The sequence below is a fragment of the Pyrgilauda ruficollis genome, unplaced genomic scaffold (assembly GCF_017590135.1).
Source record: "Pyrgilauda ruficollis isolate IOZ18807 unplaced genomic scaffold, ASM1759013v1 scaffold21, whole genome shotgun sequence".
Classification (NCBI taxonomy): domain Eukaryota; kingdom Metazoa; phylum Chordata; class Aves; order Passeriformes; family Passeridae; genus Pyrgilauda; species Pyrgilauda ruficollis.
Window position 1 is genome coordinate 3793388 of NW_024520318.1, and position 70715 is coordinate 3864102.

General features: G+C 42.6%; 4 protein-coding genes and 1 non-coding gene across 5 annotated transcripts; 3 read left to right on the plus strand and 2 right to left on the minus strand.

Annotated features, from left to right (window-relative positions):
• The first annotated feature begins 9562 nt into the window (after positions 1–9562).
• Positions 9563–9635, plus strand: TRNAV-AAC. Its single transcript has one exon. It is a non-coding gene; the product is annotated as a tRNA-Val (tRNA).
• A 134-nt stretch (positions 9636–9769) lies between these two features.
• MYNN (myoneurin) lies at positions 9770–21493 on the plus strand. The gene is made up of 8 exons (XM_041467867.1): positions 9770–9887; positions 10364–10659; positions 12514–13319; positions 14919–15078; positions 15676–15854; positions 16063–16146; positions 16569–16655; positions 17803–21493. The coding sequence occupies exons 2-8, from the start codon at positions 10394–10396 to the stop codon at positions 18069–18071; spliced, it is 1851 nt and encodes a 616-aa protein (XP_041323801.1). The 5' UTR covers positions 9770–9887; positions 10364–10393; the 3' UTR covers positions 18072–21493.
• A 2454-nt stretch (positions 21494–23947) lies between these two features.
• LRRC34 (leucine rich repeat containing 34) lies at positions 23948–31942 on the minus strand. Its single transcript, XM_041467912.1, has 10 exons — positions 31827–31942; positions 30868–30989; positions 30644–30708; positions 29787–29870; positions 28655–28783; positions 27330–27425; positions 25850–26004; positions 25590–25745; positions 24398–24524; positions 23948–24151 (listed from the first exon to the last, which is right to left on the minus strand). Exons 1-10 carry the CDS (start codon positions 31940–31942, stop codon positions 23948–23950), a joined length of 1254 nt encoding a protein of 417 aa, XP_041323846.1.
• Positions 31943–37136: 5194 nt separating this feature from the next.
• On the minus strand, positions 37137–48093 carry LRRC31 (leucine rich repeat containing 31). The gene is made up of 10 exons (XM_041467920.1): positions 48010–48093; positions 47387–47641; positions 46345–46494; positions 45790–45957; positions 43177–43344; positions 42132–42299; positions 41215–41382; positions 39917–40084; positions 38626–38793; positions 37137–37456 (listed from the first exon to the last, which is right to left on the minus strand). Exons 1-10 carry the CDS (start codon positions 48020–48022, stop codon positions 37137–37139), a joined length of 1746 nt encoding a protein of 581 aa, XP_041323854.1. The 5' UTR covers positions 48023–48093.
• A 14981-nt stretch (positions 48094–63074) lies between these two features.
• On the plus strand, positions 63075–70651 carry SAMD7 (sterile alpha motif domain containing 7). Its single transcript, XM_041468053.1, has 8 exons — positions 63075–63177; positions 63898–64024; positions 64161–64297; positions 65350–65428; positions 67864–68543; positions 69196–69317; positions 69593–69703; positions 70379–70651. The coding sequence occupies exons 1-8, from the start codon at positions 63075–63077 to the stop codon at positions 70649–70651; spliced, it is 1632 nt and encodes a 543-aa protein (XP_041323987.1).
• Positions 70652–70715: the final 64 nt, after the last annotated feature.

Genomic DNA, 70715 nt, shown 5'->3' on the forward strand with positions numbered 1-70715 from the left:
CAACACAGGTGGAAACTAAACATACTGTCCTTCATGTCTAATGAAAGAATAAGGAATTTTAATCATTCTATGAACTGCTAAATCATTCCCATATACACACCAATAAACCTCTGCCTTTGGACAAGTCTTGCAATTGTCCACTGAAAACTAATTTTGTTTTACCCATCAGCTAAGTTGCATTCTTATTATCAGAGAAAAACCCAAACACAACAAACTGTCTAACAAACCACCTAATACTTCTATATCCTGCCTGGCTATGTCTTTACCTTTTTGCTGTAAATAAAAACAATTTAAAATCAACATTAATAGAGAAGAAAGCCATATTCAAGACATCAGTGAGAACCCCCGTTACCTGTAAGGCCACTACTGTAATCCCTGATAATTTCTTGGGAGCAGAATCAAAGGACTACAGCATGCAACTTCAATTAAAAAATCCAGCCAGAATAAATAGAGGAAACATGAAAACAGTGATTTTTCTGGCACTCCGTTTGAAAGGAAGAGTTAAATTAATACATGAAAAGATCCTATCAGCTCTGACTTGTCTGAGTTATTAATTGAACACCTTCTTGGAAACACGTAGATAAAGACATGTACCTTAGAGAATACGAGATAAGAGTGAAAGGAAAGGGGCAGAAATTAGCAGTTTTGCCAGTTCACTCCTTTAATTGTCAAGCTAAGGCCGTTCAAAGCTGCCTGGAGCAGAGCAGTATGGAATGGTAACGAAAGCACAGGCTGGCGATGCAGAAGATAAAAACTTCAGGATTATCCTTAAACGTACTTATCTTCAGACACAGAAGAGGCTGTAAAGCCAGCTGAACGATATAAAGCTGTTCTAAAACAAGACAAATATCTACTCCATGTGTTATAAGCAGTTCAAGCTGCTTCCTGTGATGAAAAACACGGGCTGTACGGTAGACATACTACAGCTAAGTACAATAGATCCCATGATACAGTTGTTTAAAGGAATATTAGAGTGATGAAAGAAGTGATGGAATTCTGCTCTTTAGGAGGCTCAGAACCGGCGAGGAAAAAGTTTCAGCGCGGTGATTTGGTAAATGATGCTGGTGCTGGAATTTTGTGAGCTAGAGGACAGTTTTATGGCCGGGCTCTCCGGAAACAATAGGGCTCGATGGCCCGGGCAGGGGAGAGCAGGAGAGCTCTGCTCAGCATTTCCCATCCTCAGCCTCCAAAGGGCGCCGGGATCCTTCCCAGCGCCCTGCCAGGAAGGGCACATCTGGAGTCAGTAGCAGTGCTGGGACCAAACCCCCCTGACCACTTCATTTCAGTCCGTTTTCATCCTTCCTCCCTTGTTTTGTCCCCCACGGAGCGCAGTGAAGAGCACAACTGTACAATTCAGATAATGCCAAATACAGTAATAGGAAAAAAACTTATTAAAATACTAATTGCCAGGCTAAAATGTTTCCTATGAAATTATCAGAGCTGCCAATATCCCATCATTAATGTACAGAAGTCTGATTATCTTTTCAATAAAACCAGAGAAATTCCAGCCTTTAAACTCGTTATCGTGGCAAAGCAGAACTCTGTGATAATGCACGAGAACTTCGGTTTGCAGCTGTAAAATTCCCAAAAGTCCTGTGACTTGGTTATAACTTTGTTTTAGATGATTACCTTCCTCACTCACACAACTCCCACGTTCGCTTTTGGGAAACAAAGTGTATATTCACAAAAGCAAGCAGTAAATTTAAATAAATGGGAAATATGGAAAGCAATTTATCCTACTACACATTGCTGTGCACTGGAAAGCCTGACGTTTGCACATCTAGTTTCAAATCAGACAATGCATTTTTAGAGGCAAAAGTAAAATTCGATATCTGCCAATGCTGATCTCTGACATTGTTTTCAATGGGGTCAAATTGTCAAAATACTTTGCCCAGGTGAATCCTAAACAGGATAGACAGGAAATAAGTTTTTTTCATTTGTGCAAAGATATGTTTTAATTATTTTCTCAACCAAACATAAACTGCAAATTAGTAGTGTTTTCAGCAAACTTGAAAGGGAATAAAAATCTAGTCTTAAACAACATTTCTTAATCATTTCAGCTTATAGAATATACATTGAAAAATGCATTTTAAAATACTTTTTACATAGAGATGACAATTCATTTTAGTGCCTTCCCCGTGAGGCTTAAATAACATTTTTTAAATTTTCCCTTTGAATTGAATTCCATAACAAGAATTTATTTAAATTGCAAACGTTTCCGTTTAATAACAGTTTGTCTGTACTTTTAAAAAAGTGAAAAAAAGGGGGGGGGGGGGGGGGGAACCCACAAAAAAAACCCCAAAACAACCAACTATTTGCACGTAGTTTCACTTAAATTCCCCTCTTTGCACATTAGGCTGTGTTCCGAGTTCCACTTCAGTGTTTCACAAACGAATGGCTGTTGCCATCTACCGTTGGAAAAATAGGATAAGCAGCAGGTGATAACAGCACAGATAAGGCGTGCGGAGCACAGGCTTCAGCAGCCACCGACGATCAGCTCTTCCGACTGAAATCTTTGAAATACAAAACTCAAGTGACCGAAGAGAGGTAGAAAAAAAGGTTTTTTTGACTCCTAAGCCTCTGTCATTTGCAGGTCTGATCCAGCTGGGAAGTAAACACGAAGCCAAACTTTGACATCTTCACTGTGTACGGATCTGAGGGTTTCGGGGGGCTTCACCCAGCACTGCAGCTAGAGCTGAGTACACACAAACTTTAAAAAAATTAACCAATAAAGTTTAATCTTAAAATGCCATTGGCCCAAGTTACGAGCACGCCTCTGCAGCCTGAGAACTGTAAATGCAGGAGGTGAAAGCCGTGCCCCGGGTGCCTGAGCACAGCCATGAAACGCAGAGCTGTGCCTGGAAAATGGACCTGACCCGAGCCACGGGCAGGGCAGAGTCACCCAGCACAGCACCGGCAGCCAGAGAGGCTCTCCCAGACTCTCCTGCCAGAGGTTCAGCACTTCCTGGGGTTGGTTTTTCCAAATTTCTGTTGGATAAAACAACTTCCTAGCTGGGGTGTGTTGAGCTGAATGCAGAGAACTGGGCAAAGAAGGCACAAAAAGTTGTTATATTCTTACACAATCCTTAGTCCATGGTTTTTAGTATTTACAAAGATTTGATTGCATGTCTTCACTCTACCATTAAATTACTTATGTATAAATAATTAAGACATATGCTTCTTCCATTCCTTTTCCTGATAAATATCCTTAGATACCACATCCAACCACATTTTGAAGGTACCCCTTGTTGAGGCAATCTAAAAACAGAATGAGGGTAGGGTTCTATTAATGTTTGCCAGACCTGTCGGAGGTTAAACAGCCTTTGAATTAAACCATTCTTTACTCTTTGATAATTATTATTATTTTTCCTTAAGACACTTTTTGTTGCCTCATAAGCAAGGTCAACTTGAACTGTTTTGTTGGACTCAGTATCTCAGTGCAACGTTAACTCTGCTCGTGCTGTTCTTACACACTGTGTGTGCCATCACCTCTGCCAACAACTTTGGGAAGTGTTTAGCAGAATTCTCAGTAAGTGAAAAATCTCCACCTTTTCTGTTGGTCATTTCAAACACACGGGAAAGCATGCTTTAAATTTGCACAGTCACAGTAACTTGTGAATCTATACTTGTACATCTTTGCAGTCCTCTTACACTGATTTAAATCTTCCTTGCTTTGTTTGTTGTGCACTGACACATCGCATCCAGCCCAAACAACCATGACTGTTTTTAAACTAATGCAAGAAAGCTAAAACCTGCACTGGGAACAGATTAATGAAAGCAGTGTAAGATAAAATCCTGCTGCTTTCATGCAGGGGAGTGAAAGGGGACAAGGCATTGAGAGGTGGCTGAAGGCAGAGGTCAGGGTAGAGGCAGGAGTGAGCGCAGCTCAGCACCGTGCCTGCCACACAGCCCCACAGCTGGAACCAGCCCGGCCCAGAGCTCATCCTGAGAAAAGAGCCTTGGAAATGCGCTAATGGGGGAGGAGGGCTCGTCCCTCGGGGGCCCCAGGTCTGTCAGCTCCCAAAACGCCCTCAGAGCTGTTTGCACAGCACTATGATGCTGCCCCTCCTGTATCCCACCAGTCCTACGGGATCCCCTAAAGGATTTCATCCATGCTCAGCTGATTTTTTCTTTTTTTTCTCCTAGGCTCTGCACAGAAGAGGATCAGTTTTCCCACAGGGACAGAAAGCTCTGGGGTGTTCAGAATCAGCACACCAGAAGATGGCCATGCAGAAGGAAGGCAGCCCCAGGCACACAGGAGTGCAGCCAGGCCACTTCATCCTGCCGGGAGGATGCACAGGGCTGGTCCCCTTTGGCCAGAGCACTGTCCCTGTACCCAGCCTGACAGCAAATGTCGTGTGGCTGACCTCGAACGGCAACAATCCCACTTAAACACTCCTGAGCCAGCTGTCCTTCTAAGCTCAGCCCAAACATCTGCTACAGGACCTCCTGACCACTCGGTGCTGATTCCTGGGCACTCCATAAGTCACCCAGGATGTGCAATCCCAAACCCCAAACCGACAGAACGTGAACCTCAAAAATGCCCTTTCAGAACTCTACTGAGCACAAGAGAGCCTCTTCTCCCAAACATAAACAGCGTTTAAAAAATATTCTGAAATTTAACAAATCCGGATATATTAAGATGAGCACTGGCATCCTGGGGGAAGAAAATTGACTTAATGCCAGGTGGTAGAAGACAGAGCTGCTGCTGGGGCAGGAAATTACTGCTGGCTGCCAGGTGACTTTTTTTCCTATCTGCGCTGAGGAGAGACATTGAATACAATTCCTTTGATACACTTGCAAATTGTTTAAAACACTTCGGGAGTGAAAGAGCTGAGAGCTTCTGTTCGCATTGCTAAAATGCCACATTAGCACGTTTTTTCGGCCTGTTTCACCGAGGCAGGTAGGGCAGCTGGACGGGCTGTTCAGAAGCAGTAGCAAGCTGTAAGTACAGCTCCGTTTGCTGCCCTCTCTGCAACAATGTCACGATGCAGTTTTCCTTGCTACCATAAATAAATGGAAACAAAAGTATACCACGTTCTGAGTTTCTTAGCATTTTCTCTCGGACACGAGGATCTGCAGAGCACATACTTTTTTTATGACTACAGAAATCTGGCAGTTTCAGCTTACCGCTCCTTTCAGAAGGGGCAGCTAAAAAAATAATTTTAACTGCTACTAAACCAGGTATATTTAGAAGACAAGACTTCTTTTCAGAGAGACAATTGTAAGTAAAGTAGAGTTTCATTTGAAAAACCATGTCCTAAGCACACTAAATATTTTGGCTCTGCATGTTTAGTTGAGAGTCTGAAATGAAGTATTTGATGCTAAGTGAAAGCTGTTGCTTGGAAACAAGATAAAACAGTGAAAACAATTGTTTGAACTAAGAAAGAACATTACCATCAGCAGAGCCAACGCTAGTGTTAGCTGGATCAGATTTATTAAGCAAATTCAGATTCCAGTACCAGAAAGGCCCTACATATCTTCAAGTGTGTGGGGTCGGCCTCTCCTGTTTCTGTTTATTCTGGCCGCGGAAGGTTTCTTTCAAACAGAATTAAAAAAAAAAATAAGTACCCAAGTTCACGTCCATCCTCTGTGCAAAGAAAAAGCCAGGAGGCCACAAGATGGCACTGGTCAAACACTCAGGATATTAACGGAGCATCAGTAAATGAGCGCTGATGATGCCCAAGCCCAGTTTGTAGGGCTGTGTCTGCGTCCCACACATGTGCCCGCAGGTCTGGTGAGCCTTCTGTAAGTGCCTGATGCCAGAAATACCAAAAAGGTATTTTTGGTATGGTCAAAACTAACAGCAGAGGTAACTGAGCGACCAATTCCTGTGATGGTGGTGGCACAGGATGGGCCCTGGGCATTCCTCATCAGCAGACAGTGCTGGGGCTCAGCGCTCTGCAGGCAAGTTTGGTGCAGTGCCCTGGCACACAGTGGGCAAGTTTGGTGCTGTGCTCCTGGCACTAAAAAGGTAAATTTGATGCTGTGCTCCTGGCACTAAAAAGGCAAGTTTGGTGCTGTGCCCCTGGCACACATTGTGGAATGTTTCTTCATGGCAGTGCCAAAGCCTGAGCGCAGGGAGAGGAATTGCTAAGGGAGGACAAGCCACAGCACCTTCCCCTCACAATCCTTGCTCCACACTGCAGCGAAGTATTTGTCCCCAGCTCCCCGTGCTCTGTCTTTCACGTTTTCACAAATTCAGCTCCTTGCCGCCGAAATCGACGAGTAAAACCCAACATTTCTTGAACTCGATGAATAAAATTCAGCACTCCTGGAGCTTCCATCACAGCAGGGCTCTCCTAGATAAAGATCTGGGTGGGCGCATCCCTCCCACCGCCTGCACTCCGAGGGCAAATCTCGGCGGGCAGCGAAGCTTCGGGGGCTCCCTTCGGGCCCAGCAGAGCCGGGAGCCGCCTGGGTACCGCTGGAGGGGCGCGGCCGGACCCTCCCGGGGCATGGGGGGGTTTGGGGGTGTCGGGGCGGCGCCGACCGCGCACCCCACGGCTCGGGGGCGGCGGCTGCTCAGCGCCCAGCGGCGCCGCGCCCGTGTTGTTCTGCTGGGGCCCCCCGGCCGCGCAGGGTGGGCGCGCCGGCCCTCTGCTCCCGGCCGCCGCCGAGGCTGACAGAGACGAACTCTTCGCGGCGGCAGCGGCGCTGAGCCCGCCGACCGCGGCCTCCACGAGGGGCGAGGGCGGGAGCATCCCCTGATGCGGGGAAGGGGCAGGGATCCCAGGGTGGGCCGGGGTGTGGATCCCCCTCGCTGGCTTTTTTTGAGGCCGGAACTCTTTTCCCCCACCCCCTTCCCCTGAGCCGCTTCCTTTGCCCGCTGAAAGTCAGCGAGTAAAACAGCGGGCGAGCGTGAGGGGCGCGGCCGCCATTAGGGTTAGTTGGCCATAGGGCCTGCCCACCCCGGCACGGGCCGTAAAGCGCCGCGCTCGGCCTCTTATACCCCGCGGCCACGCCCTCCATGTTTCGATTGGTTAGAGGGGCGCCTCCTCCGCTGCCATTGGCTGCGATGGGGTTATGGGGCGGGGCGCGGCGCGTGGCGGGAGTTTGGAACGCGCCGCGTGCTCGCTGGAGCGCGCCTGGAAGGGAGCGCGCCTGGAAGGGAGCGCGCATTCCCCGCCGCTGGTCGGGGTCCGGGAGACGCGGGCTGGGTCTGGGCCAGGACCGGCCAGCCGGGCCTGGCGCTTGCAGCAGGATTTGGGGACTGGCTTCAGGATTTGGAGACTGCTGCCTGCTGCTCCTGAGCTGAATTTAGGGGCCTGAGCCTGCGTTTGTGTCCACCCCGTGCCACATGAGCATCCCTGAATGAGGAACCAGGCCAGTCCTCTCCCTCCATTCCCCCCAAGCAGGGCTGTGCCAACCCCAGCACCCCCTCCTCCCCCTCCCATGCTGTGTTGGATGATGGTTTTATTCATCCCTGCCTGACCTCTCTTTGTGCAGGGCGGATGCTCCCTGCGGTGCTCTCTGGAGCATTCACCTCAAACCCCTCTGCTGCCTCCTCTTCTTCAGAGAGGCTTTTGTGTGTTTGCTTTCCCACCCTGAGATTTCCATGGAAAAGCAAGGAGTTCTGCAAATGCAAGGGAATGTGAAACAATAGCGTAGAGCTCTTGGTTTTCCCAACTTCAGTCGTACTTATGATGTGCAGGATTGGGTTGGTAAAGAGCCTCTTTTAAAAACGCATTTTTAAAAAATGTTTAAAAGTGAAAGATGTATTCACTGACTAAGAAGGAATAAATTGTGCTAGATGTTATGATTTTTATTGGTGTGCTACAGACACAGGCTTCTCCCTGCTTGCTCCCAGGTAGCTGTAGTCTTGGATTCTTTTCCAGGAAGTGTTAAGGAAAATCTGTTATAAAAATGCATCTATTTTAGAAACACTTTCTGTGCTCTGTGTCAGGCTCAGCCTCCCTGTACTGTGTCACACTAATCTGCATGGGCTGGACATCACCGAGGGAAGTGAGGAACCTTCTGAAATCCAAACTGAAATCAAATCTTTCTGAAGTCCAAACTGAAATCCAATCCCTCTGAAGTCCAAATGAAATCTTCCTAGGAGAAACTCTGACTTTCACCTCAACACCTGGGCCCATGTATTCAGTTTAATTCCAGGGGAGAGGCTGCCAGAAGATACAAGAAAGGACTGGAGTGGAAGTCCTCATGCCAACATGAGGATGATTCATTCATGATCAATATGGAGCAGAACTTGCCTATCTCTGGCAGCTCTGTGCCAAAATCAGGAGGGTGGAAGAGGTTTTCAGGACAATTGAACCCTTGATTCTGAGCCATAATGTCATGGAAGGTGGAAAGTTTTTTCCACATTGCTGGGATTATTAGTCATCCCTTCCTTAAGCCTGAGGCACACATAAATAATTTTTCTTTAATGCTTTGTACAAGCAGCTCCTGAGCTCCTGTGACTTGTGAAGTGCCACTTTCAGAATCCATGTTACATGATCTGAGAGCTCACAGCTGTACAAAAACTGGAAAATACCAGGGGGAAAGCAGCAGCCTTCAGGGACTGGTGTCACTGATTGTCACCGTGGGTGACCCGTGACTGGAGTCTGTCACACAGCCTGTGCTGAGACCTGGACACAGAGTGGGGGCACAGCTGGGCTGGCACACAGAGCTGGCATGGCAGCCTGCCCAGGGGAGAGCTCTGCCATTTCTTCCCCACAGCCTCCCATTTCCCCAGGACATGACAATCCCACACTTTTCTGGATAAGTACAGGAATCAGAAAAAATGCAGTGGTATTGGGCAAGCACTTTTCCACCCCAGTCTCCATGGCAACACCAGCATCACTGGTCTCTCACCAACATCTTTGGTCAAGGTATATTGGGGACGTCCCAGGTAAAGGACATTGGAAATGTGTACACTTCAATTATGTGTTTTGTTTTGAAAAAATGCTGGGAATGCATTTGACCTGTTCACAATTCAGGCAACTTCATCTCCTTGGAGAAGGCTATAGGATGTATCTTTCCACCAGCTGGAGTTTGGCTCATGTTAACCTCTGCAAAAAGTGGCAAAACCACATTCCCTTCTGTAGCTTCTCCTGTTATTTCAGTTCCTGGTGCACTAGAAAATCCAGGAGGATTAGTCACTTCCCCATTCTCCAGATCCATCTCTGGCGAGAGGCCCGCGGAGCAGACCCTGCCGGGTGTCACAGGCTCCGTGCCCAGCTCCCAGCTCTCCCGTCCGCTGGTTCATCACGGCCCTGCCCTGCCAGCAATGCCAAACTTTTCCTTCTCCTTGAAATGTCTGGTTCCCACCGGTGCTGCCGCTCCTGGTGTGCGTGGAGAGCGCCGGGCGCACCTGCGGAGACCCGCACTGGGGCGCTGCCGGGGACAGGAGGCCGGGGGAGGCTGCGGGTCCCGGGGGCGTTTGGCGGGGTCCGTGGGGTGCAGATCCCGGCTGAGCGCGGGGGTCCGGGCGCGGTGCGGGGCAGGAGGGGTGGCGGAGGTCGCGGAGGGGACAGCGGGGACCGGCAGGGTAGGACAGCGGGGGGGACGGGTGGGGTACAGTACCATTAGAGGTGTAACTGGAAGACGGTCCGCCGGCGAAGTTTCCGTAGTGTAGTGGTTATCACGTTCGCCTAACACGCGAAAGGTCCCCGGTTCGAAACCGGGCGGAAACACCAGCCGAGGTGGCTTTTTTTTTCCCTTCCTGCCAAGATCGCAGTGGCGCTCTCGGCTTCTCAACCTCCGAGCCAGAGTTATTTTATTTAAAGCCGCGGCGCGGCCTGGCAGGAATGTTAAACCCGTTTTATTTCGCAATTTCGCGAGCCGCCCCCGGCGCGGAGGCCGGAACTCGCGTCCCGGAAGCGGCGGCGGCGTCAGCGGGACATGGCGGCCTGAGCGCAGCCCTCAGCCCTCTCTCCGCTCCGCAGGTGCGCGGCGGCCGCGGCGCTCGGGCCGGGGGCACCGCGGGGCTGCGGGTCCCGCGCCCCGTCCGCTGCCCAGGCGGCGCAAAGCCCGGGCCCGGGGACCCTGCCGGCACCGGGCGGGGACCGCTCCGCACCCCCGGTGCCGCTGCCCGGGAGCGGCCGCCCCGCGGACTGAGCGCTGGCCGGTCCGAGCCGCGGGCCGCTGCCCGGGGCCCGGGTGTGACACGGTGTGACAAGAAGCGGGTTTAGCCGGGCTAATCCCCGGGGGGCCGGCAGCACACGGGCTCTGCCCGCGCCCCCGCGCTCCGCCGCTCGAACCGCAGCGCCCCGGCTCGAGCAGCAGCCACCATCCCGCTGTCCCGTGCTGCTGCCGGGCTGCCCTGAGTGAGCACGGGCAGGTCCGGACACTGACTCTCTTAAGGGATAAAAAAAGTGAAATCTTACATATAAATTGATTTTTTTTTCTTTTGCTTTCGCAGATCAGAAAGTGTCTGCAGCGCGTTCTCAAGATGCAGTATTCCCATCACTGTGAGCACCTGCTGGAGAGGCTGAACAAGCAGCGAGAGGCCGGATTCCTCTGCGACTGCACCGTGGTCATCGGGGAATTCCAGTTCAAAGCGCACAGGAATGTGCTTGCCTCCTTCAGCGAGTATTTCGGGGCCTTTTACAGAGATGCATCTGACAACAACGTTGTCTTGGATCAGACTCAAGTGAAAGCTGATGGATTCCAAAAGCTCCTGGAATTTATTTACACAGGAAACTTAAACCTTGACAGGTAACATGCTGTTAAAGGGGAATAGGGAAATAAATTTTGTGGTAAGGAAGAACTGGATTTTTTGTAATAAGAGAACAAATAGCAGTGGATGTGATGAATATTAACAACTTGAAGTTCCTCTGTTTGTGTGCTTTAAAATATCCCATGACAAGTGAGTGTCAAAATAAAGGTGTGTTGTCTGATATTTCACTGACTGATAGTTTCAGTCTCCTGCTGCTTCTGTCTGTTTTGGGGGAGATTAAAGATCCTGCATGATTACCAGGAGAGGGAAGTGTGTCTGAGTGTCTGGGGGTGAATTGCAGTAGTCCTTTTTTCCCAAAAACACACAGGAACTGTGAATGTGGTAGAGTCCTAACTCTGAGAGATGGATGAGGGTAGGCACGGTTTTAAGAGTCACATTTGTTAAAATTTGCGTGATCTGTTACTTAAAATTTTATATTGCATTGCCCAAAAGGAGTCACAGAAAAAGTGTTTCACCTCATTACTGCGTTGATTTTGTGCCTGTTGTGCTGCTTCACATACAGTGAGGATGCTTTTTTCTTTGCAATGCCTTTTTCTCAGCAGAAGAGATTTATCTCTCATGAGGAAGATGTGGCTATGTAGAAGTACCAAGTCCAGGATTTTTACTTCTTTCTCAATGTCTGATGTCAAGTGCAGGCTTAAAATCTTTTCGTTTCTGAAGTGTGGAAACTCACACTCAATAATTTAAGTACACAGGTGCAGGGTGGTGTTTTTAATTAGCTGCAGGTATTAACAGCAGCAGAGCTGAAGTTAGTGATTGGTGCTTTGCCAGTTACATACCAGCAGAACTGTGCAGGGTTCTTGATGTCCATCTGGGACTGCAGCAGGAGAGTTTCTGGATTTTCTGAGCAGGTGGATCTCTGAAGGAGGACGAAGGTGAAAGTACCGAGGAAGGTGAAAATCCCATTCTTGCCAACAGAGAGAACTGTTGGCTCTAGGTGACACCTGTCATGTTGTGCTGTGACCCTTCAGGAGCTGATGGAGCTGCCTGCAAAGTCTGTTGAGCTCAGAGGTGGTGGGTGCATGAGTGACACCAGGAGGGTACATTGAACCCAGCTCTCACATAGTACAAGATACTGAAACACTTGTACTCATATGGGGAATAATTGTGGCAAGTTGTTTATTGTTAGAATGAGGTTGTTTACCACAAATCTCTCTTTAAAGTGCTGTAAATCCATAAATGCATTCATGGTATGTGTTGCCACCTTTTCCAGATAATTTTTTCCTAAACCATCAAGGCATGTGTGGCAGGAACTGAAAAATAGGGTGTAGTGGTTTAAATGAGGACTTCCTTGGTATTACTGGCTTCTGTGTGTAGCTGATACAGAATTAAGGTTGTTTGCAAATCGTTTTATAAAACAAGATTAATACCTGCCGTGGAAGTGCTGAGGTGAAGGCACTGCCAGTGAATTACCTGAGGCCTTGGCCAGAAGGTTTATGAAATGGTGTTTTAGGTATTATAGTTTCCAGTGTTTTATCCCTTTGTGCTGTTATTTCAGAGCTGTTTGGACCAACAAGCTCATGTGTGGCCTTACCATCTTACAAGTTGACTTTTAACTTAAAATTCTACAAGAGGCATGTAACTAAAATAAAATCCCCAGTTTGAGGGTCTGCAGACCCCACCAGACACGGACCTGCAGCTCAGGAATAACTGACATTTAGAGCCTTGTGGCACTACAGCATCGAGAAATTAAATGTTGCTGTGTGTTCTTAAAGTTACATTTTCTGAATGTACAACCCTTCTGCAGCTCTGTGTCTGTTTGTGATACAGTTGGTGCAGAACAAATGTTTACTTTGTCCAGAATGTTTCACTCTAGTCTTGTTTCCTTGCAGCTGGAATGTTAAAGAAATTCACCAGGCTGCCGACTATCTCAAAGTAGAAGAAGTGGTCACTAAATGCAAGATCAAGATGGAGGACTTTGCTTTTATTGCTAATCCCTCTTCCACAGAGACATCCAGTATCACTGGGAATGTTGAAATGAACCAGCAGACCTGCCTCCTGACTCTCCGAGATTACAACAATCGGGAGGAGAAGGAAGATGCTGCTGCTGCAGAGCTGGTTCCACCACAGGCAAAGAAAGCGGCTTTAGAAAAGAAATCTCCTCAACCCAAAAAGCGAAAGAAGAATTTCAGTCCCCCCAAAAGCACGGAGAATAAATCCCTACACTATCAGAACGAGGTGGCTGAGAACACATCCTTTGAGATGTTTTTAGATGCAAATAAGCTGGCCACCCACATAACAGAGCAGGCTGCCCAGGGCAGTGATAACACAGAGCTGCAGCTGGCAGCGGTGGTGGAGAGCGAAACGCTGGCGGCACAGGATATCCTGGCCCAGACCATGGCAGCCAAACAGAAACGGGGAAAGCCTCAGCAGAGCTGTGCCCTGAAGGAGCACTGCATGTCCAACATAGCCAGTGACAAGAGCACTTACCAGCTGGAGAGCTCGGGGGAGGAGCTGGACCAGAAGTTCTCCAAAGCCAAGCCGGTGTGCAACACCTGTGGGAAGGTGTTCTCCGAAGCCAGCAGCCTCCGTCGGCACATGAGGATACACAAAGGGGTGAAGCCCTACGTGTGCCAGCTCTGTGGAAAGGCCTTCACCCAGTGCAATCAGTTGAAAACACATGTAAGAACTCACACAGGTAAGCCACTGGCCGTGTCTCATGGGCTGTGGAGGCCTGGGATCACACACAGCCTGGGAGTGCGCGACTAGAAACATTCTGACTTCTTCCTCTTGAAATTTTGTCTGCTGTCGCTGTGCATGCAAGGGTAGACCCAGTATCCTGATAACATGAAATGTTTCAGCATTTTTCAGTACTAAATCATAGTTTCAATAGCTAGAGAGAACTTTATTAGTCTGAACATGATGATTTCTGGAAAGACTTAGGAGAGCTGGCTGTCCTTTAGCTCTCTAGAGTGGTAGAGTCACAAAAAACTACTGTCAGTAGAGCAAGAAAAGCTGTACTTGATATAAGAATTTCTGTTGTTTTTTTTTAAACTTTAAAACTTAATATATGTTTGAGAACAAGAGTGGGGAGAAAATTCAGTCTTATAACTTGTCCCATAGGGTCTTCAAAAACGGTAGGAGGTTGGTTGAATTACTACAACATTTGGGATTTTATTTCATAGATGTGCAGCTGAAATGTGTGATGGTGTTATAATCTCTGCATTCAGTAACATTACCAGGAGCTTGTGTCATATCAAACATCCAAGAGAAATCACTTAGGAGCACTCAAACATTTTAATCCAGATGTCTGACTTAAAAACATGATGAACAACTAATTCCTGGAGCCTGGGAAGATGCAGGGGAGAAGTTCTGTGTTTGTCTTTCCGTATGTTCTGTATGTTGGAAAGCTCTGAGCAGAGATCACAGGTTTTCCAGGAAGCTGTGAAAATGTAGGAGATGTTGAGGAACAGCTGCAGGAGAACACCTTGCTCTTCCTGTGACGTAGGGAGAGACTTTCAAATTCTGTTAGCCAGGGTCTAAGCAAAGATTCACACACGAGGTGGAGCTTGATTGCAGAATTCAGTGACAGTGCTGGTAGGAACGCTGGCTGTACTTTGTACCTCTGAGGGTATTGTCCTGGGAACTTTTGCAAGAGTAGGGAGAGAATTCCATGGTCTTGGTTGCTCAATGGCATGCTAGATATCTTTTACTTTTGAAGTCTTTATGAACCCTATTTACTCATGAGATTTGACTGTGCACTGCACAGAGTGGCAGAGAAAGGCATTTTTATACTTTCTAGGACTGCAAAGTTGCACAAGCCCTTACAGGAGACAATTCACCACTAAGAGAACGTAAATAGAGAAGTACCTGTAACATTCTGCAGCAGACATTAATGAGAAATTAGGGAGCACTAGACTGTATGTTGAAGACCTGTTGCTGTTGGACAAGCCAGAAAAAACAGATGATTTGTTCATTTTAAATATTCAGAATTACGAACAGACATAACCAGCAAAGAGTCTGAAACTGAAGTGGCAGCGTTCTTAAAACAATGTGGAGAAGCTGGCACTATTAAAAACATTCTTACTTTTTTTTTTACTGAAACATAATGTGTTAAAAAATAGTCCTGTTATCCTCTGTGTTCTAGCACGTTCCACTTCAGTGGACTGATTACAGGATTTTCCAAGATGTTATATGTAAGAAGTATTAGAACAGACACCTGAGCTTTGGTCAGGTCATGAATTGCAAAGCTTTCTTATGTAAATACGGAGAGCACGAGGGTGTTGTTTTTCACCAGGGGAGAAGCCATACAAGTGTGAACTGTGTGACAAAGGCTTTGCCCAGAAGTGCCAGCTGGTGTTCCACAGCAGGATGCACCATGGAGAGGAGAAGCCTTACAAATGTGATGTCTGCAACCTGCAGTTTGCAACCTCGAGCAACCTGAAGATCCATGCCAGGTAGGCACAAGTGAGATCCTGCAAGTGCTTATCCTTGGGTTTATTGAAACAGAAACATTTATTCCAGTGTGAGTAAGAGTTACAAATGAACGTGATTTCTGCTTCTTTTCTCATGGGACTTCTCTCACAATGCCTAACAGAATAATTGTATGGGTGTACTTGCTCATTATGGAGGAGATTTGTGCTGGATGAATGTACAGCCTGATTCTGGTTCTTCTTTTAAACTACTTGTAGCACCAGAGAGGAGAGAGTTCTGTGGTGGGAAGTGAGAGTTCTCACTGCTGTCTGCATGGGACTTTCCACAATTTTGGCAGGAGCAGGAATGATATTCCCATGTGAGGAATCATCATTTTATATTTCAGTACCCTAAAGTGCAAAGCATGCCGAGTTCCCGTGGTGCCTGTCAGCTGAGCAGGGCCTGTGGTTCGGTTCAGCTGCCGTGGGAGCCACGGGTGTGCCGTGCGTTCTGCTCGCAGGAGCTGCGCGCTCGCGCCACGCTCAGCTGTACCCGGGAGCGGTGGCAGGAGCAGCGGGGGACAGAGCCCTCCCTGCAGCCGTCCCTGGGGCCGGGTGCTGCTCACGGCCGTGTCGTTGCAGGAAGCACAGCGGGGAGAAGCCGTACGTGTGTGACCGCTGCGGGCAGCGCTTCGCCCAGGCCAGCACGCTGACGTACCACGTGCGGCGGCACACGGGCGAGAAGCCGTACGTGTGCGACAGCTGCGGCAAAGCCTTCGCCGTGTCCAGCTCGCTCATCACCCACTCCCGCAAACACACAGGTACGGGGCGCTGCCGGCTGCTGGAGAGGGGCACGACCCAGGAATCCGCCTTGGGATTGTCATCCAGCTCCTTCCTCGTGTTGTTTTGCCTCTGATTCCAGTTTTGGGAGCGCTTTGTCCCGTTGGACATTATCTCTGTTTCGTTTCGATTTGTTCTTGATGTGTATTCTGGTTTATGTATTGAAATAACAGCATGTGTTTCCTTTAGGAGAGAAGCCATATATCTGTGGCATTTGTGAAAAGAGTTTTATTTCCTCTGGAGAGCTCAATAAACATTTTCGGTCCCATACAGGTCAGTTTTCAGACAAGCTGCTTCCTGCACCATAAATTATAATCCACTTTTACACTTTTGCCTTTAAAATACACTGTATTGGTCTGTACTTGAAAGTAGAACAGTTCCTTAATTTATGTATCTCTGGGTTAACATAATGTAAAGAAAATATTCATTAATTTTTTAATTGCCTTCAGAGTAGTATCTGTGCCACAGCGTAGGTGCTGATGTATGATCCAGGCTTTACTTAAAATGTTTGGGTCTTCTTGCTTTGTTTTAAACTATTATTCCAGAAATAATTTTATTCTAACAGAGGCACAGACAAAATAATAGTTGCAAAGTTGTATTTCAAAATAGAACATTGAAATCTGTTACCGTATGTCTCTAACTGTATTTTTTTTCAACGTCAAGATTGTTCTCACTGCCAAACCAATTTTTTTCAGGTGAAAGACCATTTATCTGTGAAATGTGTGGAAATTCCTACACAGATATAAAAAATCTTAAGAAGCACAAAACAAAAGTTCACACAGGTGAGTTTGTTGTGCAAAGAAAAGTTAAGAAACCACATCAGGCTCTTTTGCCTTCCATGCTGAATAAATATTTTTGCTCATCCAGGGCTAAAATTGGAAAAGAAAGGAATTTTGGATAGTAGTTGTTTTTAGGGCCAAAACCATCTGTATCCAGTGTCCTCTGTCCATCCTTGTGTATTGACCATAAATGCCTTGCCTGTGTCATATGGAAGAGGGAAAAAATGGTGTCTGTGTACATCTGGACTGGGAGGGAGAGGGTGAGAAAATGATCCATGTGCAGAGACAGTGTGGAATTTAGGAAAGCCCCAGTGCAGCAGGAAGCCAGTGCTGAGGGCAGGCCAGCACTGAGTGTGGAGAGAGCCTGCAGAGCTGGAAGGGTGATCTGGGAGAGCTGCCAAGGCAGGCCAGGTCTCGTGGAGAGACAGCAGGCAGCCAGAGTGCCTCAGCACTGGAATAACAGACTTTGGAGCGTGCTTTGGTAGAGGAAGGGTCAGATGTCTGATGTGGCTTAGTCACAGAGCCATCCAGGAGCAGTGGCTGGCTGCATTCCAGCAGGAAGGCAGCAAGGAACCCACTAAAAGGGTTTCAATTAGGAATAGAAGGTAATTTTTCAAGTGACTGGATAAAATCTGTAATGTATCCAACTGGAGTGGAGTTAAGAAATGTTGTCTTCCAAAGAAGTTTACAGACAAATGTTACTTTGTACACTGCTGTTTCAGTTAAAGGAGAATGCTTGGATGTGGCTCTGGTTCTGAGACTTTCTGGGGTGCAAAATCTCAAGGAAACTTCCATGATTACATTTTTTCCAAAGATACTTTGTTCACTGTGATGTTAAGGGTTTGTTATCTTCTGTATCATGCCAAGTAGAGATCAGGTTGGAATGCATCATCCTTCCAGTTGTCACACTATAAGCAGCAGCAGATGTGATTCCCAGTGTTTACACTGTACTTACAGCTGGCCTGGCTTTGCAGCACATGGAAACACCAATATCCAGCTGCCCAGGCAGCCTGTGACACAACAGGTGTTGGCTCTGACAGTCATTGGAAAGGGAATTCACAGAATCTGTGAATTTTGAACATTTCTTTCTGGTTTGTTTTTTTTTTTTTTTTGTTTCGTTTTGTTTTGTTTTGTTTTGTTGTTTCCGCAGGACCTGAAACTTCTCCTGATTCTACTGCACTTGATAATTCTTTCAATGAACAAGAATCCATTCAGAGCCAGAAAAGTCCTTTATCAGAGTCCATAGATGTGAAGCCCTCTGAGATGTCTTTAGCACTTCCTCTCCCCATTGGGACTGAAGACCATCAGATGCTGCTCCCTGTGACAGGCAGCCAGTCCCCTTCATCAGAAACATTACTGAGATCTGCTGTGACAGGATATTCAGAACCTCAGTTCATTTTCCTGCAGCAGTTGTACTGACAGAGCAGTGCAGAGCCATCCAGGTAGTTTGGTAGTGAACTTGGAAATGTTTGGTAAGATGAACAAAAACAACCAGTCGTGCTCTCTGAATTGGACGTGTTCTTTGTTTTTCTCTGTGTAAAGACACTGTAAGGCATTTCCATTGTGCAGTGCTGGATTGTGCTAATCTACAATCAGATTTCTATTTGTGATTAACACTGATTTCCAGGAGATGATTCTGGCAACACACCTGCCTTAAGAATTCTCTGTTACATATGTTAATGTACTTTGGAGTTCTCTTCTCGTGTTCCTGCTGATTTGATGTGTCACAGTGTCATTTGAGAACAGATACTTTAAGCCATAGTTGATAGTTTAGGAAGATTAACCCAGAGGCATAGGGAGAAATCATAATTTGGATGTATTAGTAAGCCTGCACTCCAAGGTGCTAGAATGGTCCGTGGTGAAGGCAGGTCAGTGCTCTGCTGAGGTGCTTGCATAGATTTGCTGCTGGCTGCCAGAAGTGCCATCTTCAGGTGGAGCCTCACCAGAGGGAAAAGTTTGGGTGTGTTTTCCTGACAAGAAAAGTAAAGGAGGGTTAATTTTTGTCTGAAGAGTAGCAAGTGAGAGGGTCCTAATGGCATAGATACTCCTGGGTCTTCTTTCCAACAAATTGCCTTTGTTTGTTTGCTAGAAGTGAATCCAACATTGCTGTATCTTGTCCCAGATTTATTTTTCACATCCTTAAAACACCGTGGGTTTGGCACAAATAGCAACAAAAGGAGAATTGGGACATGCATGTTGTAGATGAGGCGAAAAGATGCAGTGAGTTAATTAGTGAGGCATGAATCAGAGTTTGATAATCCTTTTTTTTTGCTGTAGTGCTGCTTCTTGTGCTATACAGGAGGTACAAAAGAGGAGATAAATCCGGCCCTTCACTGTGAAAATAATAAGTGAACACTACATGAGGAGGCATTAATAATACAACAGAGCAGATTGATATTCTTCCAGGAAAGGTTTTGTTAGAGTTTTACTGATTTGTTTTAATTGAAGTTTTTTGTATTGCTTTACCTCTCATGTCACTTGTCCACAGTAACTGCACAAAACTAGTACCTAGCAAGGCCCAGGTAAAGACAGGCTTTGATACTAGCAACAGACATATTTAAAAAGCAACATTTTCATGTCTTGGTAGGGTCATAAAAAGCTAGGTGACATTAGAAATACTTTCCTACTCAATTTTTCCAGTTCGTGCCATTAACAGTTGTAAGCATTATTTAGGTAATCATCAAACAGTAATGAAACAGTCATGATACTGTACCAACAATGCATTTAAAGCTGTCCTTTGTTGGTTATTTACTTGGTGCTAGCATTTATTTCCACCGATGCCTTGTGTCCAGACGCTGATAAATAGAAGAGCGTAGAAGATACCTCTGAACTGATTCCGTTCTACATGGAGTAATAATTAATCTGCACCTTAATTAAACAGACTTGTGAAAAATTTCTTGAAGGATTTCATTTAAAGAGTCTGAAAACTTTCCCTTGACTCCTGAGTGTGACTGTCTTTTTTTTTTTTTCCTCTTCCTCCATGTTTGTATTTGTAAAGTAATAGCCCTTCTGCTGCTTTGTGTTGATCTTAGTCACATTTTATGCTTTAATATATGGTAGATTTGCTGATGAAGCCTACCATGGCCAGCAGGAGTACAGCCATGTCCAACAGGAACATTCCTAATGCAGGAATCTCTCACGCTGTCCCCACTGGAGGTAGTTATTGCAGGGCCTTTAATTTCCCTGCTTGTCTGTCCCGCAGTGCTTATGAACAGCTGATGTTCATAATGCTGGCAAAAGACGAAGGATAAAGTTCTCTGGTATGTTACTTTTGGCATTTCCCTTTGTCTCCCCTCTTGTCTCTTTCAGCTTCTGTTGTTGGTGTAGCCCCTGAGGGATTCCTCAGCCTTTTAAGACTGAAGAACCACAAAATTGGGATTGTTACTGTGTGTAGCTTGTACTAAACTTCCTCTTTGCTGTCTCTCTCTGAAAGTAGAGCAGAAATCTTGGGATAGACGTAGGTTTAGTCATGAATACTGAGAAAGAAAACGCTGTACAACTGATAACTTGCATATTTAAACAGCTTTGGAAGACAAATTAATAATATGCTGCTGGTACCTGAGAAAAAGCAGCTCAGGATAAACATCCAGGATAAATGACCAGGAGAGAGATTAGCTCTGGAGGGAAACCTAAACAATAACTACATTCCTACATAGAAAATGCATTCCATAACAGTGTTTGTTTGGACTGGTTTTATATTTCTAAAATTGTAGCTTATTACTGTATTCTTAGATTTCAGACTTTTTTAAAAAATACAGTGCTTAGATTTATACAGGATTTGTTTAGATACTTATAACAGTAACAGTTGCTTTATTAGTCATTTAGTTTTCTTTATAGACAAGAAGATATTCATTATTTTTTACAAGACAACAATTTTAACCTTTCTTAATAGAATACACAGGCTTGTAGTTTTGTCTTGGAGCAATAATTTAGTGACCTGCACTCTTGAGTCCCCATCTGAAAATCTTGATTTTTAGTCTCATCTTTCGTGAAGATATCTCAGCTGCTGAGGTATGATCTCTACCAACTGTATTCATTTACTAGAATATAGATTTTAAATAAATAAATATATATAAATATATATATATATATATTTGTAGGCGTGTTCAGGCTGTAGGTCTGAGCCTACACCTGTACCTTTTGCCAATAGATGCATGGAAATCAGCTGCACATGTAAGTCCTAGGCTTAAGGGTTCTGGGTTCATTTTGAAGTACAAGGCTTATAACAGTATTGGTAATTTCTGTAAGGGATTAATATGGGAGAGCATGAAATCTTCTTAGGCATGTGTCCTTGCAGAAGAAAAGAAGGAATTTCAATAATTCTATGAAGAGTAATACAAAGAATATGACGTTTTGTTACGCTGCTGTTTCAGTCAATTTTGCACTGAAGTTGGTGCAAGTTTTGCCTGAATAGCTTATGTCTCTGAATTGACTGTTGAAAGCTTGAAATTGAAATATTTAGGTGAGAATAGCTCCTTGTTTCACATTTACTTCTAAATTAGTGCCTCTAAGTAGGCACAAAGCATGACAACCTTTCTGAAATCACATGCTACAAAACAATTTTCAAGTACAGACAAGTCCCACATGAAGGATTTCAGGACTGTGATCCCGGAGAGGCTCAATAAGCCTTGCAGAACTAAGTTCAGATAAGGACTAATAACTGATTTTTTGGTTAAATTATTTTTAAAGTATCTGCCATGTATATACAATTTTTCCTCTGTTATTTGTATATACCTCAACTCTCAATTTTATAATCCCCTGGGAAGGGAGGGAGTTGTACATATTTAGCCTGAAGTGTTTTATGTTAGACTTTAATAAACTTGTTTTATAATTTTCCCTCACCTTGTGTCTCCTGTTTATAACTGCAAGGGGTAGCAACAAAAGCAGGAGGGAACCAGTCAGACACAACCCCTGTCACCACCCTGGCTCAAGGGCCATGGGGGCCCCTGGAGCACACAGTAGGATTTGGGGGACTTCTGCAGCACCCCTGCCCTGATGGAGCAGTCACTTGCCTTCATTTGCCTCCCCTCTAAAACTGGGGGCAAAATGCTGCCTTTCAGCAAGGTAGAGTGAGGTCTAAAAGCTGAAAAAATGGTTTTCAGAGCAGGTTTATGCTTGCTTTAGCCTTTGAATAACTCAGAAGAACATGGCAAAAAGAATCTAGCCCATGTAAATTCAGTCATTCCAAAGAACACAAGATACATCTTCTAAGAATTTCAAGGTCAGAGGAAGGAAGAAATAAGTCTCTGGCACAGGCTTCTTTAAGCAACACAGGTTTTGCACAAATAATTGTTTTAGTTTCCAGGAAGCTGTTTATACAGAATTTGGTAGGAATTACTCTGCAGCCCTTTCTTACAAAAGAATAGCAAAGAAAACTGTAAAACATGAGCTGTTTTTATGGATGTTGTCAGTAATGAAGAGGGCTTTATGGGCTGAACAAGCTGCTGTTAAACAAGGGTTCAGATAGAGTGCAAATACTTCAAACACATACACCAGCACTTTTAGATGCCATTTTACCTGATATATTTTGACTGTGATATTGTTGCCATCTTATCACATCACTAAAACCAAAATACTGCTGCTGGTAGAGTTGGGTACCTGTTACCACCTCAGATTAACAGATGTCATTCATAAAAGTAAATTAAGACTTCATTTGAGCAGTGAAATTAGACTGAACTTCATATATCTGACAAGGGAAAGAAAGATAATGGGAAAAAAATACCTGCCTGAGTCTTGTAGTAGTATTTTTAGCAGGAAATTCTGTCATCAGTGTGTCAGTACTGACACTATCAGAGTGGCACCTGCAATGATCCAGAGCAGCAGCACTCAGAAGAGTACCAACACAGGCTTGTCTAATTATTTCAAAATTTAGGAATTTGGAATTATTTTAGGAATTTAGGAAAAATCTGCTCATAGCAGATTCTTCTCAAACCATCATGTTTGGTGTATCCCCAATTTTAGTCCTTGTTGTTGCATCCTTGCTGCTGAACAAGAGTTAAAATCCAAGCTCCTCTCTAGAGCTGGGTGTTCACAGGGTGATGTATGGACTTTGTGCTCAGCACAGTCACTGCAGGCTGGGAGGGCCCTGTGCAGGTGTGCAGAACAAACATTCCTGCTCTGGGCTTATCCCTGAGGATACCAGGAGCTCCTGGAGCAAGAGCCTGAGTAATTTGTATTTGGGGTTGAGGGCAATGAAAAAAAAAAACAACAAACCAACCAAACAACAACAAACCGCCACCTACACCCACTCTCACAACTGCCCTGGTCATTTCAACTGGGGAAAAGGTGTCCAATGTCTTCCTGTTCCTACACTACCACAGTGATAATGCAGAGTCAGAACAGCAGCAGTTACACTGCTGCTTCCCAGCTATTTGTACTGAAATTACTTTCTTATGTTTCCCCTTGTGCTTTGATACTGTACATACAGTCACAGATCATTCTGGTACTTTATGCTAACATTTAACAGGTACATTTAGAGGGGCAGAGGATTGCATTCACCAAAGGCTTGGAGCAAATCTCTGCTCTCCTGCTAGTTGACTTTTTCTGTTTAGGAACATAAACTAAGTCACTTCTGCAGGAATGAGCACTTACACAAAGTCTGTCCGAACCATTTACCATTACATGCATATGTTTTCTTACTCATGTGTAGGAATTGCCACAGGGCTACAATGATACAAATGTTTTTAGGCAGTTTTCATGAGATGAGAAGAAATTACGGCATCAGATTTGGTGGTGGTTTCTATTTGTAGTATGAGAAGCAAGTACCTGCTACAATTTAATCAAAATTCCATGTATATCCCAGCAAACAGGGTTCACCAGCTTTAAATTCTAGCATGGCTGTGGCTTAATGCTTAAGTTCACTTACCTTGGTTTAAAAAAAGTCACTGCTGGAAGATCAAAAGGATGCAATTGCTAAGCAAAAGGAAAGTTCATGGAGAACAATTCCAACAAATGGATTTACCCAAAGCTCTCAGCTGCAGCAGGAATCTGACTCTGCAGGACACCTGATCTGCTGCCCAGCAGGCATCCTGGGTGCTGCTTTTGTCAGTGCGCTCTGCCTGGCTACAAACCTTTTCATAGTTACAGACTGTTAATAGATGGAGCATGATTTAGCAACAAAGTCTGAGGTCATTTGTTTGATACTTTCTGTTGCATTTCAAGCAGGTGTAGATTCCTCCTAGACTCAAACCCCAGAGAAACAACACGCAGCAAGTGTGATACTGACATAACCTATTTTACTAGAAACCAGGTAGGGAAAGCTCAGGCTCGGGGAGTGTCCCGGGGTGCAGCCTTGCTCACAAATACTCCGAGACCGCGACGATTTCCAGGCTGGCGTTGGCGGCGCCGGGGGCCACGGTGGCGGAGCGCGGGCTCCAGTAGCGGTGCTTGGCCAGCCCGTGGGACAGCTCTGCCAGGAGAACCTGCCCGTCCACCTCGTAGGGAGCCACGTCTGTGCAGTCCTGCTGCAGCCGGCCCACCATGATCAGCTCCGAGAATGCCTGGAATGGAGGAAAGCGGGGATTATACGTGTGGTGCTTCCTTTGGGCCTTTTGGTACTTCATCCCTTCAGAGTGCTGACCTCCAGGGAGTCTCATCCCAGCAACACCATATTATAACCACATTAAAAAGCCCAAATAAATCAAGGGTCTTGTTCACTAATTGCTGTAGTCTTTCCAACAATAGAAAGATAAATTGGAACAATCAAACCCCAGCCTTCTCAGATGAGTTCAGAGCCGAACACTTACCACACAGGTGCTTCTATCAAGTTTGTTCCCCCAGATGTAAATATGGGAAAGTGTCATGTTGGAATGCATTGCCTGTGCAAGAGCTACAAGTCCTTTGCCAGTTATATTATTGCTTACAACAGACAACCTAGAAAACAGAGAAAATGTGTGCCAAACCATAGAATTCCCATCTCTTAGTTAAAAATAAGAATTTAACTATGATTTAGTCTTATGTTATATTTCATACATATATAGAATTTTATATTTATAATATAATAATTTATTTGTATCAAAGTCAGTCCTACTCTAATATCCTCTTCAGGTTGCCAAAGGCAGTTGGCTTCTGGACTTACTCTATTTCTCAAAGCCCTTTCCTGACTCTTGCAGCCAGGTTGTTCACTACTGAGTTCTTCAGTGTCAGTGACTTTGCTGCATGGTGGCCAGGTCTCATCTCTAGTCTACTTTGAAGCCCAAACCTTGGCATTTATCCAAGCTAAGCTTTGATCTTTGTGGAGTGGCAGTTATTTTTATATTAGTGAACCTGCAAGGCTTTCAGAGGCACCTCGCAGCCGCCACCTCCTCAGTCTGCTACTTAAAACTAATGGCTTCAGGTAACACCTTTGATCAGCTTTTATGTCCTGCCGCCGGGGGTTTAACGCGGCTGCAAAAGACACCCTGATGGAGAGATTACAGCTCTTCTGGGTTCACCCGGAAGCGAACTTAAACAGAGGATTTTCTTAAGTGTTGGAAGATCAGAACCAACAAATATAGTGCCTTATCCCAGCGTGGAATCTGATTATCTCAAAATTCAGAAGGCCTACAGCTCTTGTTTTCATTTGCGCGCCACAGGGACCTGCGCTTCAAAGACGCAGAAGGAACGAACAGATCAAGTGCCTCACCTCTCGCTCTCCCAGAGCGACTGTGAAAGCTGTGAGAGCTCTGAGCACACCTGGGGCTCACCTCCAGCACCCCAGGGCATCTCACAGGTCTTGGAGCACCTCACTCGGCAGCAGACACCGATACTTAATAAAGAAATCCCACCCAATCTCTCATGGGTTTTTTTCCCCAAGAAGGAAAAACTGTCTAAAACATTTGGAACTTCCTGACTTTTCTATTTTGATCAACATGAAGACACAGAGCTGAGATGCCTTTCAGCCAGTGCAAAGTGCAGGTTGCTTACCTGCAGTCTCTGGGAAGCTGTGCAAATACTTACGCCTTCAGAGTTCTGTTCCGCGTTGCCAAGGCCTCGCTCAGGTAAATGGCTCCAACATCTTCTATTCGGTTTGCACTGAGATCCAGGATCTCCAGGGTTTGGTTCTTCTTTAGTAGCTCTCCCAAAAATTTAACACCATCACAGATTATGTTATTACTGAAAGAGAGATGCACCTTTTTTTTTGGTTTTTTTTTTTTTTTTTTTTTTTTTAAGTGGCTAAGAAAATGAGTTTCTAATGTGCCACATTTAATCATTCTCACCAGCTAAGGTCAAGGTATCTCAGGCTGGAGTTTTCATACAGGGCATCACACAGTCGCTCTACACCAAAGTTTTTCATTTCATGCTTGCCCAAATGTAGTTCCACAAGAGAAGAATTACTCCTCAACATCCGAGCTATATGAACTGTGGTCTCTTCCTAGAAACATACACTAAATTTTATTAAGCTGGACTTTAGGATAAGATACAGCTGTGCCTCAGTAAAAGAGAGTTATGCAACTAACTGCAAGATCTGGTCATCAGCAGTGTTCTATTCTGTATATTGTATAAAAATAACCAAAAAACAACATGTTATGATAAAGCTAAAAAAGAAAAAAAAAAAAAAGGAAAGTTACTATAGAGATATTTGCAGTTTTACAATACTGTCTATATCCCTGCAAATATAAGTGAAGCATCAACATTTCAAACTAATCAGTTTCCCTCTCTGCTATTGCTCTTAAAAAACGGAATATTTGAGTCAGTCTTTGCTAACATTAGAAAGTATTTTGTAATGATGCTAATTATTTCATACAAGAATGAATTGGTCAAAGTTTTTACCTGATCTTAGAGATCTTTTCCAACCTTAAAGATTCTGTTAATTGTATGCAAAAGAAACAGGACTTCTATGGTAAAAAATATGCCCTGCCACTCTAAGGCAAAGGAAGTTTGTTCAAAGTTGTCCTGTTTAGTTAAGAAATTAACTGAGTGAATACTGTGAGTCAAAAATAAAGGAAAACCCAGAAGCCTCAGAAAATGATAGAGCTGAAGGTAGAAACAATGACAAATAGAGTCTCTGACAGTCCAGACCAGGTCCTTACTGTTACCAATAGCAGTAGTTTAAATTGACTTCCAGTGCTGGGGTTAGGCAGATCAAGCCCAGCCTTAGAAAAGAAACAACTAAAATCTGTTCAAACTGTGAAATTGACCTTTGGGAATTGAGGAGGATCTGGCTTTCATAACAGTTTAATTTAATTATCCTGCCATCAGGAAAACACTGATCCTGTCCCAGACACCTGAGAACTGCTGCCACCTGTACCTAGCTCTGCAGCAGCACCAGCCATGCACACAGTGAGACAGCAAAACCACTCAGCCCGGAGAATGTGGGAATTGCTGCAGTGTCTTTCTTCTTTAGGCTCAGGTAAGCAGCATCCTTTGTGCTCCCCCTCGTTTCCTGCTACACAGCATGGCTCCCTCAGTTTGCTGAACAGTGCAGGAAATTCCATTTTCTAACAGCAGAAGGAATATTGCTTCTCCAACACCAACCCATTTTTTAATAAATGTATCAACAAAGAAATTGTTAAACATTTAACCTTCCAGTTAAACAGGTGCAGTCAGTGACTGCACAAGACTTGTTACAGAAAAATATTCCTGCAACCATTTTCTCCAGTTTGTAAGGAATTCCAGAGAGCTGATGTCCATAAATACATCAGTACTCACTTGACTTATGCCCCTCTCTCTGAGCTGACTCCACAGTCACTCACATACCTGTTGGCTGGATAGCAAAGGACGATTTAGGTTTATGGCTTTGAGTGATTTGTTCTGAGTCAGGGCTATAGCTGTTGCTACCAGACACTGCAGGCCCTGGAAATGAAAATAAACTCTTTAGAGAAACCTGTTCAGTGTATAGATCAAGCTACCAAATTGCCATTGCTATTATTTCTGCCTTCATCTACTCTGGAGGTAGAGAGATGGGACTACAACAGGCAACTGCTTACAGACACTTAACAGATTTTCTGATAATACCAATGCCAACTGCCTATAAAATAGCAGAGTGAAATTAGACTAAGTAATACAAATGACTTGGCAACTCAGAAAATAAAAAGCAAGAATAATGGATCTCAAAAATACTTGTCCATTCAGTTGATCCTATGTTTTGATTTCCCTGATTTATGAAGCAAAATCAGCTTATGTGTATTTCCCTAATATTTTTCCACCAGGTAAATTCATATTTAGTATGAATCAGGCAAATTTAGATTTTTTTAAAATATCCTTCTAATTTGCCCCCTATTTTATATTTATGCTACTTTTCAAGTAGGCTGGGCTGTACCCAAAGCCATCTCATTTTAAACCAACCCTATCAACTCCCTACCAAGCACACACATACCAAGCTTTTGAATAAATCCTACACTGCCTACACTTCCCTCATTCATGTATTCATGACACCTTCACACTTTCCAAGGGCTATTCCCCCTTCTGGTTCAGAAACAAATTCTGAATTTCCAGGAGACAAATATATGCTTTTAAAAGCAATCCACAACCTCCTGAGTCTCCCTGTGCACAGTGAAGGAAGTCTCAGTGCCCAGTTCTAGGAGGAACCACATTGTCCAAGAGTAAATTTGGTGCTTTTCTACTCAATTCTGCACTGCTGTGCTTATGTCCTTTATGAGTCAAGCTCTGAGAGAAGCAGCAGAGCTATGGGATGAGGGACTTTCAGGGGTTGCAGCACTGCTCACTTTAGAAGGAAAAGATTCTCCAGGGAATGAGAAGTCCATTCTTCAAAATGAATTATAGAGGACTTAGCTCAACAGAAATGAACAGCAGGAAAAAACCTCAGAAAATGTGCAAGCCAAGCACTTGAATTCCTAGAGAGACACGGTGGCTCTAAAATATCCCCAGTTCTGACTTCACAGGGGCTTTATGCAATGTGCCTTTCCAAGCACACATTGCAGTATAATATATTCTGTTACCTCTGGCTGTCACAAAATCAATGACAACAGATGGCATTTCCCCCTAATTAAGCACTGCAGGACCCTTGTAATACCCTTGAAAGACTTATGTCTTATTGCTGATAATTTTACTGGGTTACTCACCACATCACAGTCTCCAAGATCCAACTTCTCTAAGGTTGAGTTAATTTTTAACATTGAGGCAAAGAACATTCCACCTTGGTTTCTTATTTTGTTTCCAGTCATTCTCAGGTGCACAAGACTTTGATTGCTCTAGACAAAATTTAAAATACATATATACTCCTTTAAGATGGCCTGGAAAACAACATTGTCCTGTTTTTTTCATGTGAATTCTGCTGGTTATCACACAGAGACAAAATAACCTTCCAGAAGAATTGTGTCCAAGTGATAACACTGGCTCAGCTCTTGGCTCAGGCTCCCCTCAGTGGCACCACATATGAGAGTCTGAAAGCAAAACCCCTCTATTTGAAAACTTTTGTTTCTCCCAAGTTCATGAATTTCATCACACTCATGAAAATAAACCAGGCAAATATTTCTTCTTAAATTGGCATCTGAGATGCAAGTTGCCTTAATACTAATTTAAATCTGGTAAGCCTTGTATGAGCCCAGAATTGTACATCTACTGCACAGCCTCAGTGTTTTGGAAGCCTGTCAAATTTAGTTGAAATCAGTTCAGGGTTCAAAGACTGTGAAGGAGGAAGAAAGAGCTCATGTGAGTCTCCTTTCACAAACACAACAAATCTTACATACAAGCCTCATTTCCTTGGGAAACCACATTAAAAATAACAAACTTGGGTTGGTGGTGCTGCTGTAAGGCAAAGTTTTGAAAACATGTCTCAGACATCTTGAATCAAGACAAATATTGATGTCAAAGTACAGGCAAATTTAATTTATTTTTTGGGGGCAAAAAAAGGAAAAAAAATGATGGCATTATTTATCCTGTAGCATAGTATTTTTCACACAGAAAAACCCATCTGCAATAGTTGTGCTTTTTAGACATAGACAATTATGCCTTTTTATAAATAATGAAGTGTTAATGGCAGCACAGTGCAACTTTCTCTTGTGTGAAATCTGATTTCTGAAGTGTGCCTTGGGAAAGCAGGCAATCCCTGTGACACAGCAACATGCTGAATGGAGCAAAGACAGAGGCTCCTTTCAGCCAGCTCTGACGTTGGCAGCACAGCCAGTGCTGGTCATCAAAAGCAGAAAGATCAAAGGAGATGCCATTGCCTAAATCTCCCAGGCAAATACTCACATGGAGTGCTCCTGCTATCAGCTCTGCCCCACTTGTGCCAATGTCATTGAACATCAGGTTCAGATACTGCAGAGAGGAGTTTTCCTTGGGAAAAAACAAAGCAGGAAGCAATGAGAGGTTTTTGGTTTTGTTTGTTTTTTTTTTTTTTTTTTCCCAAAACACAGCTGTATTTTCCAAAAAGAAGATATACATATATCTTTGCAGCATTTCAGGCAGTTCATGAGTTGGAGAAGTAGTTAAAGAATGCCAAATTATGTCAGGTGGTGAGGGCAAGGCATAAAACCTGTCATGGGGAGGGCCCTCATGGGGCCTGGGGAACCACCCAGGAACCCTGTGCATGAGGCAGGTGGCCAAGCTCAGATGCACAAAGTCAGGCATCTTGTGAACTTAACAGTGCCCCTCAAATTCTAGAAACACAGGCACAGGGTGACAACTCACTATTTATCACCTATATCCCAGTGCTTACAATGACAAAAAGGTTGCATTAACATTCCCTATGTTTAGGCCTATAAAAAGGCTAACAGAGATTATAAAATAGCTGGAACAAAGGCCCTGGCACACTTGACACAACCATTACCCCTTTGTTGAACTGAACTGTGAGCCTAAAAGCCCCACAGTTTATTCCATCATTCTCTTCTCAGGACCCTGCAGTCAAATATCCAAAGGCCTTCTACCAGAAATTAAATATCTCCACAGAGAATACAATCTGAGGTTCTAGTAGGACAGATTGGGATGTGATAGTCAAAGTTATTGGAATTTTGCCAAACCATCTCATTTTTGTCACCAATACACCACATATAAATATTACTATAGACAAATAAATTACAAGTTGCTGAAAGATAAACATCTCTTGGCACCTGGAGGAATGTTGCCATGGTCTTTGCTCCAGCATCAGTCAATAAATTATAGGCAAGATCCAAACCTGAAAAAGATGAAGAATAAGGAACATGACAGATGCATATCTACATTGAACTGATCTCTGAACAAAAAGAAACAAAGGTGAACTAAGGCTGAAATCAAGACTGCTCATGTTTTCTTGTATTAGCACAGCCATGTCAAACACACAGGGAATAAACCTTACCTGTGACAAAGGCAGCTTGGCCTAAGACAGAGACAAGAACTCCAAGATCATCATCTGTAACTCTCGGCACAGGCACCAGATGATTATTTCCAGCTAATTTTAATGTAATTCCTTTTGTACTTCTGCAGTAACATAAAAATGTAAGCACATGGGGAGAAGTAAAATGATAGAGACAAATGAATTTTCTCTCCAGATCAGAGCACATGTCTGCCCTCCCTGTCTCTGCTTTGGTAGCACCACCGCAGGTGATTTGATCCAGGCAGTACCTCAGCACTGCCCTTTCTGAAGGCATTGCTCAGCACTGAAACAGGAATAACCAAGATGAGGGGAAGGCAGATGGAAATAAAGATTATGTCAGAGGTTACCTCATCATCTTCGTTTTACTTGCCCTCTTTCCTTTATTTACTTTATCCTGCCCTCAGGATCAAAACCTGACACAAACCATTTCACTTGCTCAGGTTTTTTCCCCCTAAAGGGCAATTACTTTGATCCCAGCACCATCCATGAGAAGAAGCAGTACCCAGACCCTTAATGAGACAGAATTTAGTTGGTTAATGACTTGGCAGGATTCAGAGACAACTCAGGGAAGCATGACCAGCTGGAAGGTAACTGAATGCAGCTGAGGCTTTTTAAACAGGAGTGAGACACAAAGAAGGGAGTTAGGATGACTAAACACTGGGTTTGGCTTCTTTAGGGGACAGAAAGGCACCATCCTGTGTATTTTTCACCTTTTTTTTATTTCAGTGCTTGTAAAGCTGCCCAGAAAGGATGTATAGCTACAAACTTCTGCCAAGATGATGTCAAGATGAGTCAAACCAGAACTTCAGCAGTAAATGTTAAATTTGATTTGCGTTTAAGCCTGAAACTGTATGAACTTTGCCATTTTTCAATTCCTCATCCTGCTACCCCGTTTAAGGCTTTCAGAAACATCTGAAACACCCCGTTTGTTATTTTCTTACATTTCTTCATTTTTATCAGCTTCTTGAAGCACGCGAGCAATGAAGGGGTTTTCAGGCTGGTTCAAATTCTGACAGGCCTGCACGTAACACAGGTGAAGATCAGGAAGAACCGACATGACCTGCAGGAAAACAAAACCAAGTGTTATTGTATCTTTTTGGCAGCCTAGCAACCGGGAAAGATCTGCATAGCAATACAATGGGCTCCGTCTGGAAAGGGTTTGGAGTAACAGATACAGAAAAAGCAGGAGGAAAACGGCGGGTGTGTTTTCTATGTGCTGTAGTCGGTTAGAGCACCGTGCTAATTATACCAAGGCGAGCCATTCACTTCAGAGTTTAACTTGATTATTATTCTTCCAGCTCAGCATATTCTGTAATAAACTCAGAGATAAAAGTATCTGAGCTAACAGAGAAGTGATCCTGTGGCAGCTGAGCCCTGCAGGCCTTACCTGAGCAATGCCCACCTCTCCCCTGTCCCCAGCTCAGCCTGCGGTGACCGGCCCGCGGTGAGTCCGGTAACCGGGCTGCTCCGAGCCGAGCTCGGTAACGGAGCCCGTTCCCAGGGAGGGTGTCCCGGAGCCCGTTCCCATGGAGGGTGTCCCGGAGCCCGTTCCCAGGGAGGGTGTCCCGGGCCGGCAGCAGGAGGGAGCCAGCGGGGGTTGCCAGGAGCCCCCCGGGATCCCTCCCCTGTGCGGGGCTGAGCTCCCGGTGCTGCCCAAACCCTGGGCACGGAGTTGGTCTCCGAGGAGCCTTTGCAAAGCTGTCCATGGTTACACGGATCAGCTATTCCTTCAAAGATTCCTGTGCTGGCACTTTCCAGCAAATAAATCCCTCTGGTGATTTCACCGCTGCTCTCCTGGGCAGGAGGGGGTGGCTCCATTTTCCTGAGCTGCAGCACTGCCAGGAGCTGTCTGCGCTGGGTCTGTCTCGTAATCTCCTGCACAAACTCCCCCCAGGTTTGAAGAATCTCCCTGACATGAGGGCGCTCAGACTGTCTGGACAGCCTGGAGGAGATCCCACACCAGCTCTGCTGCTGGCCTTCCCTTTCCCGTGTTTGTGTGAGGAACACCACCTTACACACTGCACCTGCATCCTCCACCAGGTTAATCAGAGTCAGGATGCTAGATCTGAATGAAAAATGCTTTGATGCTTTTCCTGAAGGAATGCTCACTATGAAAATTGTATTTCGTCCTTTGTTTTACTTTTCATTTTATTGATACCTCCCTTTTGCACAATCCAAGTTCTCCATTACAGTCAAGTGTCACTTTTCCCTACACAGTGAGAAGGGACATTGCACTGGTGCACACCCAAGCCTGGGTTCCTCGTTATTGCTGGCATCTCAGTATTCAGACAGAAAAAAGCAAGAACGTGGAAACACTAACCTTCATATTGAATCATAAAGATGGAATCCTGACTGGAGGGACTGCTGCAGTTTTTCACATCTTTTTTTTTCTGTGTACACTGGGAAAATAAAAGCTGCATTTGCACAGAATCAATATGTCACAAAGTGAGCAAAGGGCAATTTAAAAATGGATGTGATATTGTTAATGTCTTTAACTCCATGAACATTTGCTGTTCATTTGATAATGAACAATTAATGCACCCTTGGGCTACGGTAAGTCCAAGAGTATTCATAGACATCCTTACTTTAGGGCTCAGAATACACTTTCCTTTTTATTTAATGCAATGCTTTTTCCCAAGGATTTTTTTTTTTCCACTGGTGCAGTTTTCTTCTTGAAGGTTGCATTTACAGAAGTAGTAATTTATGCAAAAGACTCAGTTTCAGATTTCATTAATTTAAATTGCTCTCTGCTGCACTGTGCATACAAAGGAAATGAAGAAGCAGACTAATGTTTCTGCTAAGAAATACAATTAACCCATAAGAAATCTTTCCAGCACAGGAAACAACATAGATGTCTTTGCCAAAATTTCTGCCATACTGTGAGGTATAATGTGACATTAATGAGCAGAATATTCTGTGCTCATCTATCAACAGTAATGCAGCTCCACAGAATTTTCTTAGGAGATTTCTTCCCTAAAAACAAAATTCCAAAGATTACTATTTAATTGACGTAATATATCTTTTTAATGACTATGTCTAGATACCTGTGGAGGTGAAGGAACCGAACATTTTAAATGCTTTAGCCTTTCTGAAAATAAGTTCAGTATCTTTCAAAAGGAGATCTTTCTCCTGGAGTCATTAGAAAGATTACAGCTGGGACAAGATAAAGGAATTCAATGTCTGCCAGAAGACATAAACAAATTGCAGGCAGGAATAACAGAAGGGGCAAGATCTTGTTCTGCTGCTACATGGAAATTTCATGGACTTCAGCTGATCCCAAATGCAGGACTGAAGGGACTCTTAATCTCTTTAGGTACATGGTGCAGCATCAGGCCAGAACTGTCAGAACAGGAATAATATCAAAGCTCAGCATGTAAAGCTCATGTTGTCTCTCTGTGTTTAGTAATGATCCCAACAATATCACAGTTTATAAACCTTACTTATGCACTTTAGCTCCAGAAATGATCAGTACCTTGTTTGGGAATATGGAGTAGGATTCCAGACAGGCCACACACTTCTACCAGGACCTGCATTACCATCCTGTCTTACAGAGGTGTAAAAAGCAGTTTGAAAGTATCTTCACACTTTGGCAAAACTGTTCACTGATGTTTCAACAATCTGCAGTTCCAGCAGTTTGAATGACTGCAAGCTGTCACTGCCTCAGTGGTACTGCCCATCTCTGACATGGCTTGGTGACAGTTTGGGATGTGTCTGGGTATGGCAGGCTTATTTGAAAGCAGTGGGGTCTGCAGGATGCAATTTCTGCCAAGATTCTGGCTCTGACACATCAAACACCTTTGTTATTAAAAGAACCATGACAAACATAATATTGCTATAATTATTGCATGTCAAATTTATGTGCAACCATGTCTTTCCACAGCACTTGACAGGCAGATAGCTGTTTGTCCTAGACACAAGATGTCCTTGTCTAGTTTTTATTCTGTTCTGCTCAGCTACCCTTTAAGGCCCTGAGTTTCATCTGCAGTGTACACAGAGCACCGAGCTGGACTGGGGCCAGCCACTGGGCAGGTTCAAAATGCAGAGTGGGTGGGAGCAGAGCCTTTTGTTTAGTTCAACTGGCTGGAGAGAACTGCAGTCCTGCTCTCCCTCCCCTTGCCTCAGGGAAGGTGGTGAATCCTGAGGGAGTTGATGAGGAACCAGAGTTCCATCTCCAGGTAGTGCTCTCTGAATCTGCATCCAGGGCATGGAACTCATTTCTGTTTGGCTCTTGATTGATACTGAAATCTCATTAATGTGCTCACTGGCAGGAGAGAGCTGGGACTGCAGCAAAGTGGGACGGCTCTGTTCTGATTTTCCATTTCACTGGATAACTGAGGCTGTTTTGATTGTTTGGAAATGTCTAACGAAATGTTTTCACCCTAAGTGAAGGCAAAGAGGAACAGAGAGAAGGATGAATCAGAAACTGCCAAGGAAATCATTGGAAGAGAGATTTCTGGGCAGATTGGCCGATGCACAAGATATTTAGTAGAGGTGATAAAAGAAACAAAAGCTTTTTAGTGGCACAATTATAATGACAGGATGATAAGAGGGCAAAGACTGAGCAGGGGGATCGGGGCAGGGGAGAGTTTGCCAGCAGTGGGTCTGTCCTGGGCTCTGGAGCTGAGAATGAGGAATCCAGCTATGAAAGAACAAGAAACCCTGACACTGAACTTGAGTTCATTTAGGAAGATTTCAACAGAAAGTGGACATTAAAGGTAAACTGGAGAGAGAGGTTCAAGAGGCAAAGGATTAATTCAGAGAAATTCTCACGGAACAGATAAAAGATCAATTTCCCAGTTGGATCAAAGGTGGATTTGAGGAGGAAAGTCACATGAAGACAAGTGATAAAGAGAACAGGTTGGTGAGATGCTGTTAAACAGACATGATGGTTTTTCCTCATTAGAACAACTGTCCTGGCTAAAGTCACTGCTTGAAAATCCCTCTTGTTAGCCCTAAATGAAGCAGGGGCTCTTGCTTTATTTCAGAGGTTTAAGATCCCACACAGCAATTCCTTGCTGCCCCTGACCAAGAGATTCTGGTTCAACTCACATTCCTCAAAGCTGGAGGAGCCAAGTGCACTTTTCAAGTGGAACCAGGAAGTCCAGGGTGACTCTTACATGAAATCATGTATTAAATGATCAATAGGTATCAGCACAGTCAGCTGCTGGTTATAGCCCTGAACAGGAAAAAGCTGATGTTGGAAGGGTTGTGTGAGCTGAAAGCTGAATATTGATCAGCATCTGCAGGGGAGAATTGCTGAGGGGGGCCTTAGCAAGTTAGGAAGGTGTCACTGAATGATCCTGTTGTGCCTCTCCTCCAGGAGAGTGCTGCAGCATGTAGAGATGCTCAGAGCTAATTGAGCAGTACTTTATCCCTCAAGCTGCCTCAGGATTTCTCTAAGACTCCTCACTCAGTGGGCAGATCTAATATCTTTACTTCCTAAAATACCTTACCAATGAATAATCCCACTGCAGTCCTGGAGCTCACGTGTGGGTTAACATGCTCCATGACACAAGTGACTGTGCCAGAATTTGGCACTCTGTAACCAAAATTCTTGTTAAAGTAGCAGGACATATCTCTGATTTAATGTACCATAGCTTTTTCCTTGCCCCTAAGACTTGCAAAGACACCAAATAAGTGTTTCTTACCTTGATTTTTTGCTGATTCTCTACACAGAGATTCATCTGATTCACCTACACTACGAGATGGCATCAAGGGCCAGAGCAGAGGCAGAACAGCTCCTTCTATATTCTCCTTGCTGGACCAATCTATAATGTTGAGTGGTTGGGATGGACTCCAAATCACCCACTTATGATTTAATTAATTCACAAAGAGGCAAAAGTTTCAGGAGAGAAGAAACTAACATTTAAAACATGGAGGTTTCAAGTATTTTCACATTAGAGGTATTTTCTGAGGCCACATTCACACTGCCCACCCACCTGCATTAACACAAACCTCAGCCCTGCCCTCCATGGCCAAACCTGCAGCATGTCCCTGTGAGCCAGCACTGCTCTGTGGGCAGCGGCCTTGGCAATATTCACAGCATGAAGATTGAGTAGTGTAAGCGTGGCCCAGAGAATCTGAAAGAACATTATGAAATGGAATGATCTGTGTTGCAGAAGGTCAAATAACAGCTTTATATAACTGTGAAACTGTTTCAACAGATTATTAAAAACAGCAGTATTCTGAGACACACAATGCTTGGTTCATGTGCTGCTCCCAAAAGGCCTTCCAGACCCCTCCAACCTTCATCAACAGTCAAAACGAATGTTTCTTTTGTTGTCTTGATTAAAGCCTTCCATTTGCTTCCTCTGGGACTCTGAAAGGGCCCATCTTTGCATGGCCAGCTCTGCCAGGGCTGGCAGCTGTGTCAGTGCTGCCAACAACTCCCCAAACCATGGCCCACAGTCCCGGCAGGACGATGGCCGGAGGCTCACATCCAGCTCTGAGAGTTCCTTGAATGCTCCTAAACCTTGGCAGAAAACAGCCCAGCCTTTGTCAGAGATGTTGTTGTTATAACTCAAATCCAGCTTCTGCAATCTGGCTAAATGGCCATCTTGCCTCAGGGATGCTGCAAGAGATGACAAATACAAACACAATTAATAAATCCTGGTAACTGCTTTAAAAGCTTCTCAGGAAAGAGAATGGTATTTTCATACCTCACTTCAGCAGTCAAACAGCAAGATTTAACTCCTCAGCAACATAAAACCACTTGCTGCTGATCTCAGAAAGACAGTTTTATAACAGCTGAAGGAGTTTACAACATGTAAAGCACAGGCAGTTCAAAAAGAACAAAGTACTGAGTGTCAACCTGAAAACCTTGGAGTCAGTTGGAAGGAGGTTATATCAAGTGCCAATTGTAAGAGGCAGACAGGCTTTACAGGGAAATTTGGAAAGAGGAAAGCAAAACTATGTGAGGCTGCATGACTGACTACAACAGCCACCTCTCACTGTGGGAGGGCCAAATATACCCTAAAGAGGTCCTTAACATATGATTGGCAAAGGAGACACCCATCAAGGATGATGGTTTTTAAAGCCAAAAGTATTTTGGCTTCACCTCACCAGATTTCACATTCCAGGGCCTTACAGTTGTCACACAGCTATTGCCAGTGTCAGACACTCAAACCCCTGAGTCAGGTCCACAGAATCATGAGTATAAAATCAACAAGTTTTTGAAAGGATCTTAGAATTTATTCCTTTCTCAGGTTCCTGTTTTCCAGTATTTTTTAGCAGCTGCTAAGAGGTGGGTGAAAACGTTTGTGGTTTAATTCTCCCCCAGTAGTCTGACTCCAGAAACCAGCCTAATGGTTGGGAGCTGGTAGTGCCTGTATTCCTGGCTGTCAGCACAGACATTTTCTCTAAAGTACTGAGCCATAAAACAGCATCCAAGCAAAATAAAACTCCTCAGATACAGCTTTTAATATTTGATATAAAAAACTGATGAAAACCCTACATTTTCTAAATTATGCTATTTTTTGTTTGGTTGGGTTTTTTCTTTTGGTATTAATAGATAAAAGTGCTTAAAGATTCTTTGCATTTTAGCCTTTTCAGCTTTTCCACTGGGCATGTCCGGGACACACAGAAAAATGAAAGCCCTTTGTGGGAAAAATACTCCTGTATTTTCCATGTTTTCATTTGATTCATGCAAAAACGTGCTCAGCCCATGGAACAAGCCCCTTCTGAATTGTGGTCTAAATGCCCCAGTTCCTTGAGTGCTAGTAAATACCATGTTATACTTACTTAGAAGTGCCAAATCTTCAGCCACCAGGTTACAGCTGCTCAGTCTTAACACTTGAATCTCCGTTGCAAGCTTTAGTGCTCCCAAAAGCAGCTTTAGGTTCCCACCAACGCACTTATTCCAAGAAAGGTCTAATATCTCCAGTTCAGGAAGGTGAAGGGCAGCCTCAGCTGAAAAGATTAAGACCAGCAACTTCTGCTTACTAAGAGAAAACAACATGGCCTCAACAGACACCTCACCTGCAATTCACCCGTAAGTAAGATCCTAACAGCCTGATTGCTTGTGCTTAAAATGAATTCTTTTATCCCAATAAAAGTCATTAAAAAAAAAAAAAAAAGGCTTTGCCTATAGAATCTATCAGGACTCTATGGAGAGGGTTTTTTGTCTTTCTATTCAAATTATTGCCTTGGCCTGTTGCACAGGTTTCTTTTAAATGATTTTATATCAATTTAAAGACAGCGATTTTTTTGCTGTGAACTCACTGTTTAAGGTGAGATGCTTTGTATCTTTTGACTGCTCTGATTTCCATGGTGTCACTCTTACATAACTGTAGTGATATAAACATAATACTCTTTCTGCAAGGTCCTCTAAGGACCAGCTTAGCTTGCTACTGCTTCTGCTGGAGGCAGTCAAGTCTTACTCCAGGTTTAATGTCAGGAGTAAACTGTATGAAAGAGAAGTGCACAAGACACAGTAGCTGAGAAATCCCTCTGTACTAAGATTTCATGTGCCATATGGAACACCTATCAAAGGCCACTAATCCAGAGATTTGCAATAAGTAGGCAAAAGAGGCTGAATTTACATATCCTGTGTTAGAGTGGACTTTTCTTCACAGCTGTGCAATATCTTTTCCACCCCTGCAGTCATTTCCTCCATTGCTCCATGCTGAACTCTGCCCCAGAAAAATTCTACTGAAATTTTCACCTGCAGTGGGGTAAAACACCCTCGGTCAAAACTTTACCCCACTGTGTGAAGTGTTACATCCAGACTATGATTACAGCATAATATAAAATCATGTTTTTCTTTTTTCCCCAAAATTAAGGAGTATATAAAAGCTCACTATCAGACAAAGGACTAAGAGAACTTCATCCCCTCAGGTATATTAGAGGAAGTCATACAATTCTCTTCTCTTGCAGCCTGGTCCCACAAAGCACTGGTTTCATCACAGGCTTTTTACTCAGGACCTGAGATACAATGTAATGATGATCCTTGGAGTTCAGCCAAAGGAGAAGGGAATGCTTTGTCCTGCAGGGATACACAGAGAATGGGCACACTTTAAAGAAACATTCTTACCTAGTGATGAAAGGGACTCTTCACCTAAGCCACAATTGCTGACGGTGACAGATCTCAGCTTTGGTAAAAACCTGAGCCTGCTCAGAAGAGGATCTGATGAGAGTCCTACATTTTTATTTGAGGATAAATTCAGCTCTTGAAGATTGGAGAGTAAAGGTATCACCTGGGCTACAAAAACATGAAATATTTATTAGACAGTCACTGATCCATAACAAATGTGTAGTTGTAGAGCTTGACATAATTGTTGTGTAGCCTGACATGATCTCTTTTCTTTATAAATCAATCCAAAAGTCAAGGCCAGCCAAGTTTTTACACCCAAGTTAATGGTGAGTAATGTTTTAGACCATAAATAGCCTTGTCATTTTCAGTAAAACTTTCAGAAGTATTCCATACTATGTGGAAGGTTGTCAGAACATGGCTTCCTGGAAATTTTCTAGGTGAAGTAGGGAATTTCCACATCCCTTCATTGTTAACTGAAACTTCTTTGTCTTAATGTTATTCTCTATTATAAAATAAATTAAAAATAAATTGTGATTGATATTACTAATACCGATTATTTCCTAAAACTTCATCATCATCAAATCTTCAAGTTATCTTCTTTGTCATGGAAAACAGGAGGTGGGCAATATAGGCTTTGAGTCATGAGATTTTTTTGTTGTTAAGAGTAAAAACAAAGTTATGATAACAAAGAGAGAGAAACAAACTGTCTCACAAATTGATTGGGAAATGTCTTTTTCTTCATAGTAGTGTTTATAGCTGCATCAATTCAACCTGGAGAAAGCACACAGCATCAGCAATGCAAGATCTCCTAAAATCACCCTCTTCTTGGTGTGCAGCTCACCAAGGAGGTTTTAGGCAGTTATATTTCCATGCACGTACCCACCATTAACCCATGCAGCTTATACCACTGGGGGCTCTGCCCCTGGATATTTCCTAAATCATTGATTATCCAAAAAAAAGCTATGTTTGGTGGCAGTTCCCACATTCCCACTGTGGGTCTGAACCATTGCAGATTCAGATCCTTAGTCCCACATGGGATCAGACACTCTGAGATTTCCTTTTGTTCAGCAAAAAACCCATTCCATATTGATCAAGAAAGCTCTCACCCACACTGCATTTTCAGAGCTGCCTAACAAAAAAAGTACTGAGCTCAGCTCTTCTGCCAGGCAGAATCTTTTATGTCTTCTAACAAAAAAAAGTACTGAGCTCAGCTCTTCTGCCAGGCAGAATCTTATGTCTGAGATATTTTCAGAAGACAAAACCAAGATCCTTAATGAATTTCCTCAACATGTCCTTACACAAAACAGTCATGTCCTCTTCTGTGACACAGCACTGGTGAAGATCAAGGACTTCCAGATTTTTCAAGCTGGCCAAATGAGCTGTTGATGCTTTAAAGCCACCACCAATCTCTCTGTTACACGAGATGTCTAATTTCCTTAGCTCTGCAAGGTGCTGTAAAGCAGTGTCTGAAATGCAAAAGGGAACACGTTGGTCACTGGCTGCCACAACAGCCCAGGTCAGGGCTTTGGCATCTATTTACTTCAACGTCAAAGTCTGCACAAGGTATTGCAGGCAAAGCTCCTGGGCTAAGCTCCAGTGTATAATCACAGCAGACATTCAGTAATGCAGCAAAGCCTCCCTGTCCATGCAGCTCCATTCTTCTCTGGGAGAGCAGGTGAAGGTGAGGCCAACTCATCCCTCACATCCAGTCAATCCTCAGCCTATTGCAGAAATTACTGCTGGATGTGCTCATTAATGCCAGTTGTATTGCCACATCCACTAGGGAGAGACACAGATAACAAGACCATTTCATGTGGCTTCACTGGACACTTTAAGTGGTAATGGTGAATTTGGATTTCCTTTGGAAATCAGGATTAGCTTGTTAAAAGTTAGCTGGCCTGTCTATGTCCTTGTCTATGTTCTATCAGGGGAAAGAGGAAGCTCGTCCAGGGAGCCACAGCCCTGAAATGTGTCTCAGATAAATGGTGTGGACGGTGGCTCTCCCCACTGACTTTCACAAGCTTGGGCTCAGGGAAGATAAATTCAGCTCCTGCTGAAAGCCCCTGTAGTCTTTTACCAATCCTCAAAGAGCAAATCATGATTGCCCATTAATACTGCCGAACCATCAGCAAAATCCCACCTCATTGCCTTTCCTAAATGGTTTTCAGATGTACAATCTACTCAGAATGAAAGTTTTCTGAACATAAAGTCTAACCTAAGCCCTGGAGGCTGTCTTGCTTTAATCCACACATGTGCAAGTTTAACTCTTTCAAGCCTGGCACATTTTTCAGATCCTGAGCAATAACCTTCATGCTGCAGCCAATGTTTTTGTTGATAGAGATATCTAATATTTCGAGGTTTGGGATCACATTTAGAAGTTCAGCTGGGAAAAAAAAAAAAAAAAAAAAAAAGAAAAGAAAACCAGAATTGGTAATTGTCTAGAATACATACAAGATGAACCCTAGAAAAATACAGCACCATGATAAACAGGAAGATGTGGCCAGGGTTTGCCTGTCAGTGTGGTTTAGACTTCCTAATTTTCTGCTCTACCTAAACAACACAGTAAAATAAAGACTGGGTAGGAATAATGAAAATCTGTGAAAAAAGTGTTTATAAAAATAAAAGTGAAAAAATACAGGGACTCTTAGAAAAATACAGAGGAATAAAAAGCAGAAATACAAGCACAAAAAAAATTTTCTAATGAAAATACAGAGGAATGTCTGTTACATATGGGGCTCCTCCTGCAGTGGAGATGAGAGTCATGGGGCTTCTCTTTACTGAGCAAAACCCTTTTAAACACACAATGAGATAAAAAGACCACACAGGATTAAGCTACAATGGTGAGAGGACTGAAGGGAAGGATGGGCAGTGGTTGCCAACTAAGCCTAAATTCCCAGTCCTCAGATCTGCTTTCCAATCCCATGGCTAATTACATATTCAGCTGCTTAATTTTGAGAAAATAGTGTTGGAAATTCTGGCACACATTTTTTGCTGAAGGTCTCAAAAGATACAGAAACCCTGGACCACTGAGGCAGCCAGACTGTGGTTTAGGTCTTCTCAACCCTCCCTCATATGATTAGAGAGAACAACTTTCTTCTTTGGAAGGAAGTGCACTAAATCCCCACATCATAAATACTGTTATAATGCAGAGATTGAAATAAATTAACTTTTCACTGATATTGAACTCAATACAGCCATTATCTAAGTCAAATAAGTTCCATTTTTGTGAAGCCAGCCTCAGTCCTGCTCCATGGACACACCAAGGGATTCTCCATCCTTTGCCGTCAGGTTACAGTCTGTAATTTTCAGACATTTTAATTTGCATCCTTCCTGAAGTTTTTTTGTCAGCAGTGATAGTTTTCCACCTATGTTACTGTTCCATGATAAATCCAGTTCTTCAAGCTGAGAAACAATTTCAAATGCCTCTCCTGCAACAGAAGTCCAGAATGAGTCATCCCATGTATCAATTTCAATGCAAACAAAAATACAGGTTTGGAATATATTAAAGAGGAAGATTAGCTACTTAATACTCAAATTACTTTATGATGAATGTCTTTCCAGGAAAATTGTTAAATAAATGAATTATTGCTTCTGCAGCAATGTTGTATAAAATCTCACATTGTCTAAGGAGCAACATAGATCACAAGTCATTGTCACAGTGCACACAAACCTGAAATTTATTCAGGTTCCCAAACCCTCATGAGGCTGCTTGGCCTGTGCTGGGACCAGCCTAGAGGGAAATCAATACAAGTGACAAGTCTGAATTTACTGTCCTGTAGAGTTCTCCTCTGTTTTATTTGGCAAATTTCCAACATCCTCTGTACTGCATCCACAGGTCATTTTGGAGGGAATGAAAGAATTCCTCTCACAACTATTTCTGAAACATCAAAGTTTCATTTCTGACAGGAATTTCTGACTCACTTCATAAGAAACCAAGATGAGCATTGTTTTGACTCAAACTAACTTTCCCATGATTTCAAGGCAGACAGAACTGACTTTTACTACATTCAGAAATATCAGCCTTGACACACCTGCCAATGTGAACTGTGTTAGTGCTTATTTGAATTACTAACATCCTGCTGTAAAATCCAGCTTCCTAACTTCCTTTGTAGAGGAGGGAGGCAGAGCATATTTGCATAAACTCATTCCCAAAAAAGATCAATTAATCAGACCATATGCAAATGCAATTTCAAAGTGTCATACACAATTTTTTGATCTAAAGTCTAATAATTGACAAATATATTTTAACAGTAATATCCTTTCATGTCTGTGTGGTTTTCATAATTAATTTTTCACAAAAGATTTATAATAGAAAAAGAATTACTTCTGTAAGTCAATATCCGGGTTTGAGAGGAAAGGCCACATATTAATTCTTATTTTTGCATTTATTTTAAATTATTGCCTCAGTGTTGAATACTGAGCAATGCTCTACAGTTAAGAAGTGCAGCATAGCCTGTTTCTGTTTGACATGAAGACTGTAACTTTCCAGACACATTTTCCTCCCAGAAGATAAATAAAGGAATATAACTCCAGGAATTGTTTCCTATCACCTTTCACAGTCAAGCTCTGAGCAACACATAGAATAGGTTGATATTATGATTATACTTCAGACATTGATTTCTAAGCAGGTTGTGCTGAGTCCACAAGAGGCCACATTTCTGCAGAGAAATGTGGACAAGGTCACACAGCCAAGGATTGGCTTAAATACACAAGTTGTTTTCAAAATCACAGGCAAAAATCAATGCAAACTGACTGTTGCTATTCCACGTGTCAAGGGCATCACATTTTGTCTGGAAATTCAAGTTCTGTGATCAATTTTTTGTCTGTCCCAGCAGAAGCTAAACTGAACTGGGAAGGAAACAGCACTGAATAACCCGGCAGAAAGAATCAATTGGAAAAATAATCACTAAAATTCAGAAGGAGAAAAAAAACCCAACAAACAAAAAACAAATCTATGAGAAGGGTTTGGAAAAGAATGAAATAAATTTGAAAAAAATAATAGAAAATTAAATACAGATTTCACACTCATCAGAAACAGAGCAGTTATTTTCACCAGCTTTTGTAGAAATGCTTATTTCCTCCCCAAGAGGTTGTATGACTCACTTTTGATCTACCACCATATAGGTCGCTTTATTTCTGAACCTTTCCTGGAAAAGGCTTGGACATGAATGACATAAACAAAGCCCAGCTTCATAACTCAGACCCAGTTTAGAACTTACAAAATAAGCAATAAGTTTTATAATTTCTAATTGATTGTGTTTGCCCTTCTTTTAAATACAAACCACAGATCCATTCTGGAGTAAACTCCAGGCCCAGAGGTGACTCTGTGCCAGAACCTGAGTGTGCAACACCACCTTAAAAACCTTTCCATCTCACACTTTGCAGAAAGCAGGGTGCAGGCACTCCAAGCAAAGAAGCAAGTAGAGGAATAAGCTTCTCCTAGACTTGAAAGAAACACCAATTCATAAAGCTCTGAGGCAGCACTTCTGGTTTAATTCTTCTCCCAAAAGACCATTGGGTTTTCATGATGAGCACTGACCTGTCCTGCAGCTCCAAGATCTAAGCTGACCCTATTGTGATTGACCCTGCTTTTAAGCAAAAAAAAAAAAGCAATCCAAATTAAAAATATTCTTTCCTGCAAATAGGACTGGATTCTCTTCCCTTCTGAGTATGAAAGCTTCACACCCTGTGGAATGAACTCTGCAGAGCTACCTAAAGGTGTAAGGTCACCCATAAGCCCAAGTTTCTACTGTTTCACAGCAGGAGTTTACTTTGCCCAGTGTGGAAGCAGCAGGAGTAGGATGTAGGAAGAGATGAGATGGATTACACTAGCCCCAAGCTGTCTGGAAGTAAATGTGTATGAAATCCTGTACCTAAGGAGATGACATCCTCAGCTGTCAGCCTGCAGTTGTTAAGTCGGAGGACTTTCAACAGGTTCATGTGATGAAGATGGGCAGTGAGAGCTTTCAAAGTTCCTCCAACACAACCATTCCAGGACAGGCTGATCTCTTCCAGCTCTGGGAGAAACGGCAGTAAAGAAGCTGTAAGGAAAGAGAAGAAAAAGCTTTTCTGTCTGCATGTTTCTGCACACCCTGGATATCACTACATCTTAATATTGAGAAGTTTTCTACAACCAATGCAGAATTATAAAGCCATGACAATTTGTACCTCACTTTTCTTATCTGTAGCTCGAGTGTAAGGACATTCATCTGCTTCATAGACCTGGATTATTTCTATATTTATATATATTGCATAATTGACATAATTTATTAATTAATATTTCTCAGGGACCAAGGACCATTAGATGAAATGTTAATATGGCCTGTATAAAAGACAGGGAAGGGAAAAGAGGAGAGGGAATAATGGAACAGGCAAATAAAAATTAAAGAAATACATGAAGTGATTAGTTGAATAAAATTTGCATTTACCCAACTCTGTTATATCTGCTGCACTTAGTGCACAATTATTTAGATCCAGATTCTTGCTGCTGGGTTTCTTTCCCAATTTCTCCATGAACTGGTTAAATCTCTGCTCACCAGATGATGACTCCGCTTCAGAAGTGAGATGTGAAACTCCATCTGAGCAACAAAGACATAGGGCCCTGGTTACCTCTGCCAATAAACACAAGGTGTAAAACCTCCCTGAGGCTGCCAGATGAAGACTTTAGGAAATTAATTAAATCTGGCAATGAAGCAGGCTCTATTTTTCATCAATGTAGACCAACATACTGACTGATAAAATCACTATATATATCAAATCAATACAAAAGTCCTCTTGCATTTTCATACATCTGTGTAAGGTTGTTCCTGCTTTTCTGGGCTTTGCAAAGCAAAAAAATACAGAAAATAGCAATCCACTCTCAGTAGCTGCCCTCTTATCATTTCCCCAAACTAATCCAGACCCCTTAGGACAAATGATGGGGTTCTAAGCTTTACCTTCCATATCCCTTTGAACAATAGTTCAATTTTCTCTGGAATGGATGTAAAGAGTATCCTTGTGTGTGCAAAATAATATCCATGAGGGATTCCCATTCCCTTCCCCTCCTCCTGCCCAATGCCAACTGATAGGAAACATCTGCTCCTGCTGTCTTCAGACTGCTTTAGCAGGACAGCAGGACAGAGACCCATCTTAAATAGAACAGGCCAAGCTACTGAACAAAGCTTGGCTCTGAAACCAAATAAGCTCTGGAACTAATGAGCTGACTTCAGCACTGACTCTCACATTGCAGACCAAGAGAGAAGTCACCCAAAGCTTCACCCTTCCTCAGCAATGTGGATCTCACTCCTTGCTTAGCATCTATCAAATCAGAGGGTATATTCTTGATAATGTTCTAATCAGAAGTAAATCCTGGCTAGAGGATAAACTGTAGGCAGCAAACACAGGATTTTGGCTAGCAAGAAAACAGCTGATTTTCTATGAAATTAAAATATATACACATACACACATGTTTCATTATTGTACCAGCAATACCTTCTACAGAGAGATCTTCCTCTTCACTGGGATCATCAGCTCCATCATTGCTTATTTCTGTTTCTTCAATTTCCCTTCTGTCCTTGCCTTCAGATTTCCCAAAGTCAAAACCTTTGAAGAACTGTTTGATGGCTGAAGGCTGCTCTTTCCTTTTTTCAGGAGCACACTTCTTTCCTTGGAACTGTTTTATAACAAAGTCAAATGGGGAACTCTTTGGGTTGTTCTCTTCATGTCTATCCTGGCAGTTCTGGTCATCTTTCAGGGGATCAGCAGACAGAATTAGCATGAATTACAATTAGAATTTAGTAATGTTTACTCTTGCTTACCTTTTTTTCATAATGGCAGATGCACTGAGAATTTACCACCATTGCCTCCATCCAACTACATATCATAGCCATGATACAAGAGTTCAAGAGCAGAGCACTTACAATCACAAAAAGCTGAGGCAATGTTCAAAATCTGGCATGAATGTGTTGCCACAGCTGCATTCCTTAGAAATACAAAAATGGTACAAACCAATGTACCTTGATGTACATGCACAGTTACTGAGCTGTAGAGCAATCCTGCTTTCCCTGGCTGTGATTTCCTGCTGTAGAGAGGCATTATTTTAAACAAAGACATACCTGTCTTTTCCATTGGTACACCTGAGGTTCCTTCTCACACTTTTCAGTTTTTACAGCACTTTCAGGGTTTGTGGGATAGGTGAGCCATGGTATGCAAACAAAACCTCCCTCCTTTCCTTAACAGGAACTTTCCGTGCAGTTTTCTCTCACAAGTTTCCGTCTTCATCAGTTTGACAGCAGCAGCTCTGCACAAGTAGTTTGTGGGCTCTTTCCTGATATCTCTATTCCTCTGTACTCTGTCCCAAAGTCTGCCGTTCCTGGGGCTGAGAAGTCCATCCAAATGCTCCGATCATGTCCCAGCTTAGATAGCTCTCAAGGCAGAAATCAGGAAGCGGCAGCAAAATCTTCGCTACTGCTCACAAACCACTGCATGCCCCGGAGACAGCTGTTGTTAGAAGAGGCTGAGTCACCGCAGAGATCAGATTACAAGAGTACCTGAAGAAAAGCTCTTTGTTTTCCCACCCCTTTTGTCCATACTGGTCAGCAATAGTGCTGAGGCACAGCTCAGTAAGAAAAAGAGAGGAATGACACTCCTGATCATTTTAGGAGACCCAAGAGAAGTCACAATCATCTTCTGGGCAACACCATGATACAACATTACAATGCAATCACTGGACACACCTTACGTATACCTCAAACTCCAGTACACCTTTTTTTGTCTGTGTCTGTCCTAAAGTCTGATTTCCTCAATGGTGAACATCACAATTTCTGTCTTAACCGTATGCATGGCCATTTATGCTGAATCTCTTTAGCCTTAATAATCTTTTTCAGTCTATGAAGTCTTGTCTTTTGCAGGCTAAACCAGCCAAACCCTTCTCCCCTCCTGTGGCAAACTCTCCATTTCCCTTATCATTTCCTGCTTACCTTTGTCTGCACCTGGTGCAATATAATTTATACTTCCTTAAACACAAGGGACCATCCACTGTCTGTATACAGTCTGTATACACTAAAGACATATGCAAACTGGAATGATTCTGGTGGGGAATGATAAAGCTGGTAAACAAAAACAGCCTGAGGAAGAGGTTGACTCAGGGTGAAACTAGACAAAGGATTCAGATAGGGTGGAATGAGGCACAGGGTGCTGCAAGGAGTCAACAGGGTAAGATGAGAAGAAAAAGTGAGCATCAAGAAAATCCTCTTGCCCGTGAGAGGTACCATGCTGGGAAACATTCACAGCAGCTAGAAATGCACAAAACCATTGTGATCAACCATTCTTCTCTGCAGAAAAGGAGGGCACACTTCTATTCCCAAACAGAAAGGATCTCCAAGTTGACTTTAGGGTTTTCTGAAATCAGCATCTCACTACAGAGCTGCATCCCCATCAGGAATTTGTACTAATTCAGGTGTCCAGGCACCTCATCTATGCAGACAATGGAAAATCCCAGCATTTCTGTTGGTGAAGAACTGAATTTGTCAGTTCTTCAATTGTGCTTAACAGCAGAGTGACTGGGAATGAAGCAGAGACCCAGCAACCAGTGTTTGTGAACATGTCCTGGGCTCTCCTGGCCCAAGACTTCTCAATGCCCACTGCAGTTCAATGACAACAAGGAATGGGAATATTTGATAATCTCTGTCCTGTGAAACTGGGGAAATATTATAGCATGTGGTTAGGCTAGGTTAACTCACATGCTCTGACATCAGTATTTCAGGTGATGTGCTGCCAATTCAGAAGTTCTTTCACCACTTGAGGCTGTTGAGTGACAGTGACAATACCCCAGGGCACTCTGACAGCATCCCTGTAATTCCGTCAGAAGGGAAACACAGTGACCTGGTCTCCTCTTCCGAAAAAGCAAATCCTTACCTTTTTTTACATCAGCTATGAAAGAAGAAGTGCCAACAGGATTATCCCCCCCAAAAAAGCAGGCTAACAAGAGCGAGGTGGCTGCACTAGGCTGCAAACATGAGCAGCACTTTGCAACAGGCCCGGGCTGTGCTGTGAACACATAATACATCACAACAGCCAGGCCCAGCCATGCCCTGTTTGCTGCTCTGTCCATCTCCTCCCTCCCACACTTCTGAACAGGTGTCCTGCTCCTGTCAGAGCCCTGAGTCTGCTTCCTGCAGCGTGTCATGGACAGCACAGGGCAGGCTTAGCTTTTGGAGTTTAAAAATAATAGACGCCTTCCCCTTTCTATCCAGTTAAATGGTCTGAGACCATCTGCCGAGTGCTCAGTGTCACACTTGTTTATATCTACTCTTCCCTCTGTCTAGACCTGGGGCAAGGTTAGGAACAGAACCAATTTTGGAACAAAATAGTTTAAGTTGCATCCCACACACCATCCATCGGGGAGAGATTAATGTGGATTTTTGTACTTTGCCTCATTGTGACTCCTTAATCCGGCATATATTCCAAAGAAATAATGCCATTAGAGGATTAGTGCCACAAGTTCATTTGAAAAAAAGGATTTGCAAACACTGAAATCCTATATTCTATGTGCTTAATCACCAAGTATCATTTTGGGGATTTCCTCTCCCTTTAGTAGTGTCTCTTTCAATGAAACCCAAGCAAATCAGCAACTCTGTTTTGGATGGCCCTTATTATCCACTAAAGGAAAACAAACCCAAGCATTTGGTTAAAATAATACAGAGTCTAAACACGCTGGACTAAACCCATCCTTGGTGTTGTACAATCACAGTTACATCAGGGAGGCACTCAGCCCAATATTTATACAGAATATAATGATTTGGGATATTTATCTGTCAGAGATTTTTGATTATCTGAGTGCTGCAGCACTTAAAAACACTGTGACCCTTGATTGCTTCCATGGCAGTTCCCTTCCCCAGCTTTGCCTCTGCAGGATACTCTTGCTTGGCCTGATTTGTTGGGGAGCATGGAGCAAGGAATTGGTGGGGCTGGAAAAATGTTCATTGCCCCATGGTTGACTTTGGCAGTTCCAGGTGTCACACTCTTGAGCTGTGCTGACTCAGAACACACTTGCTGCTGTCAAGGGAGGGTAAGGAAGAGTGGCTTGGTCCAGCACCAGGTTTGCTGCCCTCATCTTTCCACAGCTCTCTCTATCCTCTCTCTCCTGCTCTGTCCCTTCCATTCATCCTCTGACTTTTATCCCTCGTAACTGAGGCAGGGGAATTCAGCCTTGCCCATACAGATGGGAATCCCTCAGCTGGCACTAATGCTGTGCTGCTTGTGCCAAACATCTGTATCACCCACTAATTTGATGTTGACTTTCTTTATAGCCAGGCGATCCACAGAACCACAGGGATTGGCTTTAGGACCAGAAAAATCCTTCAGAACAGACTGCACACACAATGGGCTGGAAGGACCATTCCCCAGGGAATGCCTTCCTGACCTGAAGGGGCTGCACACTTGGCAGGACAAGGCCAGGTTGGAAGGGCTTGGAGCAGCCTGGGAGAGTGGAAGTTGTCCCTGCCCATGGCAGGGATTTGGGACTGGATGAGCTTTAAAGTCCTTTTGAACCCAAGTCATTCTGGGATTCTGTGATAGTCTTGCAAGGTCTAGTGCTGGATAAACTGGCTGTATGCAGAGCTGTGTGACAACCCCTGTTGTCACTGATTTATTATAGCTGTAAGAATTCCAACCTTTGCATATTCCAGCATAAGCAGCTAAACATGAACTGTAGAATTCTAAACCATATTATTTTTTTCAAAGCTAGAATTTAGATTACTTCCTATTAAATAGTAGTGACAACAAGTAGATCTTTCCAACTACTAAGTCATATTGAATTTGCATTTTGAATTCCATAAAAAGCAAGACTTATAGATCTATTGCACAAAATGTATATTTATGCACACAGTGCAGATACTTTTAACACTCAGATATCAAGTTACTCCTTTTAAAACTGAGCTACACAAATGCAAACTTAACTTTCAGTCTCTATTACAATGTACAAGACTGATAGAGAAGATTTTCAGTCTGGAAAATTCTTTTTGGTTGAACTTCTGCCAGGATTAATCCCCTTTCAGTTAATCATTTACATGAATGGGCAATCTGCAGAGTTCATGCAAGGCCTGCAAACTATATTAATTACTAGAAACCTAATTACAAATCAACAGAGTCACAGGATCAGTGGTACCTCCATACGGTACCATCTGGTACAATGGAGCTGGATAGTTCAGCAAAACTCCCCATTCCATTCTGTGGAACCTCAACCTGAATGTGTGTTGCCAGAGAAAGCAAGTTTATGCAGATATAGGAGCTGGTTATAAAGCATTTTTAGGGCCATCCTTAATGACAGCATCCAATCCCTGCATTCTGATTGCTGTTTCAAAAGTTACTTCCAAAAAAGTATTTGTTCAACACTTTTCTTTTTGAATGTGATACTAATGCTGTCATTACTTGCCTTTGCACATCCAAAAATACCCTAAATCCATACAAAAGATAATGAAAAAAAATACTAAACAAGCAAATATGAAAATGTGTCCACCATTCCTTAAAGGTATTATGTGTACTGTGATTTGCTTCACTAATTATTACTCCAATTTAAAAGCTATGTTCAGAAATTCCATAAATGACAGGAACATGGGACAGTGCAGCTTCCATTAAAATTTAATTTTACCAATGTATTTTATCTTTCAGCAAGTGGCCAGTTTGAAAGTTTTGACCAAAACCTATCAGTCTTGTTTTATACCATGTTAGCCAAACAAAAATTCAGGCCTTTAAAATCTCAACTTTTATGGTTTTACATCCAGACTTTCTAAGCCATTTGGATGCAAGGTCACAAAAAATCCAGTATTCTTTCCACAAATAATATTTGATCAATTGACTTTTCAAAGGAATTCAAAGGAATTTTCAAGGGTTAGCCATATTTCACCCCTGAGGTTCACTCATTGGCTTTTGGAATTGAGATCAGCCACACTAAGTAAAATTGAGTAGCTTCAGTTTTGCCCAAAGTTTGGCTCCAGTTCTCCCTGATTAATTCCCAGATTTCCCTTGGGAATGAGCAAGCTATGTAATCCACCTAGTCTCCCCAAATTCTCTCAAGAACAGTAGTAAACGTAATGCTTTTCCACTAAACAGCCAATCATGTTACAACCTGTTCCCTTTGCAGTATCTGCTGACATTGTCAGTGTGATTTAGTACAGGACAACACCAAAGGTGGGCACTTTTCAGGGTCCTGCAGCTCAGGAAGGAGCAAAATCATCTACCCTGCTACCAAGGGATTGGGGAAACAATTAACTCCCAAGGAGTGTTCCAGCTTGAAGGACATTCTGCACAGCCAGTCCATTACAGTGACACTCACACAGGTTTGCCTGTTCCCTTCTCTGGTTGGTTTTCAATTTCATGTGGACCAAAATCCCATTTGTAAGGCAGTGTGTCACTGTGAAGTCTGGTGTTTGTTTCTATCCTAGGACACAGCTTCTGTACAAGCTCATTCTTGAACTGGTCCCACACTTACTAACCCATCCATCAGACCACCCCCTCTTTACTTTGCTTCTGGCAACTGTGCTCTTCTAGATTAGACCTTTCTGGGGGAAACGTGGAAGGAAGCAAGGTTTAGCTAAAGAATCTGCTATGTCTGAACACAGATTTCATGTTGGAAAAAGGCTGACCTGTGATAAATAAGCCATTTATCAAGTTCTATCCCTGTCCATTTCATGAAATCTCTCTGTTAAAGTGCAGATAAGTAGATTTTTATCTTGCTCCAGTAAACGTGATAAGAAGAAACAGGGATTGTCACTCTTTCACAGATTCCTCACTTAGGACAAGACAGCATTTAGAAAGAATGGATTAAAACCTGCTTAGGCTCTAGTTTAGCAGGTTCTCTACTTCTACAAATCCATTCCAGCACTGCATTTTGGTAACCAACATAATTCTTGAACTGTCTATTAATTATTAGACAATAAAATTGCCTAATACAATTTTTACCTTCCATCTTGAAGACCATAAATCCTGTCAGCTAAGCTATGTCTGCCACAGATTTTGTCAAAAGGGAACAAAAGGGCACATCCTGGTACTTCAGGAATTGTGAAAGATGGGTAGCAGTTGACATTTCTTTGGAAATTAATCGAGAGAATCTCTTTATTCTTAATTCAGCTTTAGCGTAGTACTCAAACTGCCCAAAGCTCATTAATTTCTGTTCATAACGAATTTCCTACATGTCTCTCTGTCCCTCCTTTGGTGCTCTGCCATTTTTCCTCAAGGGAAGACACCCAGCAGGAACAGGAATGCTGAGGGATCCAGAAATGCTCTCCTGCCTCATGCCTGCAACATCCAGGCAAGAACAACTTGCTCTAGGGACACTGAGGACACTGTAGCATCTTTATGAACTGTGTTTGTCACAGTTCACTACAGCACACACCAATCCTGCTTCTGTGCCAGAATCCAAGGGCTATGTGCCAGAGATCTTGTGAAGCAGAGTTTCTCTCTCCAAACTTCCCTCACTAGGTAAAACAGGAAAAAAATAAATATATAACTTTATTATATTGCTGGGTTTGTTTCTACCTCAGAAAGTATTTTTTTCTGAGAATTAACTTTTTGAATCATATTTTCCTGAAACATGATATACATGGACTAAATCATCTGATGAAAAATGGATGCTGACGCAAGTTTTTACTTTTATTTATTTGGCTAACCCCACATCTTACACAGCATTTGCTGCAGCCTCACCCAAACAATCTTGAAAAAAAATCCAGTAAAAAAACTTTTTTCAAGCCTATCTACTCATTACATTTCAAGTCACAGGCAGTTATGAATTGAGTGGACTGAACACAAGGTGAAAATGGTCTTTAAACTTAGAATGCTCCTTTGCTTCCTTGTCTGCTTACAATGCAAAGATTTGGACAACCACATGAAAACTATTCTCAGTTCATTTTAACTGGTCTCTAATAATTTAATTTTTTAAAAGGAAGATCTAAAATTATTTCTACAACCCAGTAGTGGATTTTTAAAGCAATATTTCTGGATGTGATTTTTTTCTGTATAAAGAAAGTCCAGGTAGCAACAAAACAGACACAATGGAATTTAAAAATATTTAGAGTCACAGTCACTTCAAAAAATTTAAATAATTCCACATTAAAACCAATATATTTTGTGTTATAAAAAAGATTTTGTTTTCTGTGAGGTTGTGCAGAGGTAGAGCAGAATTACACCCTTTGCTAATGATAACACTTCCCTGAGAGTGATTTTCAATAGGAATGAGCCTATTTCCCCCAGGTTTAGGCACTGTGTTAGTGTTTTAGAGAGAAAAAGGGGCAATATTTTGTTGTTGTAATGAGCACCTGATGAACTTTAGGCAAGTGATTAAGGATTAACAAACACCCCACCAGCTGACACAGATATTGGAAGAAACTAAGCACTCCCTGACACTTCCAAACTTGCCATTTCTAGGCATTGGTTCTGAGAGCCAGCTGATGGCCAGTGAGAATTAAAGAGTAAATTGCCGGCTTGAGCAGTATAACCAACTGATCCCTGTGTTAGCCTCACAATATGCTTAACAGGATTTCCACCTTGCAGCTCCCCCCAATCCCATCAGGTACACAGCTCTGGGGTGTCACACTTCTGGGATGACTCCTTGCCAAGGCAGAAGCACACCCTTTCTAAAAATCAGTATAAATAGGTAACACAACAGGGGAGAGCCAAGCAATTCCAAACCTTGTCTTGTATTTCTTGTTGGAACAGGAAGATTTTAAGTGAATGCATCAAGCATCTTAAAAGCTAACAACGGCTTAGCAGGTTAAATGTGAAATAGGTTTATCAGCTCAGTGCAGTGCTCTTCGTGTAATTATGTTTTTACAGCCTGGTTAGGGGATGGTATTGGAGAAGAGCTTGTGATGTCAGAGTGGGGAGGGCTTAGGAGCAGGGATGAGAGCTAATCAAGACAAGTTCAGTTTGTATTTAAAGTAAAGTCAGCGTTAGTTAAGGCAGTTTTTGACACGTTAATCTTGATGTGTTTTAAAAGCTGCCAAACACATTAGTGAGGCAGCCTGGAAGGAAGACTCATAGAGAGGGGACACACTTGGATGTTCATGGTGGCTTCACTGTACCCAAAACTAAGGTCTGCACGATAGACGTAAGTAGACACGAAATAAAAAGTGCTGGGTTTTTTATGTAAATGGTGATGAAACAGCTGTTAAGTAATACCAAAAGGTCAATGATTTTTCAGATTAAATAGGAAAGACTTGTCTCACAGCAGAAATGGAACAGATCAAAGCAAACTTACTTGTGGTGACTTAATTTAAAAGCAGCACTTGAGTGCAAAGAGTAAAGTTAGGAATAGGCAGGGTGGTATAGAAGTAAATTATTTGATTAACTCAATTCTGATTTTTCAGCAATCTGCTATAGGTATTCTTATGGGAAATAATTCTGCAAATTCAGGTGCAAATACCATATTTCTTACAACATAACTTGATCATTCTAGAAATATTTTAAGACCTCTTTCACAAACAGAGGATTTTAGTTTGGGAAGGTTTGTCCTTGCATACTCAGTATTTTTCTAGAAGACTTTGAATTCAGATTGCATTGCTTGTTATATATGTACAAATGTTTCCCTGTCTTGTCAGTCCATAAAATAATATTCTTAAAAGCTAAGTGGTTGTTAATATATTTATCTTAATCTTTGTGCTAATTTAAGTTTTAAAGTAAATCCGAAAAATCTCAATATTTTATAGTTATTTTCTGGTGCAGTGGATTTTCCAAATCAGAATGCAATCAGAATTAATCAAGGCCATCATCACAAGATATATTTGGCTGCTTTAGTCTGATGTAACTACAGTAGATTTAGCCAGTGAAAAATTTGACTATATGTGTGTAGATATCATAACAAACTCCAGTGCTGGCAGCTTTGTAGAACACCAATGTACACAGTGGGACAAATTTTTAAAAAATATCTTAAGGTAATAAGGGTTCCTTACGTTTTATTATCTGACTATGTGGGCAGAATTAGCTGTAGACTGAGAAAGGTTTGGGTACTATTGCATTGTGTATGGAGTGAAAAATTCAAGTTCCTTAGTTAGATAACATGTGAATTTCCAGATCTCCACAGTGCAGCAGAATACGGAAAGAGTAAGAGAGGGAGGCAATCCTAACTCAAGTAATTCTCTCATGGTCTGATCTTCAGACTGGAGCTGAAGATGTTCAGTCTGTTAGAGATGTTGATTTCTGAGCCTGTTCACAGGGCCAGGTGTGCAATTTTGCTAATCTCACAAGGGACAGAAGTTGTATTAAAACCTGTGACTTCATACACAAATTTGGATAATAATAGTGGGTTTAGTATCTGACATCTGTGTCAGATATATATTCTAACATACCCGCAAATATTTTTTAAGATGTGTATGTGCTGTATTTTGCTTTGTAATAAAGAAACCTGACCTGAAATGATTAATGATGGAAACCCACATCATCTTGATTTACTTCAGTAGTGGAAGACGCATCAAATGTAGGATTTTGGAAAATTCAAGTGATACTGCTGCAGTATTTAATATCCTGACTGAAAAGGGCATGTATCAATGATTCAGTACAAATTTTCTAGATTCAAACTTTTAGTTAGCCAGTTGAGTTAAAGAATTGCTAAATTAAAATAGTTTTAAATAGTCTAACTAAAACTTGTTCCTCTTCTCACTACCTGGTTACTTTTGGCACTGAGAGAGTTGTCATTTGCACTGACATTTCATGTAAAAGTAAGACACAAATCCCACTAAAATTCAGCTGTATTTGGAAATACCAGCCTGGTCCTCCAACGATCAGAAAGCTTTCTGTCCTACAGTTTCCATTTCCAGTATTCAAAAATCAAATTAAAAAGCAACACATTTATTTTTAATGCTTTAAAAGTAATAATCATCAAAAAGTAAAAACCACAGAGTTTAGTTTCCTTTTAACTGACCCTGCTTTTGCCATATTTTGCAATCTCTAGGCTTCTGAAAGAGTCTAAGAAAGAGGATAATGTTTCAAGTGTCATCCCTAATTATGAAATAAATCCACAAGGAAAACAAATTACATCATGCTTTTATCTCTGTGTATATAACTGATGTAATAGGAAGACCCATCCTTTGTAAACATCTCCCTGTGCCAGTTTGCCAGGATCCAGGGTGGGTGCACAGTGTTCTGAGTGCATGCACACACTTTCTCCAATATTTTCATTAGTTCTTTCTTAGCTATTGCACTTAGTTTTTTAACAGGAGTTGTTAAAGCCCTCAGAGTGATCCCAGAGGAGTCTTTGTGTGCTGCCACAAACACAAATAAATCTCAGCCTTGTGCTGTGCAGAGACTAGTCCTGTGGTCACAGCGCCGAGCTGAGAGGGAGAAGCGCCCGGCACAGTTCCCACCTGAGCTGCGGACTGTCCTGGATCTCTGTGCCTCCAGTGCCACATCAAACAGCAGGAATTTGGCTCCCTTTTCCTCCACCATCTGCCTCTGTCACCTCGTAGCCTTTGCAGGCCCTCTCTGTGTATTTGTGCTCAGCACAAAGCATCTCCACCTCTGGGTTTAGCCCACGCCGCAGCCTGAGTGCTGCCTCAGTCTCCCCTTGCCCACAGCGATTCCAAGGGGAACAAGATGAGCTTTACATGTGAACCCAGCTTAGTTCCTGAAGGATTGAGTTTGCCAGCACTAAGCCTTGACTACTGGCTGAGAACAGCATGTTTAAAAAAAAAAAGAGTGACTTGCTGCTCACAATTTTACCAATCAGCTGGCTCAAGAACGGGCAGGTCCGTGTCTCCCAGCCAGTGTGAAGGCATGCAACACAAACTCTGCTGGCTGACACACACAGTATAAATAGAGTTATTTTCCTTTCTTTAGGGAATGTATCGTTCTCAATCCAGTTTTAGGATTACACTCTAATCTCAGTCTCTGAGCAGTCTGTGCCCACACATCTAGGATTAGAATTTAGCCCCACAGCCTCTCCAATGGCACCTCACTCCAATTAAGAAGATATATTTCATGCTCCTGTATGACATAATGATAGCATAACTGCTGTTTTCCTTTCCAAAAGTTATTTATTTTGCTGATTGTGGATTCTGGAACAATTACAATCTCTAGTTTTATGACCCTCAGCATAGATTCAGAGCAAGAACCCTTAATCCAATAACTAATAACATTAAGACTATTAATAATATTGGAATATTTATATTTTTTTTTAGAACAGCACCTGATTTCTCAAACAATCAGGTCATTTTCTAAAAGGGAAGCCAATGGAAATGCAAATGAGATTACTTATGTCTTCATTCATATGTTTCTCTCATAAGCATGAATGCATGTTCATATTGTGTGTTTGATTGACTCAGCTGACACAAATTTACCTGAGCATTTTAAACAATACTCAACTTCTTCCAGTCTGTGGAGACACTGCTGTAGTTCACCAAACATGGACTTTAAAGAATGCTAATTCCATGTGTTTGATGTAAATAAAAGCAGTATTTGTAGATGAAATCTCAATGCATTTAACTAAAAAAACCAAGTCTTCCAACAAGTCTATATTATATACGACTAAACCATATTTTGCCAATGCAATTGATAACATCAAGACATAGACTGCTACAGACATTTTTAAACTGTTGCATGATTAGATTTGCAAATGCTTCTGGTTCATGAAGTTCGTGTCTTGCCACTTCTCGTCTAATAAATTGAGACAGAATTAGTCCTGGGTGAGTGGTTCTGCCTGCTGCCAAGAAGGGTTTGCTAAGGGTAAGACTCTAAAGGCAGAGATTAACTTGTCTTCATCCCTGTAATGTGCTGTACAGCCAGGATTTGTGCAATAGGATCAGAGCAGAGCCATATATGAATCTAGCGCTGGACAGCTGGTGTGTATGAATTTATATGAACCCTGATGCCAGATTTTGAGCTCCTCTCAAATCCCAGCTAATAAATGTATCAGAAGTGTACTTTCCCTGCTCCCTCTTAGATCCTCCTCAGCTGGTGTGGTTTCTAATATGTGAGTTGTTATGAAAATAGTATGAACCTAAACTACCTTAAATTTGACCTGCAGGTCAGAACCCCAGCTAAGTAACTGAAAAAGGTGTTTTTCCAAATGGAATAACATGGATTAGTCAGGTTCAGTACTTCTTCCTGACACAGAGTTACATACAAATCTTTGTATTATGTTATTAAGCTATTTATCCCACCTGACTGTTTCAATACTTCCCTAACAGGAAATTCAGGAAAATAAAGAAGTAATTTAATACAGATAACACACACACACACAAAACATGTCCTTTAAACTAAGTTTGAACCATATTTTTATTTCGCCATTCAACTTGCAGAAAGAGATTAGAATTCTGGTGGAAATAACATCTCAACTTTATATCACAAATACCAGAGTTATTTTTATGTATCTGAGAAGAAATTCGATATAAGTTAGATAGGATTGATTGGCACACTAATGAAAACACCAGAATGATTTCATGAATCAACTCCAGTGAAAACCTCAATAAGGAATCAAACTTTCCTTTTGGCTTATGATGATTCAAAAACTGGGTCAGTGGAAGCAGTAAGCTACAGCTTCAGTGGAAGAAGATACCAAAGAACTTTTAAATCATATTATTCCATGAGTTTTTCAATACTGTATCTTTTCCATGTGAAACCAAAAGACCACACTGTCTGCCTTTGCAAGGATAAGTTTTTTATCTGATGCTTGTTGTCTGCAATGGTGGTCTGTGAATCTTGGTCATCTGGTGGATAATAATTATCAGTAAATATGGATCACTTTGCTGTGGATGCTGCTGTAATCAGTACCCTACATTCTGGGAAAAATGCCAACATTTAAAAGAAAACATCATATTTAAATAAGAGTTTTAAAGAAAGTTCTTACATAGTTTCTGCTTCATCTCTGAAAGAAGGCAGTGTGAGACTGCCTGTCAACAGCCACTGTATCATCTTTCACATCCAACACAAAATCCAAACTTATTTTGGGAACAACAGACTACACAGAGAACAGCACAGTGATACTGGTGCTACTGGTTTCTAACCACTTACTGCTGCTTGCTTTTGGATGGATGTCTGTTAGAACAGGCAGGGTATATGGGATCCCACAGGAGGGATTTGGGCCACAACAGATGGCTCTTTTCCCACCAGGTCTTCCAAGATTCTACAGTTTAAAGTTGCATCATACAATTTTAGTCACTGGTGTGATTTTAGGGGGAAGCGTAGAAGTTCTAGGAAGGCCTAAGGAAGAAAGTGTCATTTACTTGTGTGCCTTTTTTCCACACAGGGACATTTCTCCAGGCAAGAAACAAAACCAAACACATCCACAACTTTGATTTAGACAGGATACTGACATATTCTAGCAGTTCCTAAAATGCAAAAGTGGTACAACTTGTCAGTCATCTGAGAGACAAAAATGTGTCAGCATTAAAACTCGCTATTAATTTTATTTTTTCCTGATTTACTAGAATAAAAAGGTTAAAATTTCCTGGGTCTTTTTTCCGTTATGGCTATCTGAACCTCTCATGGTTTCTTTGCAGCTTCACAGAATCACAGAACAGTTTGGAATGGAAGGGACCTTTAAGGCCATCTAGTCCAATGCCCCTGCAATAAGCACTGACATCCTCAGGTAGACCAGGTTTCTCTAGTGAGGTGCACCAGACAAAGGCCAAAGGCCAGGCTGTAAGAAGGGCAGCATGAAGTTTAACATTTCAGTTTGTTTTGCAGAGTGTTCAATACAAAGTCTCTATACAAGAAAGAAAAACACCTAAATGGCTCACTGAACAATATGGTGGCAAATACCATCATCCCAGTTACCACCTATTTTTTGAGCTGTTGAAAAGTTTAGTCCAGCACTAAATCACTTTAGTACTGAGCTTTAAAATGCTTTAGCAGCTCAGAAACACTTTGGCAGCTCAAATGCTCTTCATGAGGCACCCAGCATCCTAAATCGCTTTAAGTCTAAAGTATCCTAAAAAAAAGGAAATGGAAACATGTTCAGATACAAATGTCAAGAACAAAGGCCATGGTGCTGGTCTGGGATTTGACAGACTTGTCTGTTGCCAGGAAGATCTGAATCTTGGCCAGCACAGAATCCAACATCTACTCTTACAAATGTAAAGCACTTGTTATTTTGAGGGAACACCAGTGGTGTGGTCTAAGTTCAGCTACTTTCAGTGTAAATGGCTGAAATCACTCACTTGTTCACTTTTGGGTAACAAAACACAGGACTTTGCTTTTATCTCATTTGTGGATAAGGAACAGTGCTCCTGTCTTTGCATTTCCCTCACTGTTACCTCTACCAAATGCTGGCTGAAGTCCTGGAGCTGTAACTCTCTATCTGCAGGATGAGAACACTTCAGCATTACATTTTCCTTCTTTCAGAAGACAGAAAGAATCCATTTCATCAGAGCTAAATGGGAATGGAAATTCAACTTTAAAAAATTTCAAAATCTAACCATTTGCTGTGCAAGTCTAGTGTGAGATAAATATATAGATACTCTTGATGCTGCCTTCAGAGCCAGCCTGCTCCCTCTGCCAACTCCTCAACTCAAAGCATTCCATACAGGATAGCTTTTTAACACCTAAGTTACAGGACTTGCTTCTTTTACAATTATTAATTATGTATATATTAATTACATATATTAATTTAATAATTAATATAAACAATTAATCTGAGTCTTACTGATTTTATCACTGTTTTCATCACTACAAAACATGTTCTTTTACCTGTTTTCCTTCAATTTGGCAGACTTAAGGGGCTGATGTCATTTGGAACAGATAATTTCTACAATTTCTTTCCATCTACTTCACTTAGTTTACAGTAAACAGGGCTCCAAACTATTACAATTCTGAAATTAAACCAGACACCTGCCTTCCTAAGTATGAGCACATCACTGCTCTCAGACACACCAGGGGCTGAAGGCAAAGGCTTGGGCTTAATTACCTCCTTTTGAGCAGGTGTTATTTTCCAGCACCCTGATTTTCCTTGTATTGTAGGATCCAACAACTCAGTGCAAGCAAGGGCAATATTTGCATTGTCCTGAAAACTGGAAGTTTCCACATGGAAAACACTAAAACCCACAGGCATGGAAGGGTCCAGCTGTGACCTGCTTAGCTGGGAAACCACCTGCACAACCTTCTCTGTTTCTCATTGTTGAATGTCTTATTCCTCTCTTTGGTGCTGCTGCTTCAGCTCTTTGCAGCAGCAGAGTTGTTGCTGTCTCCCTGCAGCATGACTCCCCGGGAGCACATGAGGAAGATGTCCATGCTGGGGGAGCAGGGATCACTGGAGGAAAAGCACCTGTACCGGCTGGCAGGCGGCATGGCAGCAGGAGGTGAGCAGCAAGGAACCCCACTGCACACGTGCTTACAGCATTGCTGGTATCTACAACCTACAAGAAACAGCCAGCAGCAGGTTTGATGTCTTTAAAAGGTTGTTTCAAATTTATCGTAGGAGTGACTGCAGAAATATTTTGCTTAAGGTAATAAAATATTAACACAGAGGGCTCTTGGAATTCAGTATTTGATTAAGAGATGCTGAGCATCTGGAAGACAAGTAAATGGCACACAAGAACTCAGAACAAAAGCCACAGCTGGACATTATGATGTTCTGGCTCACCATTGTGGGCTTTTTTTTCTAGAGCTGCTTTCTCATGACAATGCAGGTTCCACCTAGTATGACTTTTCTCAAAATGAACCCATATTTGAAATTAAAACCCTCTCAAGCAAAGAACTTAACATCCATGGCTATTTTCCATTTCACAGTACTATGTAAATTATTATTCATTGTAATTTGTCCTTTGATACACTTGACTGAGCACATCCTATTTCTTTTTACTGCAGTTTGATTGAATAAATCTACATTACTTAAGCAACGTAGTTCAGGTGTCAGTGAAAACATGTTTTCAGTTGCTGCTATTAAAAAAAAAAAAAAAAAGGGTGTGAATTGCACTAGAGGAAACAAAACAAAACATTTTTTTCTGGTAAGGTTATACCGCAGCCAGAATCACTTCCTAACTTGCCCCACTGAGAGCAGAACTGTGTGTGCCTTGCAGAGCTGCGGCAGCGGCAGGAGATGCTGATGAGGAACCAGCTGATGGCAGTAAACCCGCAGCTGATGGGGCCGGGCCAGCAGAGGATGCAGGCGATCCCCGCCCAGTTTGAGCCGCGACTGGTGGACAGGTACCGGGCACCAATTCCTGTTCCAGCACTGCAGTTAATCGCTCTGTGTGTGCTGTCTCTGGGGTTGTAAAGACCTTTGGTTATTATTAACTAAACGATATCCTCTGTATATTTGAATGGGTTTTTTTCCTCTCAGAGATCTGCTACCTTCAACTGAAATGATGGCCTCAGCTGACCCCAGACAAATCCACATAGCATCCCACCTGGGACCCACAGTCCCACAGCACCCCAACATGCCAAACCTGCTGTCCAACCGTGTCTACCCAGGCCCAGGTAACAAAGCACCCTCTGCATCCTGAGAAGTGGGACCATGTGGATCAGAAAGCCAGCTGCATCTGCTAGTTTTCCATAGGTTTATAGGTAGTGTCAATAACAGTTTATTTTATTTAGAAAAACAGCCTCACTAAAAAGAGGCAGCCTGTGCCAGTTTAGGTCTAAGCATGTCCATTCTAGCCTTTGTTAAATACAGTTCTCAGAGTTTTTGCATGTTTTTGTTCCCCCCTTTTCTTTTTTGTATTTTCCAAGCATTGTCACACCCAAACAAAATACTGTAGCTAAAAAAATAGCTCCTCATCAACACTTTTACATTACATTTTTCTCTTGCTCTCATATGAGTATTGGCTGCTTTATACTGATCATATGCTGTAATGGTAATACCACATGCCACTTAATTCATGTAGGGCAAATACAAGTCCTTTTTAATAAAGGCTCAAAATTAGAGGACACAGCTCCAAGGGGAAGGCTGGACATCACAACTATGGCACTCATGTCATGCTGCACAAAAATTTACATATTACTTTATACAAAATGAGCTCAAGAGTTTTTCTTTGAGATGAGTGAATGCATTTTTAATGTCACATCAATACACCAAGAAAAATTTCTGATTTCAGCTTCTTTCCCTGCCTTAACATGGATCTCAAGAGGAAATGTAATTTAAAATTACACAGCCTCCAGGCTGAAAGCAGTCTTGAAGGAGCAGGTTTGCTTTGCTCAACTGAGGGCTATTATTTTCTGAGCAGTTATATGTATTCAAAGGCATATGTCACCAAATAAAACCACCCTTTGTGGTTAATGGCAGGTATTCCTAACTACAGATCTGATCCTGAAAACACCTGATAATGGACTTCATGTTCTTGCTACAAGTTGCCACCAAAACAATGATAACAAATAGGATTTAACTTGAAATCCTGTCACCTTCCTGGTAAAGCCCACAGTTGAAGACTTACAAAGTTTTTTAAAGTGTCTCTGCATTGCTTTGGGGGTTGTGCATTTGCATGAGGAAACCAGTGAATTTTAAAGATGTTTTTATTCCCCTTCCCTCTAAGGATACAGCTTTCTGCAACAAGAATCCATGGAAGCTGTGGCCAGAAGACAAGAACTGGTTCAGAAGCAAAATATTGCCAGGTAATCAATAGCGAGCTTTGCTCTGAGGTGAATGCCAGGATTAAAGCAGCAAAGTGATTGAGATTGTTTTTCAAGTCACCCAAAGAAGGAGAAGGCCCTTGAGTATCAATTAAGGCCTAAAGCTACTGACTTTCTGCTTGCCGTATTTTGCTTTTATTCTTAAAATGATGCCACAAAAATAAACAAACCCCTTAGCTTAGTTAAAGAAAAGAACAAGCTGCAGCCACAGGCCTTGAACTGCAGGTCCAAACACCCTGAAGTTACAAAAGTTCAGAAACAAATTCAAACTTTGCAGCTGTGTGATATCACACACAACACTTTAAGCCTGTAGCTGGACCCTTGGGACGAGCGGCTGTCTCCACCCTAGCAGGGTGGGCAGCTTTCCTAGTTTGACCAAAGAGCTGGAATAGCAGAGTGACTGTAGAAAGTCCAGTTATTTGTAGCCGTTTCAGTGTAGTCAGTAGCTGGTTAAGAGACCAGCAGTGCCCTCCCTCATGGCCACACCAATTCCACAGAGGAGCTCTAACCTCAGCCACTCCTGCACTGGGCTGCACTACTCAGTGCTAGTGCCCCTCACACAGTGAGAGTAAGAGCAAAGAACAGCCAGGTTCTGTACATTCACTGGAAAATAATTATGACAGAAATGTTTTAAGCTCTTATGTCAGCAAAACTTGATTACTGAACTCCTCCAAGCACAAGATTTGCATCAGCAATGCATTTCCTATAGCTCTTACCACATGGCAAAAACCCTGAGAAAAACAAGTGAAATAACAAGCAGCAAACGTGGCCATCTCATACACCCACAGCCACATCAGAGCTGGTCCTACCTGTTCAGGCTCTTCCCTCAGCCCACTAAACAGCAAAACTCCAGCATGAAAGAGCTCACCTACACCTTAAAAACCTTTTACCCCAGTTTTTAGCCACCCTCACAATTTCCACCATGTCCACACGGCTCTCTGCAGCACAGGTCACCTTTAGGGCTGCACTTGCTCCTTTCAGCTGCTCCAGAAACCAGGTGTTAACAGTCTCCTGCACTTGGGGCAGCTGTGCTGCTGAGCACCTGGGTTCAAGTCCTTGTTCTCCAAGGGACTCTACCTCATCCTAAAGCTCTGTTTGCTAGTCCTGACAGGAACAGACTATCTCAGCTGGAGGAGGAGACAGGAATGTAATGCTTTCTGCTGTTTATTGTCAACTCAAGAGCTGGGTGGGAGTAATGACAATCAGGCAAAATGTACAAGGACACTGTACATAGACAAAACACTTCTTTTGTATCTCTGAAAGCAGAAAATCAATAAGTTGGAGGTTGTTTCAAAGATTAAAACAAAGCAGAGAAAAAAACCTGAATGATGTGATCAAATAATTCCTCCTCATACCAAAAATCTGTATAGATAGTTTCTACCCAAACTGTTTTCCTGACAATTTTACACTCTTCTGAAGATCAGACTCTCACAGACTTGTCTGTGACCTGTTATACTCATTGCAGTGTTAAGAAAGCTATCCTGATGCACTTTAAAGTGCTTTACTTCATAGGGTCTTTCCCAAAGATGCAGAAATCCCACTGAAAGTTCCTCAAAGCTCCTCTAGGATCTTTACCTTTCTGTTTGATCACTGACCTGGCTCCAGAGGAAGCTGATGCCAGCAAAGGTTGGTACAGCAGGGACAAATACTACTATTACAAATACAATACAAATACATGTATGCTCTGTATCCCACTGGCAAGCCCTCCCATCCACTATAACAGGAGCAGGAAGCTGGCACAGACTCTGGAGCATTCATCCAGAAGGAAGGAGATCAGCTGAACACTTCCCACCAGGATCTCACCCTTTCACACTCTCAGAACCATCCTCAGGTGCCAGGCACAGTGGAGGGTTACTCAAGAGACTTAGCATTAGCTTTCTCTGAATAGATGCACAGGTTCCATGGATAACAGGTTCCATGGTATCGATAGATGTCATTCTTGTTGTTTATAATTTACAATATCACTAGAATTCTGCAGCTTTCACTACAAATTTTTGAGTGATAATAAATCACTTAAATAAATCACTTAAATAAATTGATAATAAATCAATTATTTTCTTTAGTCTTCAACCCTTATGACTCTGGAGACTGTTTTCCAAATGTGAATATAATCCTCATGTCTGGATTGCCAATATGCAAATAATACTTTTTTGTCTGAAGCATTTTCCAGAGCCATCACATGGAAGATATGTTTTCCCTTTCTTTTAGCTTACTATCTGTATCTGACAGTACACTAAATACAGCCAGGTTTGCCATTCCATCTGCAGTTTGTACCCTCTCACACAATGTAGGGGAGAGACAAGACAAGCAGTACTCTTGCCTGTTCGTTTATCTGAGTTTTATTCTGCTGCTGAATAAAAAAAAGGTGATAAAGGAACCGAGCTGCCCTAACTGCTCCTGCTCTGTGTGTCTCTTAGAATGGAAATGGAGATGAGTGCTATCTTTCAGCAAAAGGAAATGGAGAAAGCCCATCGGAAAGGACTCCTGGGCCTGGAAGCCCCTTTCCTTTACCATGGGATGCCAGCGAGTCCCATTGCTTTCCGTGGCAGACACAGACTCCCTGAAGGGCACCATGCCAACGACCTGTATGTCCATCGTACCACCCTGGATGAGATCCATGGCAACACCATGCTCATGGCAAGCAGCCCGTACCCGCCAGTCACCACCCTGCAAAGGGAGAGGGGGCGTCGCCCAGGGAGAAGAGCTGGAAATCACAAAACTGCCGAGGGCAGTGCCAACGGCACAAAGAACCAGGCTGATGACAAATCCACAGACTCTGCCTCAGCTGCAATGGAAGATGAGAAAGAAGACAAGAAGGAAGTAGAAGTGGAGGCACCAAACAAACATGAGCAGAGCAAAAACCAGACTGAGCCAGCTGCAGTTGCCAAGAACTGCAAAGAGTTTGAACAAGGCTTGAGAAAAAACTGTGCTACTCACGAAATTCCTACTGAAACGACCAGCTGCAGCAACACAAATGAGAAGGAAGCCAACAGCTCCTGTGCTGCTTTTGATGACAAGTACCTGTACCCTTCTGCAATCCCATTCTCAGCTTTACCATATGGATTTCCAGTGCCCAACAACCCATTGCTACCTCCAGGTTTGTCAGATCTCCAGATTAGAGTGACATGTTGATATAATCTGGTTTTATTGATTTGGTCTCTCAATTCTTCTCTCTGTTTTAAGTGAATTTTTGGTAGGGTAGAGTCATTGCAACTAAAGTAGAGTTCTAATGCTGCAAACAGTAATATCTGTATTCAATTCATGTTTTAAAAAGGAGTTTCAATTAAAATAAACAAAATTGCTGAAAGAAGTTGTGAGTTAGCCTCTCTCTTCAGCCCACAACTTTTCCATATGTCCTAACTCACAGTAGGCAGTATAGACTAGCAAAGGCTTGGATCCATTCTACTGAAATATTAGTCAAATTAAAGTAACAGTAGAGTCTAAAGAAGAAAAAGCACTGGATAATGCACTCATTAGAGGAAGTCTTGCAGCATGATTTTATGTGTAGCGACTGGTAGGTACAGTGCCAGCAGTAAACAAAAGAAGCCACCAAAAAAAACCCTTCAGAACCAGGTTCTGCTCATTACCTGGTGATTTTGCGTCTAGGACTCCTCTATCTGCAAGTGACCACACCCTGCTGTTAATATATTAGGTTCTGAAAAGGTGCAAAAATTCTATGATAACATTCATTTTCTCCTGACATGCCAGCAAAATTCTACCAAGATAACTGCTGTGTTTCCTCCTCAAAGGAGCCCATGGCCTGATCCTGAATGGAGAAGACCTTTCTTCTGTCGAAGACATTCGCAAGTGGACAGTTGATGATGTGCACAACTTCATTGTCAGCCTCCCAGGCTGCTCAGATTATGCCCAGGTGATTATTAACATTCACCACATTTTCAGGTTTTTAGGACCATCTAGATTTAAATATGAGCAAGCAAATGTAAATGTGGGAGGGTAGTTGATTGTCCCAAAGTTACAAGTATAATAGTAATTTTCTTTGTGCAGTTAGGAGATAAATACAAAGATAAAACAGTAAAATTATTATTTCTTCTTTTTATGCCTTTGTTTACGCCTCAGGGTTATGCATGAAAAATAACAACCAAAGTCTATTTTAGCACACTATGATGTGTTTTATCATTTCATCAGATATTTAAAGACCATGCTATTGATGGAGAAACCCTTCCACTGCTAACAGAGGAACATCTCCTGGATACAATGGGATTAAAACTTGGACCAGCATTAAAAATCCGCTCTCAGGTATGACCATTAAATGTATGCCAAGATGATGAGTCACAGAGACATGAAAATGCCAGAAGATGACAGAAGGGAATTTTTTCCAAACTAAAGCACTTTTTTTCACTGGTAACTGCCACAATATTGGGAGAAAATAATTTACTCCAACAAAGTTTTTTGGGTTTTTTTTTGCTTCCCTGTATGTTACCACGGCACACAGGGAGACAGTAAGGAATATAACCATGCATTTTTCAGGAGCAGACTGTCCCTCTCTGTTTGCAGTTTTCTGCCCTTAATTTCATCCACTAATATCAGCTCTCTCTGTGTTTCTGTTGATGGTTCTTTTCATTTTCTTTAACCCCTTGTACCCTCTCACTCTCCTCTCATTCCAGCCACCTGCCCCACTCCTGGCTGGCAGTTTGCCTCACCTCTCTCCCTGGGTGCTGCAGCACCTTGGGAGCAGGAGGATCCTGCTGTCAGGCCCAACAGTCCTAAGATGGGTATTGACAAGCTCCTTCCACAACCTGGGCCTAGAAAAATATAAGAGAGTGAAAATGGAAAAGATTTTTTTCACAAGAATTTGATAACCCTTTGGGATGCCTGGGATGTCCCTGGTGCTGCTGCACCAGAGTCAGGCTTGATGTTTAATGGCTTTAACAGGAAGAAGTAATTGCTGCAATTGTGCCTTTGTCTTTAAAGGTGTCCAGACGTCTGGGTAATGTGTTCTACATGATGAATGTCCCTCTGTCCGTGCCCCTGCCTCCTGCTCCAGGGAAACCCTCAGAGCAGCCCTCTGACATGGCCTCCCCTCTGCACTGCAACAGCAGCGGTGACACCCTGGACAGTCCCTGCTCCCAGGACCCAGAAACTTCCCAAGCAGTGGAACAGATGGTTTCAGAAAGCAGGGAAAATCCATGTGACACAGCTGGATCCCAGGCTGACTTCCAGATGATTGCTTTCCAGAAAAGCTGAGCTAAGTCCAGGACACAACATGTTTTTAATAATCGAGGAACCTCTAGTTACAAAGTGTATGAGA

Bases quoted from the DNA above. Each gene is read 5' to 3' on its own strand.
- SAMD7 (XM_041468053.1), top strand. From the start codon at position 63,075: ATGACTCCCCGGGAGCACATGAGGAAGATGTCCATGCTGGGGGAGCAG. The intron at 64,025-64,160 runs GTACCGGGCACC...TTTTCCTCTCAG, and splicing joins GAGCCGCGACTGGTGGACAG to AGATCTGCTACCTTCAACTG. The intron at 68,544-69,195 runs GTTTGTCAGATC...TCCTCCTCAAAG, and splicing joins CAACCCATTGCTACCTCCAG to GAGCCCATGGCCTGATCCTG.
- MYNN (XM_041467867.1), top strand. From the start codon at position 10,394: ATGCAGTATTCCCATCACTGTGAGCACCTGCTGGAGAGGCTGAACAAG. The intron at 15,079-15,675 runs GTAGGCACAAGT...GTGTCGTTGCAG, and splicing joins AACCTGAAGATCCATGCCAG to GAAGCACAGCGGGGAGAAGC. The intron at 16,147-16,568 runs GTCAGTTTTCAG...AATTTTTTTCAG, and splicing joins ACATTTTCGGTCCCATACAG to GTGAAAGACCATTTATCTGT.
- LRRC31 (XM_041467920.1), bottom strand. The intron at 38,794-39,916 runs GTAAGAATGTTT...TAATCTTTTCAG, and splicing joins AGAGTCCCTTTCATCACTAG to CTGAGGCTGCCCTTCACCTT. The intron at 37,457-38,625 runs GTAAGTATAACA...CATCTCTTGCAG, and splicing joins TGAAGATTTGGCACTTCTAA to CATCCCTGAGGCAAGATGGC.
- LRRC34 (XM_041467912.1), bottom strand. From the start codon at position 31,942: ATGTCGGTTCTTCCTGATCTTCACCTGTGTTACGTGCAGGCCTGTCAG. The intron at 26,005-27,329 runs GTATGTGAGTGA...GTATGTTTCTAG, and splicing joins CTTTGCTATCCAGCCAACAG to GAAGAGACCACAGTTCATAT. The intron at 24,152-24,397 runs GTAAGTGTTCGG...CCTCCATTCCAG, and splicing joins TTGATAGAAGCACCTGTGTG to GCATTCTCGGAGCTGATCAT.